At 51.3% G+C, this 71,439-nt stretch overlaps 3 pseudogenes; all 3 read left to right on the forward strand.

Moving 5' to 3' along the window:
- Positions 1–2,352: 2,352 nt before the first annotated feature.
- LOC136116155 (olfactory receptor 14A16-like) lies at positions 2,353–24,880 on the forward strand (annotated as a pseudogene).
- Positions 24,881–40,100: 15,220 nt separating this feature from the next.
- Positions 40,101–45,763, forward strand: LOC136116154 (olfactory receptor 14J1-like; annotated as a pseudogene).
- A 3,379-nt stretch (positions 45,764–49,142) lies between these two features.
- LOC136116192 (olfactory receptor 14A16-like) lies at positions 49,143–50,079 on the forward strand (annotated as a pseudogene).
- The last annotated feature ends 21,360 nt before the right edge of the window (positions 50,080–71,439 follow it).

Below are 71,439 nucleotides of genomic sequence, written 5' to 3' on the forward strand. Positions count from 1 at the left end.
GGGAAAACCAGCTCGGCCTCACCAAGAGAATACCAGCGCCCTGAGGACCCTCACTCTGAACCAGACCTCGGAGAACGCTACGCTCCTGACCCCAGCATCCTCGCCGTGGAACACCGAGGCCATACATCATCGTACAAGTCCTGTCATCCACACTGCGGGGCCGTAAGAGACTGGATCCTTCACTCTTTTCTTTCTTCCTTTCTCTCTGCTCTTTCCTTCTTTCCTTTTTTCTATACCCCCATTTCTTTGTCTCTCCTTCCATATATATTACTCTCTTTCTCTCTTCCTTATACCTTAGTTTCCCTTTCCTCTCTACCACTCTCTTTCTCTCTTTCCCTTTTGAACATATAAGGATAACACCATCTTTAAGCTCTGCTGTTGGATTCTGGTTAAATTTCATATTATAGCTACTGATGACTGCCAATATATTGCTCGTAGTAGGACTTCCACTTTTAATGTGTTGATAAGTTCTGTTATACTTTAGCCAAGTCACCATTTGCAGTGACCAATATTCCAACAAGTACTTTTAGTAAAACTCACAACTGAATTGGACCCCAGAGGTGATTGTCTGTCATTCACTTCACATAACCGCGCAGAGTTATCCCACAGTTAACTCACACCTGGTCTTATCTGTTGAGTCAGGGGGCGTGTCATGTCTAGAGTTAACTCATCCCTCATCCTGTCTTTTGGGACAGGACAACGGCCCCAACTGACTTGTTGCAGCACAGCCCCACAGCACCAGAACATGTCGCCGGTCGCCTCTCGCCTGAAGAGCACAGGTTGGACAGCTGTGGCAAGTTACTTGCTTTGTTCCGTGTCAGTTTTATTTTGCTTTTCAGGAAGTGAGGCTGTTTCACGACCATTTTGTCATGAAGTTCGACTTTCCCTGAAAGTGCTGGCGTCACCTTATCCCAGAGAAGGACCGCGCTGTAAGCAGGAGGAATACACCAGTCCAAGCCAGGAAAAGAAGGGCTCTGCTCCGGGGACGTGGCGGTGCTCTGCTCCGTCCTGAGCCCCCGGCTGATGGCAATTAAACTCTACCCTTCCCCAGCTGAAATTCCCTGCAGAGCAACTGGAAGAGTCAGTCTGAAGAACAGTATTTGCCTGACCATGGCCATCAGGGAACAGATGCCATGATAGAATGAATTGGACAATGGCTTGGAGAGAGGTCTGAGGAAGAATTGTCTTGCACAGGTCTCTCCAACCCGGGGGCTACTGTTAACAACAGCTGCTGTGTGGAGTTCACCTGCTGCCTCAGCCAAACTTGCCCCCACCTCCTCAAAGGAATTGTTTTCTACGGGTCTCTCCCACCTGGGAACAATCTCTGCTGTCCTGAAGATGGATTTTCACCTGCTGCTTCAGCCAAACTCTCCCTCCATCTGCTCCCTGTTACTAAAGCCAATGAAGAAGAGCATGCACAGAGGCTTGCCAAGGGTTTTGGGGTCACCCAATGGACCATAAAGAGACCTCTGAACAGGAGGCCATGCAGGCGCAGACGGGGTCTGGCAAGCAAAGCAAGGACTGTTCGAGCCTGCGCAGTTAAGCCTGGGTTGCGAAACAAAGGCAGAGATTGGCCTCAACTCGTGGGAGTGAGGGGGATGAAGACGTGTCAAAGATGGTTCCTGACTGGACATCGTCGAGATCTCCCCACCAAAGGATCCTAAATCACAACAGAGGACCGGCGGGAGTCTTCGGGACTGGAGACCAGAGGGATGCCTTTGGGACTTGTTTGGTGGTAACCAAATCCTTTTCCCCCCTTTTCATTGTTCTTTCCCTTTTTCCTCTACATTCTCTTTCACATGCCGCTTTATGGGCAAAATAATAAAGTAACACTGTGTGATAGAATTATAACCCCTTGGCATTTTGGTTGCCTTAATTTTGTGCTTCAGGATCAAGGTAAACAAACCGTAACGAGTCCATCACCGAATGGACCATGACAGCAACTAAGCAGCTGTAGGCTGGGGAGAGAGATGCTGCTGCTGCGCGGTGCTGCCCCAGCCATTGCAATCAGCTCTGGTTCTGTGCAGTGTGCACAGGTGCTGGGGAAGAGGAGGATGTTGCGAAGGGTGCAGCCCAGGGCATGCAGTAGCCACAGTCGTGGCTGGTTTGCAACGGGCCACTCAGGGATCAGCAGCTGCTGCGGCTCTTGTCTAACCGGGTTTATACCTGAGCCTCCCTCCATTTTTAGACCTCAGAAACCCAGGGCAGAGGAACTCGCATCTCAAACAAAGCTCTGACCGGGTGGATTTCTTCTCAAGACCAGCACTGTTTGCGGCGCTTCTCCCCGGTGTCTCAGGCTTGAACGTGCTCTTGTGATGCTGGAATCCTTGTACATCAGAGCCTTGTGCGGAAATGGATCATGGCTCAGATTTCCAGCAAGTGAGTGAGCAGCTGGCTCTTTCTGACTTGGAAGACCCTCAGGGGAGGCGAGGGACCACGTGTGGGTTTGGAGGGTCTTGCCTGTATCAGCTCATGTAGGTGCTCCAAAACACCCCCGCAATGGGGGGATTCCTTGTGAGACAAAGGGGATGCCGTACGCTGCAGGGATTAGGTCAACCAGGCCAAGTCGGCAATAGATCTCAAATGTTCTGAGTCCTTGACTCGAATTGGAGACAGGCGGGTGGGAAGGGAGCTTGAGGGGGATCCGACCAGACTGCCAGCTTGCGGCAGCACCAGCCCAGGGCTTCCCACAACCAATGCCAGGACACCCCGAGGACAGAGATTTCTTGCATCCTTCTTTGTCCCGAGATGGAGCGGGAACAGATGAGCATGGAGGGAAAGCTGTAATTTTTTATTGGCTTTATTGCTTAGATATAAAGTACCCAAGGCCAAGCAGAGGCTGGCAACACCATGTCCTCAGGGCAGGTGAATGCCGCGGTCGCCGTCCATGCACCCATCCCTGGCGTGCCACCCTCAGCCGCTCCCTCTGGATGCTGTGCAGGCTCAGGACCAGCCGCCATGTCCAGGGACCTGCGTGGCGCTGGCAGCCGGGCTCTACTCCTCTTGCTGTCCCGCAGTGCAGCTGCAGCGGAAAGCCCTGCGCAGAGCCCAAAGCACCCTCCTGAACCGGGAAGGCCGTCGCCGTGGAGCTGGGGCGAGCGGGAGCTTGGTGATGCCTGGGGGAAGGTGGAGTGTGCCAGCGTCTGCCGGAGGCTGCTGAGGCAACAAAGAAGCATCTTCCTCCTCGTGTGCTGCTGGGCAGGCGATGGTTGTGCTGGTCTCTCCTCCATGCTCCCCAGACATTGGAGAAACCATGTTTTCTCCTTCCTTGATTGCAGCTGGGACGAGAGGGGCTGTGCTGACCTGTCCCTCAGGTTTTCCTGCCAAAGGAGACTCAGTGACTTCAAGTCACTTTGGAAGATTCCAAGTGTTGGGACAGGTCCTGCTGTTCCATTGATTGCTGGCCAGGTCCCTGGATCTCAGTCTCAGCCCTGCGCACAGCCTCACTGACGATGTACTCCACGATGTCCGACAGAGCCACATCGTCCTCCGTGGGGTTGTGCTGGGCAGGTGCTGGGCTCTCTGCCCATGCTGTCACCTCTGTGTCTGTGCAGCTGGGCAAGCCAGACCCCTCCTGGGGACCTGCAGGGGCGTCCTGGAGGTGCTCCTGGACTGAAGGGTTGATCCAGATGCTGTGGATGGTGTTGTCTCTGCCTTGGCACCCCTCTTTGCTGTTCTCATCCTCCACATCCAAGCACTGGGCCAGGTCCTGCTGTTCCTCCGGTTCCTGGCCAGTTCCCAGGATCTCAGGCACTGCCCTGCGCACGGCCTCACTGACGATGCGCTGGGCTGTGTTCCACAGAGTCACATCGTCAGCTGTGGGGCCCTGTGGGGCAGGTGCCAGGCACTGTGCCTCTGCTGCTGCCTCAGTGTTGGTGCTGCGGGGCCAGCCAGACCCCTCCTGGGGACCTTCATGGTGATCCTGGAAGCACTCCTGGACCGAGGGGGTGACCCAGGTGCTGTGGATGGTGTGCTGGCCCAGGCTGTGGCTGACCTGCGGGCAGGAGGAGGAGCAGGACACATAGGATGGAGCCGGCAGCCACAGCACCGCAGCAGCTGCGTGCGGCCCTGTCCAACCTCCGACCTCTCCCTCCTGCCCTGTCCCGCCCCTCCCCTGTGGCCTATGGAGCAAGGGCGGCAGCCTGAAGGGCTGGGAGTGGGTCTTCGCCTCCTTGTCCGTGGGCATCTTGGGCCTCGTCTACTGCAGAGCTGCTGCGAGCACCCAGGGGAAATGCTGCCTTGTGGAAGCTGCTGCTTCCTGAGAAGCTGCTGCCTCCTGAGAAGCTGCTGCCTCCTTAGAAGCTGCTCTCCGGGGAGTGAGCACCCCAGGACTCTCACTCCTTAAATACCCTTACGGTCAGGGTGGGGACCCCCGTGTCACAATGGTCTCTGGCTATGACATGTTGCCCACATCACAGAGTCCAGGTGGCCTCCCCGGAGACACCCATCTCCCGCTGGGACTGGCTGTGCGTGGCCTAGGGCAGCCCCTGCTTGAAGGAGAAGGGAGCAGAGAATGGTGAGGGAAGCTGTCCCCAGCACATGGGACCCCGTCCCCCAGAGCTTTGCTCAGAGATGCTGCTGCCTGCTCCGCTACCCCTGCAAGAATCCGCATTCAGAGCTTGTTTGCAGGACAGACCAAGGGCCACTCTAGAGCCTCACCACACTGATTCTTTGTTTTCAACATGATCGTCATTAGCTTTCTTAAGCATGTATGAGCCTACTTTTAAGAAAAAGGGCTGAAGCCACATTCACAAAACAACACAGTCCGTTTTCAGCAACAGAATCTACCGTTTCCCCCTTTTGCGACAACCAGGGTTCTCTCCAGGTGAGTTTTTACAGTACTTCTGAGCTGTTCAATGACTCACTTGCTAAAGGAGGTGGCCTCATCCAACTCCCAGTTTTAGCATGCCAGCTCTCCAATGCATTGCCTCTGCCACCTTCCTTCTACTGGGCCCAAAGTGCATTCTGCTGCCTGGTTAGGGAGATGCACGTGCCCACGCTCCCAAAGCATTGCTGTGGGGACCCATCCTAGCTGGCCGTTACCTCTCAACGGCTGCACAAGCCAAATCTTTCTAGGATGGCAGCAGGCTCTCAGAATCTGCTACAGGTCCTTGCAAGCTCTCCATCTCCTTTTTCTCCCCTAGCACACTTACTCCCCCCTCCATGCAGTTTGTTTTCAGCCTACGGAGCAGACAAATCCTTGGAAAATTATGCAGTTCCCTGTCCTGGAACTGAGGGACCACAACTGGACACAATATTCCAGGTATGGTCTCACCAGGGAAGAAAGGAGAACAAGGGTTTGACCCCCAAGCTGCCTCAAAATCGTGGTGCTAGAATCACCTCAGGGCTCAAAATGGCACCAGAATCACCTCCTCACATGGGACATGCTCCACTCCATCATCTTCATGACATGCAGCTCTCCCTGGCTTTCTGAGGGGGCATCCGCTTCACAACATCCCCATCCTGGGGCCCTGGGCAGCATCCTCTGGGCACTGTGGGGCAGGGGCAGGGTCGGTTGTACAGAAGTGGTTCAGCTCTCCACTCAGGTGGGGAGACCTGCTGGGTGAAGCTGCCAACTTGGCTCACACAAGCCAGACAAGACCTTTTCCGGCAATCAAGCATTGATACATCCAGTCTTTCCTGTCACTGAATCCTAGAATCACAAAACAGTTGGAGTTGAAAGTGACATTCACAACCCATCTGGTCCAACTCCCTTCAGTGATCAGGGACATCTTCACCAGCTCAGGTTGCTCAGAGCCCCGTCCAGCCTGGCCTGGGATGTCTCCAGGATGGTTCATCCACCATCTCTCTGGGAAACCTGTCCCAGTGTTTTACCACCCTCACTGCAAAAAATCTCTTCCTCATTTCATTCCTTGACTCTCCCCTCTTCTGGTTTAAACCATCACCCCTTGTCCTGTCACAACAAGCCCTGCTCAAAAGTCTGTCCCCATTGTTCTTATTGGCCCCTTTTCAGTTCAGAAAGGCTGCAATAAGGTCTCCCAGGAGCCTCTCTTCTCCAACCAAACACCCCAACTCTTAAACCAGCAAACTCGTTATGTTTTCATTTTTCAATACACTACTGTCACAAAAACATGAGCACATCTTTTTATACAGCATTTTATATAGCATCTGTAGTCCCCCGTAGAGTCCAAATGTCAGCAGTGGTACAAAGTCCCCCATAGAGCCAGTTACCAGTGGAATCCCTCTGGGACAAGCACTTGGGCCAACACTGTTGAACATCTTTATTCCCCCCCTGTATAATGTGATGGAGCGAACCTCCAGCTCCTTTGTGGATGGTGCAAAGCTGGGCAGAGGCCTTGGACAACCTCACCTGGTTTACCCTGCCCTGAGCAGGACAGTGATACAAGATGATGTTCAACCTGAGTTGCTCTGTGATTCAAGGAATCTTTCCCTTGGAAAGGTTTTGGAAGAAGGAATAGGTGGAGGAACAAGAAAATAAAAAAATACAGGCAGAGGAGGAGACCTGAAAGGTGTCAAATAAACAGAGCAGGTCCTGAGAAGAATGTTTCTGTACTCAAACTGTTAGCAGAAAATCTATAATCAGCTCCCCAAACTCCCTGTTCTGCTCATTGGCCCCTGGGATTTACAGCACATTTCTTTACATCGGATTCTGCACTGAAGTTTGCACTGATTGTTACAGCTTCTTTGCAGGAATCACTTCATGTTTCCTTAGAGAACTGGATGTAAACAGGCACCAGGTAATTTTTAATTAGAGGAAACAAAAAAAGCAGAGAAAAAACCAAAAAAACTTCCAGAATTGAACTGAATGATGTTTCTCAGTTCTATGGTTAAATTAAGCAGTTTCCAGCGAGGTCCATTGCCATAATTGAAGAGTTGCCTGTAGGGAGTACAAGAGCAACTGCTGAAAGACTTTACCTGCCTGAAGCTCAAAGCAGAGTGAGAGCTGAGAGGCTCTGAATGAGCAAAGAGTGAGAGGGGAAGAACCTCTGGGGAGCGATGGAAAGTGCAAATGTCCAGACCGGCTTCTGAAGAGATGAGTTCAGACATGGTGAGCTGGATAAGGACAGGCAGAAACTCCTGGATGTTCAGGGGATTAAATACACATTGTGATGGACAGAATTCTGGCAATGCAAGCACAGGGAAAGGTCAATGTTTCATCTCCCACAGTTCATACACATACTGAAAATTCATAGTTTGACAGAACAGAACTTCCATGGATATTTTAATGGAAATATTGAATTATTTAATCTGATGAAAAAAAGAGTGTGGGGCTTTTTGTTCTTTTTGTTGTTGTTGGTTTTGTTTTTCAGTTTTGAGGGGAGTTCTCAGGTTTTCGGGCTGAGCAAAATGGTCTCACTATAAGCACCCCGTGCAAACCTTGAGAGGCCCCTGTGTACCTGAGGTGTTTGCCTGGGACTGGTAGGGATCAGACCAGACTGATAGAGCCGTGGTGCTTTCATCATTTACATCTGCTATTCAAGATTGTGTGCTTAATTAGAGAAGTTTCAGGACTGTAGGTAAAGAGGCAGGTGTGTGAAGAGCACTTTGAAGAAGAGATAGAAGAATTTTCCAGTTGGTAACAGAGAATCATAGCACTATTTCAGTTCAAAGAGACTCTCAGTATAATTGAGTCCAACCATAAAATAAATCTAGCACTAAACCATGTCCCTAAGAACCTCATCTAAACACCTTTTAAACCCTTCCAGGTATGGCAACTCCACCACTGCCCTGGGCAGACTGTTCCAATGCCTGACAACCCTTTCCAGGAAGAATTTTTTCCTAATATCCAATCTAAACCTCCCCTGGCACAATTTGAGGCCATTTCCTCTTGTCCAGTCACTTGCTACTTCATAGAAGAGACCAACACCCTCCGTATTCCAACCTCCCTTCAGGCAGTTGTGGACAGCGGGGTCTCCCCTTAGTGATACAAGGCAGGATGCTGGTGGCCTTTTTGGCCACCTGGGCACATGCAGGTTCATGTTCAGCCACTGTCGATCAACACCCCCAGATCCCTTTCCATCAGGCAGTTTACCAGCCTCTCTTCCCCAAGCCTGTAGCGCTGCCTGGGGTTGTTGTGACCCTATCTAGGACCCAGTGCCCTCAGGCAATTGGCCTCAGCACAACAATCCAGCTGGTCCAGATCTCTCTGTGTGGCCTTCCCACCCACCAGCAGATCAACACTCCCACCCAACCTGGTGTCATTTGCAAACTTACTGAGGCTGCACTCCATCCCCTCATCAAGATTATTGATAAAGGTTAAATAGAACTGAGCCAAATACTGAAGCCCTGGGGACACCACTTGGGACCGGAGGCCAAGTGGATTTGGCTCCGTTCACCACAACTCTTTGGGCCCGGCCCTCCAACCAGTTCTTTACCAATCACAGATACACCATCCAGGCCATGAGCTGCAGCTTCTCCAGGACATGCTGTGGGATACGGTGTCAAAGGCTTTACTGCAGTCTAAGGACACAACACCCACAGCCTCTGTGGCGGATTCACTCCCCATGACAGACTTTCCCTCATCTGCTCAGCCGGTCACCTTGTCATAGAAGGAGATCAGGCTGGTCAAGCAGGACCTGCCTTTCACAAAGCCATGCTGACTGGGCCCGATTGCTCGTCTCGTATGTGTGACCTCACAGTCCTTTCCCAGCCATGTTCCTGCTGTTGGCCTATCCCCTGCAGAGGCAGAAGTGACCTCACAGTGCCCTCCACAGCCATTGGCTTCCTACTGGACTATGAGTTCCTGAGACACAAGTGACCACATGGCATCGTACCCAGCCATCACCCTCCTTGTGGTCCAGTGTGTGAGCAGATCAAACTCAGCTGCTTTCATCAAATGTATCCAATAGATTTCCTATCAATGTTTTGAGTGGAGAAACGTTCTTCAGAGGAGCTGCTATATTTACTCTGGGGCATTTTATATCTCTCCTTCTGCCTCATTTTTTTCTCCTTCCTCTCTCTATTCTGATGTGAAAGAGCTCTCCAAGGAAAAGATTTGTGGAATCCTACAATACCACAGTTTGGAAGAGACCCCTGAACGCCATCTCTGTCCCTCTGACCTTTATGGCACCCCAGGGAATATCTGATGGCATTTGTGCTCCCTTGGGTTCATCTCACCACATGCACACAGTGGACATGCACATGATGTGTATGGTTACATCTCAACTGTACAATGATAACATGGACTTGTGACCTAGTATTTCATAGACTGTCCTCAGTTGGAAGGGACCCATGAGGATAATCGAGTCCAACTCCTGTCCTTGCGCAGGACATCCCACGGGTCACATCGTGTGTCTGAAGACATTGTCCAGTCTCTTCTTGAACACTGTCAGGCTGGGGACGTGACACCTCCTTGGGAGCCTGTTCAGTGTCCAGCACCTCTGGGTGAAGAACCTTTTCCTCATGTCCAACCTGAACCTCCCATGGCACATCTTCTGCCATTCACTCGGGTTCTGTCACTTACCACCAGAGTACCTACCCTTCCTTCTCCCCTTGTGAGGAAGCTGTAACCACCACGAGGTCTCGTTTTAGTCTTCTCTTCAGCTCTGATGCTCAAAAACCCCTTGGTTTGATTTCTGAAGCAGAAAGGAGAAGCCATGACCTGCAGGCAATGGGAAGGGGGATCCTGTCCCTCACACACGGCTCAGGGCTCTTCCTGGACTGTGGGATGTGGGTGTGCGAGGCCCAGGGGAGGACAACACTGGAACAACAACTTCCAGCTTCCGCATGGGGCTGCAAGGAGGCAACGAGGCCCCAGTGCCATGAGGACAACATGGCTTCTCCTGGACCTCAGTGGCAGAGACAACTGGCATGGCCAAGGGGACAGAGACCTGGGTTCTGTGGGTCCCTTCCAGCCTTGCCAGCGCCCTTTGCCATCTCCACCACAGGCTGTTCTACACGGTCCTACCCCTGCCCCTCTTTCCCTGCAGGCTGCAGACACCCATCTCGCTTCCCCACCTGCTCTCACCCCAGCATTTCTGCACCTTCACTGCTGTGTCTGCACCCTCACTGGCTGCTCTTGGAACACAAACCATGGGCTGATCCAGCTCCCTCTGGGTGACCTCTTGCACCACAGCACTGCCCTTCCAGTCACATTTCTTACTCCTGGTATCCAGTCCTCACCTTCCAAATTCCCCTTTGTGACATTTTTTTTCTCTTTCCTGCTTATTTCTACTACTAAGGAAAACTCGAACCTCTCAGAAACTGCCCTTCATGCAGGGAACCCAACCCATTAGACTTCTTGTGGTCTTGCACTTGACCAGAGAGAAGTAACTACTCCATGATCTCCTCAATCCCATGAGTGCTGCTGGCCTTTCAGCTTCTCTGACAGACACGACCATATCCCTGCTGCTGTCCCGTCATGTTCTCAGCTGGGATGGACATGACAACCCGTCTCCAAGGTCTCTTCCTGGGTAGGGCAAGTGGGTACTTAGGCAGAGGTTCTTTCCCAACCATGTCCCTGCTGCTGAGCTGTCACCTCCAGAGACAAAACTGACCTCACTGTCCCTTCACAGCCACACGATTGTGACTGGATTATGAGTGTCTGAGACCTCATAATACCACACCCATCCATCCCCTCCTGAGGACCCAGGACCTGACCAAGATTGAGTCGTGCTCTACATCATCCTACACCTGCTTCTCTTTCCCTGCAGGCTGCAGACACCCATCTCACTCCCTCACCTTTGTCAAATTTGTCAAATATTTTTCCTACGAGCAAGGTGAATGAAAAGCCTCCGTCATCCTCAAAGGCACTGAAAATGCACAGTGTTACATCCTGGAAGGGGAGAATAAAGATGTTCAACAGTGTTACCCAAGTGCTGGTCACTGAGAGATGACACCAGTAACTGGCTGCACGGAGGACTTTGTACCACTGATGATATTTGGGCTTGACGGTTCAGCCAGCATCCCACCCAGCATCCACTTCTTGAGCCCCATCAGCACCACTCTGGCCAGAAGGGGACCATGGCTGAGGCCTTGCAAATGCCCTGTACACAACATACCTTTCTTTCCCCTGTCCATTTGGGTTCAGCAGTCCCTTCCTTGTCCTTCACATTCCTGGAAGCGGCTGCAGGAGGACGCGTCCCATCCCCTTCCCAGGGAGGGAGGTAGGGTGGCCAGCCTGTTATTCTCCCCGTTCCTATTCCTGCTCCTCTTGAAGATGGTTTGAGATCTGCATTTCCTTAGGACCCCAGAACCATTCTGGTTTCTATGGCACTTATGAAAGCACAATGTGGAATCACAGGCAAGGGTGATGTAGCAGATTGGAGAACGATCCTGCAATGATCCTGTCCAGTGCAGCTGAGATGAATCTCACTGATCCAGTGGGATCTGTTCCTGGAGTCACACAGAGAAATATCAGGGTTCTGTCTGGCATCCATATCTGAGTTGATCTCAGGACTCCTTATGCACCCAGGGATGCTCACAGACAGAGTCTGTCCCTTTTACACACAGAGGCAGGAGTCACAGTGTCCTTCTGGCTTCCTGTTTCCACTCCCAAAGGATGAGAGGCACCTCACCCCTGTGCTGTGTCACCTGCTCTGGACTCATCTGAGATGTCCCACATCATGGGGAATGGACACGGGGACCTCAGTCAAAGGAAGCACAACCCAGTGCTGCATTCAGGTGATTTCCCATAGGTTGTTCCTCCCAATATGAAGTGAGCTCAAGACCTCATGTGTTCCACAGACCTTCACAGAATGGAAAGGAGTAGTTGATGGTGTTTGTGCTCACTCGGGTTCATGTCACCTCGCGTACATGATGTTCATACTCACATGTCATCTGTCCAAAGCAAACATGGACTGCTGAAACACTCATTGAGTGTCCATCCATGGAGGGAAGAACAGCCTCTTTCGGTGAGAGTGCAGGGCTGGAAATGGTGGTTGTGAGGGCCCAGTCCATGATGATGCCCTGTGGCTCCTTCTGAGGGGTGTCCAGTGCACAGGGGCACAGCCCAGCCCCTGCTCTGCTGGTCCTGCAGGTCTCTGGCAGGAGGCCTGGCTGTGAGAGGACACTGCTGTGTACCAGCCCTGCACGCACACACTGTTCAGCTGTACACTGGGGTTTGCATCCATGGCCACTTTCATATGCATATTCTTTAGAGAATCTTTGGAAGAAGACCTAAACCATCATGCTGTACCCATAGGAGATCACCTTTCTATCTGGAAAGGCTGTTGTGAGGCCAGCTCTGTCACAGCAGTGCCCATTGCCTGTCCCTGCCTGCGCTCACAGCACTGACACACAGCAGGATGGGGACCAAGCTGCCAGAGCACTCAGGCCTTGCACCAACACAAGGGATGAGAAGGAGAGTGTGAGAGTGGAACCAGAACAGCTCTGTAAGAACAAGCGCTGGTGCTCCCTGGCTCTGCTGCCAGGCTGGACTCATTTCCCCTCCTCCCATGCACAGGAACTGTCCCTGCGGCTCCAAACAGGTCTTGGAGAAAGGATCCCATGAAAAAGAGTCACTACAGGGCTCTTTAATTTGTTTAAATACACAAAGGGAACAGTCAGTGGTTATAAAAGAACAGCAGACAGAGAATTTGAAAGGGGATGACATTATCACAATAGAAACACCACCAACAACAACAAATAGAGATGATAGGCCAGGCCTGAAATTAGTTACATTAAAACTGCTATGCAGAAGGAGATGGGCAGTTTGGTGCTTCAGGAATTAATCCAGTCATCAGTTTCCACAGGGCATCCTTGAGCTCCTGGTTCCTCATGCTGTAGATGAGGGGGTTCACTGCTGGAGGCACCACCGAGTACAGAACAGACACCACCAGATCCAGGGATGGGGAGGAGAATGAGGGGGCTTCAGGTAGGCAAACATGGCACTGCTGACAAACAGGGAGACCACGGCCAGGTGAGGGAGGCAGGTGGAAAAGGCTTTGTGCCGTCCCTGCTCAGAGGGGATCCTCAGCACGGCCCTGAAGATCTGCACATAGGACACCACAATGAACACAAAACACCCAAATGCTACTAAAAGACTAACCACAAGAAGCCCAAGTTCCCTGACGTAGGAGTGTGAGCAGGAGAGCTTGAGGATCTGGGGGATTTCATAGACGAACTGGCCCAGGGCATTGCCCTTGCACAGTGGCAGTGAAAATGTATTGGCTGTGTGCAGCAGAGCATTGAGAAACCCAGTGGCCCAGGCAGCTGCTGCCATGTGGACACAAGCTCTGCTGCCCAGGAGGGTCCCGTAGTGCAGGGGTTTGCAGATGGCAACGTAGCGGTCGTAGGACATGATGGTGAGCATGGAATACTCTGCTGTGATCAAGATGGCAAATGAAAAGAGCTGTGCAGCACATCCTGAGTATGAGATGGCCCTGGTGTCCCAGAGGGAGTTTGCCATGGACTTGGGGACAATGGTAGAGATGGATCCCATGTCGAGGAGGGCGAGGTTGAGGAGGAAGAAGTACATGGGGCTGTGGAGGTGCTGGTCCCAGGCTATGGTGGTGATGATGAGGCCGTTGCCCAGGAGGGCAGCCAGGTAGATGCCCAGGAAGAGCCAGAAGTGCAAGAGCTGCAGCTCCCGTGTGTCTGTGAACACCAGGAGGAGGAACTGGGTGATGGAGCTGCTGTTGGACATCTGCTGCCTGTGGGTATGAGGACCTGTGCAAGGAGGAAAAGACAGTGACAAGTTAGGGGAGACTTCTCTGAAGAAAATGAACAGGCTGTTTCTCATGGAAAAAACCCTCCCTGATGGAGGGATGTTTCTGCTCATTCTCTCTTTTTACCAAGTGAGAAAAACAGTTCATCACAGTTTAAAATGCAGCTTGGACATCTCGTTTCCATGGACACACCTGTGAGGCAAAACCGCCTGAGTTGGTGTCAGAACAAAAACTCCCACCCCAACTCCAGAGAGCAAGAGCTCCAGGGACAGGTGTAGAAACAGGGAAGAACACTGTAGTGCTACCAGAAAATAAAGCAAGGACAGAAAGGCAGACGGGCATGCTGTGGAACCTTCTCCTTACCCGGCTGTGCTGCTGCCACTCACTTAATGACACTGTAGAGCAAGTACTTTTAGCACCTTTTTTGTGTGCCACGTTCCAGGAACCCTTCACCTGGAGGTGCAGCTGCTGAGGTGGAGACTCATGACCTGGACCCCATGGCTTTGGGGCAGAGGCTCTGCTGGGGAGAAGACAAGGGGGTTGCACTGGGAAATGTGTCTGCAGTCGAGAGGATGTGAATGAGGTTCCTAAATGCCATCTCCAGCATTTCCGGTAGCAGTTAACTCTTCCTGCCCATACCTGTGCTGCCTGCAGCTGTGTCTATGTCCCTGGGTCTGCTCCCTGTCAGTGTCACAGACCCCGTCCCACCCGCTGTGTGCTCAACTCTGTCCTGCTCACACCTCCTGGCACTGCCCAGGGGCAGCTCTGTGTGTGCAGGGGCTCAGGAGCAGCTCAGACAACTCCTAATGAGAACTGGGGTCTCAGTGTCTTCTCCAAAGAGAGAAATAAATCCCCATCTCCCACTGCACACCCAGACAACCAAGAGTGGAAAACTGAAAGCACAGACTCCTTCCCTTGCAGCTTTTGCTGTCTTGATGTTGTGGTTCAGAAGGACTCTCTGTAGTGTCTGTGGGGTGATCTGGAGCTCTGAGCAGCCCTGACCCACACAGCACCCTCTCCACAGCAGAAGCACCTTTACTGCCCTTATGGGCGAACGCTCATTTCCCCAGCAGCTTCTGCCATGGGATCTCCCCGGGCAGGCTGAGCGCTGACCCTGGCAGGCGGCAGAGTCCCTGTCCCAGCACAGCCCTGGGGTGCAGGGACCCTGCTCTGCAGGACAGCCCTGGGCACCCCTGGGTGCTCACCCAGCTTCACAGCTGTTCAACATTGCCTGACAAGAGCCCCCTCCTTACAGATCTCACCAGCTGTGCCTGTGCCAGTTTGAGGAGATGCCTCCAGGAGCTACAGTTGCATTGCCCTGCACCCAGACACTTACCATGGCAAGGGCTGCAAAGGTTTCTCCTCCAGTGAGCTCTCAGTCATCCTCCCAGTCCTGACCACCTTTAATCTCTCTCTGCCTTGCTCGTCTCCCTGAGATCCCCAGGCAGAGCCCTCAGCCCTGCTGCGCTGTGCAGAGGAGCTGCTCCTGGGCAGAGCTGTCTCTCTGCAGCGCTGGCGCTTGCCAGGAGCTCCCTCTGTCCCAGGAGCCCAGCCCAGCTCAGCAGCACAGGAGCAGCCCAAGGTGCTTTAATGACCCCTCTGGTGGCTTTGGTGCTGAGTTGATGGACCTCAGACACAAAAAAGAATTTTAAGAAACCTTTCAAGAAGTCAAAGTCTGATGCAAACTCCAAAGTTTCTTGTAACATTAATGAGTCCCACTGAGGGACACAACTGAGAAATCATTCTGAAGGTCAGTTAGAGAAGAAAACTGGAAGCAGTGATGACAGATCAGGAAAAGTAAAGGCATCTCTTGTGCTGAGTAAACCTGGTTGTGTTTCATTAACCGAAGGGCCAAGCCCTAACCTCCGCCCTGGGAAGTCAGATCCTGTCTCTCCCACGTTGCCCAGGGCCCTTCCTGGACAGTGTGATGTGGGGCTGTGCAAGGCCAAGGGCAGGACTATGGTCCCACAGCTCCCAGGTTCCTGGCTGGGGACAAGGAGGCCATGAGGCCCCTGTGCTGGAAGGACAAGGTGTCTCCTCACAGGCCTCAGAGGTGGAGACAACAACCATAGCCAAGGGGAGAAGGAGCTCATGTCTGTTGGGGGCTTTCAGCCTCTTTACATCCCTTGGTCATCTCCACGAAAGCCCGTCCTGTGCTGTGGCATCCCCTGCACCTCTTTCCCTGCAGGCTGCAGACATCCCCCCTGCTGCCCCACCTTGCTCTTGGCTGAGCATCTTCCTTCCTTTGCTGAGATCTCTGCATCCTCCCCAGCTGTCCCTTGGAGCACAAAGCCTCTGCTGACCTGCTCCACCACAGCACTGCCCTTCCAGTCACATTCCTTTCTGCTCATGTCCAGCCTGGACCTCCCCAGCTGCACTTTGGGCCATTATTTCTTTCCCATGCTCTTTCCCACTAGGAAGAAAACCTCCACCACCTCTGAAACCACCCTTCAAGCACTCTCAGGCTACTCCTGCACTGCTGCAGCCTCCCCAGCGCTGCTGGGCCAAAGCAGCCCAGGTCCCTCAGCATCCCACACCATGTGCACAAGGTGCTGAACCTGCCTTGGCAGAGCCCTGCACTCTCCAGTTCCCCCCTGCTTCTCCAAACTGGGAAGCCGCACACTGGCACACCCCCGTGTGTGTGGGGTCACACCAGTGCTGAACCGAATGGGATGAGAACTCCAGGTGTCTGTGTGCCCACGCTCCTCCTCATGCAGCCCCGTGTGCAGCTGCCTTGTTCATGGTGAGCATGCACCACGGGCTGGTGTGGGGACCTTGGAGTGCCCAGGCCCTTCTCCTCAGGGTCACTGCTCAGCGTGTCAGGTCCTGCTCTGTCCTGATGGATGGGGTTATTGTCCCACCCTGATACAGCACTGGTCACTTCATCTTCTCAATATTGAGTTATCTGATGGGTACATACCAGATGCGTGGAGCTCTGCCTGGGGACAGACAATGTCAGCTGAAGGTTGAGGAGTCAGCATGAGAGGGCAGAACAACATGGGCAGTGTTGTGGTGACTGGACATCACCTGGAGGATCTCTGATGAGGAAGAGGAATGAGATGAGGCCTCCTTCAGACAAATGAAAGAAGCCTCATGTTTCCAGGGCCCTGTCCTCATGACAGACCTTAGACATCCCAGTATCTGCAAGGTACCAACCATCCAGGAGGGGTTGGAGCTCATTGACAACATCTTCCTGACACGGGTGACTGAGGAGTCAGTGGGGTGAGGTGCCCTGTGGGACTTCACACTTACAAACCACAAAGAGTTGGTCAGGGATGGAACAGTCAGGGATGGGAAAGTGGAGCTGAGGCTCCTGGGAGATGATCACAAGGCCAAGAGCAGGATTTAGGAGAGCAAGCTTTGGCCTGCTGAGGGACCTGCTTGGGTCCTATGGGATATGACCTTGGTGTCTGCAGTGCTTTTCTCTCACATTTCCTCCCTCCTCTCTCCCACCTGCTGTTGTGCAGCGTTTTTCACCCTTTCTCAAATACAATATCCCAGAGGTGCTGCCAACATCACTGAGTGGCTCAGATTTGGCAAGGAGTGGGTCCATCTTGGAGCAGCTGAAATCGGCTCTGTCTGACGTTGGTCAAACTCCTGTTGTCTTCTCAGAGAGGTGACAACTGTAGCACACCCACACTCACCCCGTTCCAAGACTTTGCCATGTAAACCCAGTACAGGGTGACAGTGTGTTGGGTGTTACAAACTACTTGATCACGGAGAAGCAGTGGAAAAAATCTTCTGTCAGCAACCTGAAGAAGTCTCCAATCAATGAGCAGGTTCCTATGGGGAACTGCAATTGTTCTGACATTCACTGGCCATGCAAAGCTACTGGTGCCAACATTTCAAAGGATCTTGGGCCAACTTCTTACCTTGTCTGCTTGGTGGGCAACAAGGGTGTGCTCACCTGGATCTGGAACTGGGAAACAAGGGAGAGCTGGTGAGGGATGTGAACATCAGTGTTCACCTTGGCTGTTGTGACCAGGACAGAGTGGGGTCCCAGGCACCAGAGGGGAGGGAGGAAGGCCAGCAGCAGAACACAGGCTGGTGGGCTCCAGAGGAGAAGACTTTGACATACTAGGGGGCTGATACAGGTGCTTCCATGGGAAGCATCTCAGAAGAATGAAGGAGCTCAGGAAATCCGACAAGCCTTAGAGAACAGCCTGCTCCAAGGACAAGAACTTTTGATGAAAATTACCAAGAGTAGAAGCATTTATCTCGTGAGGTTGCCTGTCTGAACTGATGGAGCTCCAGGGCACAAAGGCAACACACAGGAGGTGGAAGCAGGGGGAGCTGCAAAGGAAGAATTTAGAAAGCTTGTTCATGGATGTGGGGATGATGCCAAAGCTCCCCATGACTTGATACCTCAGGGGGAGGGTGATGACAGTAAGATGAACTGTCTTGGCTTCATTTACAGTAAAAGAATAGTCAGGGTGAATGTGGGCCTACTGCTGAACTTTGTAAGAGGAGAATCAGACAGAACTGAGGTTCTTCATGGCTTTTTTGCCTCATTCTTCACCAGCAAGGTCTCCTGGAACTTTGTTCCTGAAGGCAGGAGTCTGGAGAACACCCAGCAGTGGATGGGACTTAGGTCAGGGGTGACCTGAGCAAACTCAGACAGCATTACAGAACAGGAGATGGGTCACTTGAACAGCTCCCCGAACACAAGTATCGCTGTGCTGTGGCACCTGAGATTCCCAGGAACACCCACCTCTAGGTCCAGAGTTGTGTGATTCCTCTTGAGGTGTCCTGGCCTGTCTCCTCGCTCAGGTGGTGATTTAGGCACCCACTTCTCTGACATACTCAGTCTTTATCAGGAGATTCTCTAGATCAATATTTATTGGAGACTGTTGATATCAGCTGTTCTGGAAATGAGGTCTTTGGGAGGGGGACGGAAATATAAGATATTTGCATTTATTACTATTTATTATGGAAATGCTCACTGTTTGGCTACAGTTCAGAAATCTCTGAAATCATCCACACCAAATTTTAAGACTTTTGGAGAGTGCTGCACAGAGCCTTGTCTTGTAAGAGCATTTTGGATGTTAATGAGCCCTCTGCTGCCATGATCCTGAACTGCAGCTACTGAAAGAATGAACAAACCTCTAACGAAGTAAAAGAGGGAACCCAACCCCATGTTCTGAGGGTGTTTGGGAGCCCAGGGAGGGCCATCACTGACACAAGCAGTCCCTGTCCCTGGAGGCTGGACAAGGAGAAGCCTGGAGACAATGGTCAGAGGTGGTAAAGGTGATGTGGAGGTGGCTCTGGTGCCATGTCAGCCCTTCATGTTTGTTAATCATCAGAATGGCCAAATCCTCACCCCAGGACCAGACAAAGGAGACCCTTTCACTCTTATGGTTCTCAGGCTCTGCCTGTGGTCACTGGGAGGGTATTTGTGTTTTGGGGGTGGGTTTGGTGCCACGTGCTCTTGCTTTAACCACAAGGCTCTGGTTTTCTGAAGACTTGGCAATGCCTATGACGTCCCCCAAACCCATTCAGCTTCTTTCACAAACCTGGCAATGGTCACCAATCACCTGAGCTGTCCAAGTCCCAAACTTGCTCGAATCCTCAATTTGGATCCATGCCCCAGTACTGAAATGCACAAGTTCCTTCTGCTGCTGCCCTAAAATAAAAAGAAAAATCAGTCTATTCCACATTAGCATGGCCAGCCCATGGTCTTTCGATCTTCTTCTTTAACACACTTACTGCTACACATAGACCACTCTCTTCCTGCACTCCCATGTGTCTCACAAACCTTTCACTCTTGTCCTCCAGTAATGGGCCAACACTCCAAGATGTTGGTGCTTCCTCCAGGCTCATGGATGATTCCTGAGGTCCATCCAAGTGTGGGCAGTATAAGAGAGGAGCAGAGCAGGGTCAGCTCATGGGCCATGACTGAGCACAGCCACGCCAGCAGCAGCCATTCCCCACCTCCCAGGCACAGCCATGCCCACAACATGCAAATGGCACTGTTATATATGACTAGTCCTAGAGAAGCATGCCTTCCTTCCTTATATAACCCCCCCAGAATCTTCCTCCTATTCCACCTCCACTCGCAGACATCAACCACATTCCACTTGTGGCTCAAACATGGTTGTAAGGATTTGCTGAAGTCATCAGCCATCACCCTTTTCTACCCCACATCCCCTGACCCTCTCCCACACCACACACGGCCGGTCACTGCTGCTCAGGGCCTCGTGCTCTACAGAAGAGGCCTTGAGCTTCTTGGCTCTTCTTGGTGCTTGTTATAATCTTCTTCACTCCCTCCAGATCTCACGGTGAGATTTCTTGTTCATGACAGGGCCTTTGTAACCAACTCTTATGAAATGCTTGTCTTCCTGTGATCATCTGTGCAGAAGAAGTGATCACAGAAAAGCACCAAATATGTCAAATCTGATGCCGAGTGAAATGCAATAAAACCTTGTTCAGCCAGCCCCGTAGCTCAGCAAGGAGTTTCTCCTGAGAAAGGGATCCAACCTCTGCCACTCTCTGCAGAGGCACATGAGCAGCGTCCATGCAACTGGGGACACAAAGAGTGACTTTTGCAAGATCACCCTCTATCTGGACCATTTAGATCTGTACCTGTGGATGGGGTATCAAGCCTTATAGTACAACAAAGACTGGAGTTCTGAGCTCCCTTCAACTCCCTGTGTGACAGTCTGTAAAATTGATTAACCCAGTGAAAAAGTTGGTTTTGATTCTCTTCACAGCCAGAAGCACCACATGGCTCAGGAGACAATCCAGGATACCCAACCAGCACTCACATGCTCTGCACTTAAAGTTCAGGTGTTCCCTGGAATCTCAGCAGACACGTTACGCTGATATCTGGGTTCAAGGAGCTGGTCAAGAGCCTCGTCTGCATTTCTGTAACGGTGGCTTTGCTGCCTGGCTGATGTGCAGACTCTGTACATGGATGCTGACACCTCTTGAACAACCTGCTCTGAAAGGATGAACAAGGTGGTGTTTTCTTTCTGGAAGGGTATTAGGACAGCAAACAAGAGGAAGCTGGATTGGAGGAAATGAAAAAGGATACAAACGTTGTGATCAGGGTTGTTTATGGTTACTTGTAAAGTAGCCTTGCGCCTCAAGCGAATTATTTCTGTGATCAGAGGGAACCTGAGAGCTTTCTCCAAATCAGAAACATGAAGGGGAAGGAAGGAAGGAAGGACAGTGTCATTCAGTCTCTAAGGCACCTCAAGAGGTGTCTTGACCAACCTCCTCCTAAAAGCAGGGTCAGACCAGATTAGTGAGGGGTCTATACAAACACATTGTGGTAACTTTCTGATGTAGAGTGGATGGACACTGCTGGGAAACAGCTTCCAGTGCTCGACTGTCCTCAGGAATGGAAATTTTTCCCTTTATCTACTGTCCTTCTAAGCCACCATCCAGATTGCCTTTTACCCATCTACTTGCACACTGACACAGACCATAATATCCTAACTTGGGCACAAGCACATTGTGGGGGATGACGCTGAATGCCTTGCTGACTTCCAGGTAACAGACCATCAATGTTCTCCCCACATCCACAACCCTGTCCTTTCCTCACAGAAAGCAAAGAGGATGGACAGACACAACCTGCCCTGGGTAAACCCCGTCACCTTCTCTTCCAGACACCCAGAAATGGGGTCCCAGTGGACATGCTCTGGGGCACAGTCCTTAGTTCCCCTGCTCACCCATTGGCCATTTTGAAAAGTGCATACACTGTGTGAGAGCTGCCAGTGGTCAGGGAGTCCCCCCAGTCTCCATGAGCTTTCCAAGATGGTGGAGAGTGGCCTCCCTGTGACATCGTCCTGCTGTCTCAGCTCCTGCGATGCTGCCCCTGCTGTCCCATAGACTGGAAAGGATTGTGTTAGTTCCAGTGACCCCTGACTTGATCCGCATCCACTGCTGGTTGTTCTGTCTCCAGTCACAGAGACCTGGGACACATTGCTGGTGAAAATGGAGGACAAGAGGACACAGGGATTCTCACCTCTTTCCCTTATTAAATTCATCAGTAGCCACACAGTGTCCCTGTTTCTTGTTATTTGTTCCTGCAGTAGTAACAGTTCATTATGGGGCCCTTGATTGCCTTAGAGGTCTGGACTGAGTTCTGGTCTGGACTGTTGCTGTGCTTGGAGGCTGCTGTCCTCGCAGACCAGATGAACTCACTTCTGCCACCCTGCCTGGCAGTTCATTCCATCCATGTCACAGCTCTGTCTGTAGCACTGACAGCTCCAGCTCCCCAGTCAGGTCCCTGGCTGAGGCCATTGCCTCACATCTGGGCTGAACCACCCCAGCTGTGGCACCAGCCCAGCTCTGACCTGCCACAAGAAACCTGGTACCAAGTGTCCAAGAGCCCATGTGTGCAAAGGCTTTGCTTCAGAGCACAGACATGAGATGGCCAAAGATTGATGAATGTCTCTCTAGACCTGGGAGTATAAAACCAGAACAAAATGCGTACATTCCTTCAACTGAAGATATTCCTCCCTCAGCTAGGAGAAATCAAATCATTTGCTGTAACATTCCTGGTGTCCTGTCTAATGATGGGAAAATAAAAGATGATTCTCATACCAATTTATTGTTTAATACAAAGAACACAATGCTGGAAAGAAGTGTTGCTGCAGAGGACAGAGAATCAACATCACTGATTACTTGAGGTTGTTTCAAAGGATGTGTCCCTGGAGACCCAGGGACACCTGGAGGGAGCCCAGAGGGGACAGAGGAAGGGACATCATGGGCTGCTCCTGTGCTGCTGAGCTGGGCTGGGCTCCTGGGACAGAGGGAGCTCCTGGCAAGCGGCAACGCTGCAGAGAGACAGCTCTGCCCAGGAGCAGCTCCTCTGCACACGCAGCAGGGCTGAGGGCTCTGCCTGCAGCACCGAGGGCACAGGAGCCAGGCAGAGAGAGGGAAACGCAGTCTGGGGTGGGAGGATGCTGAGAGATCACTGGAAATGAAATCTACTCAGACATGAAGCCTGTGGCTGCAGGGCATTGTATCTGCAAATCTTGGTAGGATCTCAGAAAGCTGTCACATTGCAGACCCTGCAAGACACGTAAGTACAACTTTCAGAGATTCTCTGACGCAGAGGAGAGGATGTGTTGCAAAGCAGGGATTGCCTTCTGCACTGTAAGAGTGACAAGATGTGAATGCTGTGTTATCCCAAGGGTGGCTGTGGGGTGTAAATGTAAATGTGCAGGCAGGGGTGCCCAGGGCTGTCCTGCAGAGCAGGGTCCCTGCACCCCAGGGCTGTGCCAGGGCAGGGAATCTGCCACCTGCCAGGGTCAGCGCTCAGCCTGCCCGGGGAGATCCCAAAAACACCAAGGAAAGAAGATCTGGTGGAAAGAGCAAGATCTGGCATGGCAGGGTCCTTCTGCCATTGAGAGGTAACTGCATGGATCAGGGACACTGAGGAAGTGTTTATCTCATAGGGATGATTTTGAGTTCTTTCCACTGTTGGTTGGCTGGGTGGGCAGTGTGAGATGGGAATTTATTTCTCTGCCCCAAAGAAGGTGCTAAGACCCCACTTCTCGTTAGGACTTGTCTGAGCTGCTCCTGAGCCCCTGCACACACAGAGCTGCCCCTGGGCAGTGCCAGGAGGTGTGAGCAGAACAGAGCTGAGCACACAGCGGGTGGGACAGGGTCTGTGACACTGACAGGGAGCAGACCCAGGGACAGAGACACAGCTGCAGGCAGCACAGACATGGGCAGGGAGAGTTAACTGCTACCAGAAATGCTGGAGATGGGATTTAGGAACCTCTCTCACATCCTCTCGATTGCAGACACATTTCCCAGTGCAATCCCCTTGTCTGCTCTCTTCCCCAGAAGAGCCTCTACCCCAAAGCAATGGGGCCCAGGTCACAAGTCTCCACCTCAGCACCTGGACCTCCAGGTGAAGGGTTCCTGGAATGAGGTACACAAAAAAAAAAGATGCTAAAAGCACTTGCCCTGCAGTGACATCATGTGAGCGGCAGTGAGCACAGCTGCGCAGAGAGAAGGTTTCCCAGCATCCCTGTCTACCTTTCTGTCCTTCCTTTAATTTCGGGAGTACTGCAGTGTTCTTCCCTGTTTCTCCACCTGTCCTTGGTTCTCTTACTGTCTAGTATTGGGATGGGGAGGGGAAGTGGGCCACTTTTTGTTCGAACACCAACACTGGGAGTCCTGTCCCAGAAGTATTCTCAGGGAAACCAGATGCCAAAGCTACGCTTTAAACTGTGATGAACGATACCATTCAGACGGTAGTCATGGAGAATGAGAGGTATCATTGCTCATTCAGAGACGGGATGTTCAAGGAGAAATGACATGTTGTTTTTCCTCAGAGAAGTCTCACCTAAACTGTCACTGTCTTTTCCTCTTTGGACAGGTCCTCAGGAGAGGCAGAAAATGTCCAACAGCAGCTCCATCACCCAGTTCCTCCTCCTGGCATTCACAGACACACAGGAGCTGCAGCTCTTGCACTTCTGGCTCTTCCTGGGCATCTACCTGGCTGCCCTCCTGGGCAACGGCCTCATCATCACCACCATGGCCTGGGACCAGCACCTCCACACCCCCATGTACTTCTTCCTGCTCAACCTCTCCCTCCTCGACCTGGGCTCCATCTCCACCATTGTTCCCAAATCCATGGCCAATTCCCTCTGGAACACCAGGAACATCTCCTATGCAGGGTGTGCTGCCCAGCTTTTTTTTTCTTTTTCTGTGCTACAGCAGAATATTTCCTTCTCACCGTCATGTCCTACGACCGCTACGTTGCCATCTGCAAACCCCTGCACTACGGGACCCTCCTGGGCAGCAGAGCTTGTGTCCACATGGCAGCAGCTGCCTGGGCCACTGGGTTTCTCAGTGGTCTGCTGCACACGGCCAATACATTTTCACTGCCCCTGTGCAAGGGCAATGCCCTGGGCCAGTTCTTCTGTGAAATCCCCCAGATCCTCAAGCACTCCTGCTCACACTCCTACCTCAGAGAAGTCTGGCTTATTGTGGTCAGCTCTTGTTTAGCATTTGTTTGTTTTATTTTCATTCTTTTCTCCTATGTTCAGATCTTCAGGGCTGTGCTGAGGATCCCTTCTGAGCAGGGACGGCACAAAGCCTTTTCCACCTGCCTCCCTCACCTGGTCATGGTCTCCCTGTTCCTCAGCACTGGTGCATTTTCATACCTGAAGCCCACCTCCATCTCCTCTCCTTCCGGGGACCTGCTGGTGGCAATTTTGTACTCGATGGTGCCTCCAGTTATTAATCCCCTCATCTACAGCATGAAGAACCAGGAGCTCAAGGATGCCCTGTGGAAACAGATATCTGGGTGTTTACCAAACCAATAAACTTATTCTGTATAGCAGTTTTAATGTAACTAATTACAGGCCCAGCCTGTAATTTGTATTTTCTGTTGTTACCGATGTTTTTTTCTATTGTGAAAACATTGTCATCCCCTTTCTAATTCACTCTGTTCTTTTATAATCACTGGCTGGGCAAATGAGGAACCATGATCTCTGTGTATTTAAACAAAATGAAGGGTTCTGTAGTGACTCTTCTTTCACTGTATCTTTCCTGCAAGGCCTGTTTGGAGCTGCAGGGACAGTTCCTGTAAATGGGTGGAGGGACAAGAGTCCAGCCTGGCAGCCCTGCCAGGCAGCACAAGCGCTTGGTCTTCCAGAGCTGTTCTGGTTCCACTCCCACACTCTCCTTCCCATCCCTTGTGTTGGTGCAAGACCTGAGTGCTCTGGCAGCTTGGTCCCCATCCTGCTGTGTGTCAGTGCTGTGAGCGCAGGCAGGGACAGGCAATGCGCACTTGTGTCACAGACCTGGGCTCAAAACAGCCTTTCCAGATAGAAAGGTGATCTCCTAAGGGCAGTGACTAAAGGATTAGGTCTTCTTCCAAACCTTCTCTTAAGAACATGCCCACAAAAGTGGCCACAGATGAAACACGAGTGTACATCTGAACAGTGTGTGTGTGCAGGGCTGGCACACACCAGTGTCCTCTCACAGCCAGGCCTCCTGCCAGAGACCTGCAGGACCAGCAGAGCAGGGGCTACGCTGTGCCCCTGTGCACTGGCAATTGTCATGGGCTGGCCCCTCCCAACCACCATTTCCAGCACTGGCCTTTCACCCCTGGTCAGAGCTCTTTGCTCTTCCATGGAATTACACTGAATGAGTATTTCAGATGTCCATGTTTGCATTGAACAGATGAGACTGAGCATGCACATCATGTACATGAGGTGATATGAATCTGAGTCAGTACAAACACCGTTCCTTGTGGTTCCATGAAGACCTGTGAGACAGACAGTTCATTGAGGTCATATCATGTTGGGACTAATATCCCATAGGAAACCACCGGAATGCAGCACTTGGATGTGCTTCCTTGAGCCAATCTCCTTTCCTAATGGTGTGGGACATCAAAACAAATGTAGAACATGGTGAAACAACATAGGACTGAGGTGCCTCCCATTCTTTGGGAACAGGAACAGAAGGACAGAGGGATACTGTGACTCCTGCCTCTGTGTGTAAAAGGGAAAGTGTCTGTCCCTCAATATCTCTATGTGCACACCTGACAGAACCCCAACATCTGCGTGTGTGACTTCAGGGACAAACCCCAGTGGTGCAGTGAGTTTCATCTCAGCTGCCTTGGACAGGCTTATCGCAAGTGTCCCTGTTTGCTATATCACCTTTGCCATCTCCACCACATGTTGTTCTACACAGTCCTGCATCTGCCCCTCTTGCCCTGTGGGAAATTCTGGATTGTGGTCTCAGAAGTGCCAGAGTAATCAGAGAGGATCAGAGGTCCCTCAGAAGGGCAGACGTCAAACCCATCTTCAAGAATGACAGGAAGGAGAACTGGGAGAATGACAGGCTGGCCAGCCTACGTCTGTCCCTGGGAGGGTGACGAGTCACATTCTCCTGCAGCCATCTCCAGGCAGTTATAGGACAAGGAAGGGATTGCTGAACCCCAATGGGCAGGGGAAAGAAAGGCATGTTGTGTGCATGGAGTTTTACAAGGCCCCAGACATGGTCTCCTGTGGTGGCCTTAGAGCAGCTTGGGAAGATCTGGGATAAAGATGTGGATATTGTGATGGGTGGGAAGTTGTCTGGATGACCAAGCCCAAATATCAGCAGTGGTACAAAGTCCTGTGTTTAGTCAGTTTCCAGCGGCATCCCTCAGTGATGAGTACTGGGGCCAACACTGTCGAATGTCTTTATTCTGCCCCTTCATCGTGTCATGGAGCACATTTTCAGCTCCTTGTGGATGATGCAAAGCTGGGCAGAGGTCTAGAACAACCTCACCTGGTGGACCCTGCCTTGAGCAGGAGAGTGAGACAAGATGATGTTCAGGGCTCTCTTCAAACCTGAGTTATTCTAGGATTCAATGGATCTTTACCTTGGAGAGGTGTTTGAAGACAGAAGATGTAGTCCTTACCAGTTAAAAGAATGAATCCTGCCTGCAATTGCTAACGTAAAATATGTAATACTAAAATACACATCCCCAGGATGGGAGACTGGGGTCAGCCCGGAACCCTTTCTCAACAAGCATGTGTAGTGATAAAATGATTATGTAACCCATATGTCAATGTGTAAACACTTGGCTCTTTAGGGCTGCCCTTACAGAACGCTTCTCCGCTCAGGCTTTTAGTAGGAAACAAATTTGATCAATTTGATAAAACAAGCATAGTTTTATCTAGTCAGGTCCTGGCCCATAAGGAGGGTGACAGATGGGTATGAGGTTATGAGGTCACTTTTGGCTCAGAAACTCATAATGAGATGGAAGACTATGGCTGTGAAGGGGACTGTGACATGAGTTCTGTCTCTGGAGGTGACAGCCCAGCAGCAGGAATAGAGCTGGGAAGGTATCTCTGCCTAAGCACCCACAGGCCCTACCTAGGAAGAGGCCTTGGAGATGGGTTGTCACGTCCTTTCCACTTGAGAACACGAAGGGACAGCAGCAGGGACATGATTGTGTCTGTCAGAGAAGTTGAAACACCAACAGCAGCCATGGCGTTCAGAAGATCATGATGAGGTTCCATCTCACCTGTTACGTAAAAGATAACAAGAAATGCTGGGCTGAGAGCAGGTGGGGAAGCGAGATGGGTGTCTGCAGCCTGCAGGGAAAGAGGGGCAGGGGTAGGACCGTGTAGAACAGCCTGTGGTGGAGATGGCAAAGGGCGCTGGCAAGGCTGGAAGGGACCCACAGAACCCAGGTCCTTGTCCCCTTGGCCTTGGCAGTTGTCTCTGTCACTGAGGCCTTTGAGAAAACGTTGTCCTCATGGCACTGGGGCCTCGTTGCCTCCTTGCAGCCCCATGGGGAAGCTGGAAGTTGTTGTACCAGTGTTGTCCTTCCCTCGGCCTTGCACATCCACATCCCATGGTCCCAGGAAGAGCCCTGAGCCGTGTATGAGGGACAGGATCCCCCTTTCCCATTGCCTGGAGGTCATGACGACTTCTTCTTTCTGCTTCAGAAAGCAAACCAAGGGGTTTCTCAGCATCAGAGGTGAAGAAAAGACTCAAAGGAGACCTCATGGTGGCTACAGCTTCCTCACAAGGGGAGAAGGAAAGGGAAGGTACTGATCTCTACTCTGGGGTGACCAATGGCAGAACCCAAAGGAAAGGAAGAAAGATGTGTCAGATGAGGTTTAGGTTGGACATGAGGAAAAGGTTCTTCACACAGAGGTGCTGGACACTGAACAGGCTCCCAGGGAGGTGTCACGGCCCCAACCTGACAGTGTTCAAGAAGAGACTGGACAACGTCCTCAGACACACGGGGTGACCTGTGGGGTGTCCTGTGCAGGGACAGGAGTTGGATTCGATGATCCTTGTGGGTCCTTCCAACTCAGGACATCCTATGATTCTATGAAGTACTAGGTCAAAAGTCCATGTGTTCATTGTACAGATGAGATGTAAACACAAACATCATGTGCATGTCCACTGTGTGCATGTGGTGAGATGAACCCAAGGGAGCACAAATGCTATCTGCTATTCCTTGGGGTGCCATAAAGGTCAGTGGGACAGAGATGGTGTTCAGGGGTCTCTTCCAACCTGTGTTATTGTAGGATTCCATGGATCTTTTCCTTGGAGAGCTCTTTCACGTCAGAATAGACAGAGGAAGAAGAGAAAAATAATAAGAGTCAGAAGCAGAGATATAAAATGCCCCAGTGTAAATACAGCAGCTCCTCTGAAGAATGTTTCTCCACTCAAACCCTTGATAGGAAATCTATTGGATAAATTTGATGAAAGCAGCTAAAGTCTATCTGTTCGCACACTGGATCACAAGGAGGGTGATGGCTGGGTATGATGCCATGTGGTCACTTGTGTCTCAGGAGCTCATAGTCCAGTAGGAAGCCAATGGCTGTGGAGGGGACTGTGAGGTCACTTCTGCCTCTGCAGGGGATAGGCCAACAGCAGGAACATGGCTGGGAAAGGACTGTGAGGTCACACATACCAGACGAGCAATCGGGCCCAATTAGCATGGCTTTGTGAAAGGCAGGTCCTGCTTGACCAGCCTGATCTCCTTCTATGACAAGGTGACCGGCTGAGCAGATGAGGGAAAGTCTGTGGTGGGGAGTGAATCCGCCACACAGGCTGTGGGTGTTGTGTCCTTAGACTGCAGTAAAGCCTTTGACACTGTTTCCCACAGCATCTCCTGGAGAAGCTGCAGGTCATGGCCTGGATGGTGTATCTGAGATGGGTATAGAACTGGCTGGGGGGCCGGGCCCAAAGAGTTGTGGTGAATGGAGCCAAATCCAGTTGGTGGCTGGTCATGGGTGGTGTCCCCAGGGCTCAGTATTGGAGTTAATTTTGTTTAATCCCTTTATCAGTGATCTGTATGAGGGGATCGAGTGCAACCTCAGTAAGTTCGCAGATGACACCAAGTTGGGTGGGAGTGTTGATGTGCTGGAGTGTGGGAAGGCTCTACAGAGTGATCTGGAGCTGCTGGTTCATTAGGCTGAGGCCATTTGTCTGAGGTTTAACACAGCCATGTGCCAGTTCCTGTACTGGGGTCATAACAACTCCCTGCAACACTACAGGCTAGGGGAACAGTGGCTCGAAAGCTGCCTAGCAGAAAAAGACATGGGGGTGTTGATCGAAAATGACTGAACATGAGCCAGCATGTGCCCAGGTGGTCAAAAAGGCCAATGGCCTCCTGGTGTGCATCAAGAATAGTGTAGTAAGCAGAACCACAGCAGCGATCATCCCCCTGTACTCGATGATGGTGCAGCCACAACTCAAATCCTTGGTTCAGCTTTGGCCCGTCACTATAGGAAAGACCTTGAGGTGCTGGAGTGAGTGCAGGGGAGAGGGACAAGGCTGTTGAGGGTCTGGAGCACAAGTCTGCTGAGGAGCAGCTTAGGTACCCGGGGTTGTTATAGCCTGGAGAAAAGGAGACTGAGGGGAGGCATTTCTGATCTCTACAACTATCTGAAAAGAGGTTGTAGCACGGAGGGTGTTGTTTTTCTCCTGTGTAGCAAGCGACAGGATGAGAGGAAACGGCCTCAGCTTCTGCCAGAGAAGGTTCAGAATTGATATTAGGAAACATTTCTTCATGGAAAGGGTTGTGAATCAGTGGAACAGGCTGCCCAGGGATGTGGTTGAGTCACCATTCTTTGTTCCTTAGCACAGCTTCTAGGGGGATCTGTGCCATGATCTTCCCAGGCACAGGTAAGAGGCTGACAGGTCAGTAGTTTTCAGGGTCCTCCTTTCTACAGCAGAGAAGCACTGCCACATGGAGCAGCTTGGAACGTGGAGACTGGACACGAGGAGGAAGAAATGTCACCCAAAGGGCAGTGCTGTGGTAAGAGAAATCATCCAGAAGGAGCATGAGATCAGTCCATCGCCTTGTGTTTCAAGGAACAGAGCATGAGAGTGGAGACACATCAGTCAACGTATGGAAATACCAGGGTGAGAGCAAGGGGAGGAAGCGAGATGGGTGTCTACAACCTGCAGGGAAACAGAAGCAGCTGTGGGACAGTGTAGGACAACCTGTGGTGGAGATGGCAAAGGACACTGGCAAGGTTGGATGTCACCAAGAGAACCCAAGTCTTTGTCCCCTTGGCTATGGCCATCGCCTCTGCCACCAAGGCCTGTGAGGAGACATGTTGTCCTCAGGCACTGGGGCACCTCATGGCCTCCTTGCACACCCCCAGGAAGGCTGGGAACTGTCACACCATTGTCCTTCACTCAGCACCACACAGCCCACATCCCTCTGGCCCAGGAAGAGCCCTGAGCAATGTGTGAGGGACAGGATCTGCCTTCCGAGGGGCTGGGGGTCAGGCCTTGGCCTCTCTGCTTCACCCAACAAAACCAGGGTTTTCTCAGCACCTCAGCTGCCTGCACATTTCCCTTTGTTTTTCTGCCACCATGGCCTCCAATCCTCTACTCTAACGAGTCCCTGGGGAGGTTCTGCTGGTACTTGCCCTCAGTGGAACTCATTAATACTTCAAGGTACTTAGTACTTTTTATTCTGGCTTTGACTTCTGGAAAGGTTTGTGCAATGTCCTCTCAGCACCTGAGTAACGTTACAGGACTCAGCACCAAATGCACCATGGGGCTCATTACACTGAAGAAAGCTCGAAGAAACCATGTCTCTCCTTGTAATTGTCCTCTACTCTTGTAGAGTGAATTAAAGAGTTTTCCTGTTGTAATTATGGAGAAAGATTTCAAAAAGGTTCTGATAAAAATGTCTTTCTATTATAAAGGGTGTATTTTATTACTTTTCAGTGTGGAGAAGAGCTGATTGCAGCATTATCTGATGTTGGTCCAGGGTCTCTCCTAAGGAGGTCTGGACTGGCTGGAGAAGCTGTCCCTTGAGGTGTCACACCGTGTGCACAACCTTGCTCCTCACCTCCCCAACCCCATCATTTCTCTCATGGCCTCCTGGGCCTTGCATCCCTTTTCCTTACACCAGACTTCTCCACTGCAGTCTGCAGCTGGATGTGCCAGCTCCTTTGCACCAGCTCCCACCTGCTCTCCTTGGAGACCTGGCTGCACACAGCAAAGAGGGACTTTGCTTTACCTTTGAACAAACAAAATACAACTGATGAGGGTCATGATTAAAAGAAAACACACTCCTCAACTGTACACCAATGATAAACTGCCACCACTGAGGTTCACCTTCTCCAAGGCAGAACCACGCAAGCAATGTTGTAGAGAGAAAGGAAACTCTAAAATAAACACAATAAAAGAGTTGTGTAAAGACAGAATTAGACAGACTACTGAAAGACAAGGAAGTTTTTAACTCCTTGAAGCTGAAAGCAGCAACTGGGTTGTTGACAGGTGCCTGAGTGATCAAACAGTAAGAGGAAGGAAAACCCAGAGAGCAATCGCAAGTGCTTGTGTGCAGATAACAGAGAGAGTGCAGAGAAGGGAAATGTTGTCGAAGATCAGAAGTTCTCCTCTTGTTCTTAATGCACATCCTGAAAAGTCTCTGTTTTCTCTCTTTTGAAAACACTGGTATTTAAAGTATTCAAAACAAAGAAAGGAGAATTAAAACACCAACAACGTTTCATACCTCATGTTGCAAGAATACATTCCCTTTACTCTACATCTTCCATTTGGTTTCTCTCTCATTTTTTTTTTAATGTTCTCTAGATTTCTCTCCTACCAAAGCCTCCAGCATTAAGAAAGACAATCCTTGTGTCTTGTACAGAGTTGAATGCACCAAACAATCCACTGCCATGGACTGTCAGTTCCACTTTTTACCCTTGGCACACAGTGAGTCATGCTGGAAGCTGTTGGCCACTCTGGCCTGATGGAGGAAAGAAGGAGAAAAAGGTTAATTGGAGTGTTCTCTTTTTAGATAGCCATATTGACAGTGATCTCAACAGATCTCTGTAATCTGTCTTTCTATGTGATCATAAGGAAAAATAAATATATATATGTGTTGGTAAATATATAGGAAAATACATAATTGTGTCCATTTACTCAGCAAAATACATTTCCTACCAGCACTCTCAAAGGAAGAATCTCTCTTCCGAGAAACTGCTGCCTCCCAAGCCTCTGTGACTGGAGACAGGAATCTGGAGAACAACCAGCAGTGGATGGGGATCAAGTCAGGGTAACTGGAACTAACACAACCCTCTCCAGTCTATGGGACAGCAGGGGCAGCATCCCAGGAGCTGAGACAGCAGGACGATGTCACAGGGAGGCCACTCTCCACCATTTTGGAAAGCTCATGGAGACTGGGGGGACTCCCTGACCACTGGCAGCTCTCACACAGTGTGTGCACTTTTCAGAATGGCCAATGGGTGAGCAGGGGAACTAAGGGCTGTGCCCCAGAACATCTCCACTGGGACCCCATTTCTGGGTGTCTGGAAGAGAAGGTGACGGGGTTTACCCAGGGCAGGTTGTGCCTGTCCATCCTCTTTGTTTTCTGTGAGGAAAGGACAGGGTTGTGGACGTGGGGAGAACACTGGTGATCTGTTACCTGGAAGTCAGCAAGGCATTCAGCATCATCCCGCACAATATTCTTGTGCCCAAGGCAGTATATTGTGGTCTGTGTCAGTGTGTAAGTAGATGAGTAAAAAGCCACCTAGATGTTTGGGCTTGGAAAGGTGCTGTAGAAAGGGAGAAACTTTCCAGTCCTGAGGACAGTCAAGCACTGGAAGCTGTGTCTCAGGAGTGTGCACTCACTCTGTCCCAGAAAGTGACCAAGATGTGTTTGGATAAAGCCCAGAGTAATCTGGTCTGACCCTGATTTGAGCAGGAGGTTGGTCAAGACACCTGCTGAGGTCCCATCCAGCCTGAATGACGCTGTCCTTTCATCGCCTTCATGTTTTCCATTTAGGGACAGCTCTCAGGTTCTCTCTGACCACAGGAATAACTCACATCACATGCAGAGCTGCTTTTCAAGTAACAGTAAACAGGCCTGACGACAACTTTTTCGTCCCTTTTCATTTGCTTCAATCCAGGGTCTTTTTTACTGTCCTAATACTCTTCCTAAAAGAACTGCCCATGTTGTTAAGCGTCTCAGAGCAGGTTGCTCAGGAGGTGTCAGCATCCATGTACAGAGTCTGCACATCAGCCAGGCAGCAAAGCCACCAGTAAAGAAATGGCGACGAGGCTCCTGACCAGCTCCTTAAACCCAGATATCAGTGTGAGAGGTCTGCTGAGATTACAGGGAAGCCCTGAAGTTTAGGACCGGAGAATTTTTAGTCCTATCTGAGCATCCTGGTTCATCTCCTGTCTGGCGGCCGGAAGATCTTGCACTGTACGGAAAGATAGTAGCCCCTGCCTTGATAGGTGTAGTGTGTAGTGTGTGATCTAAGCAGATGGATGTGACGTTGTAAAACTCAAGGTATATATATTGCTGTGTTACCTATCAATAAACGCCATTTGCCATCCACCACATTGGTGTCTGCGAGCTGATCGATCGAGTGGCCAGAGGGTGGTCGCCGTGCTGTTACTGAACCAGGTCGCTAGTGCCACCTTGTGGCTGCAACAATCTCCTGACCCATGTGGTGCTTCAGGTTGTGAAGAGAATCAAAACCAACTCCTTGACTGCAGTAGGAACTTAGGAATTTTACAGGTGTCACAGAGGGCAGATGAAGGGAGCTCAGAACTCCAATCTCTGCTGTACGACTGGGACTTCAGAGATTGGAAATGTAGGATAAAATGTTCTGTCAGTGCACACTGCATAAAGTTTGTGGCTTCCTTTGTGCCTTTTCACTACCCCGCGATCTGTTTGGCTTTCTACGGCTAAAAAGGAAACAACCCCCTTATGCCACCTGCCCCTCACACCAGAAAAACAAAGGAGAAAATGTATGGAATAGGGATGATATGGGAGCAATTTTGTTCAAGAGTTGTATTCTTTCAATGATAAAAAAGGTAGAAGTGAAAGGAAGCACTGTTCTAAGAACTTCATACAAGAGGCTAACTACTGAAATGTAGTATCTGTTCTGAGAATTGAGAATGACTGTTGGGAAGGACATTAAAGAGCTTTAGATCATTAGCATAACCAAGAATAAGGAGTTTTCTGTTACTGTTACTAGTGACAGTACCACTGTTCAAAAACATCCTTCAGAGCATCTCCATTCATCCTGGGCTCCAAAGCTCAGCCTTCTCAGATTTTGAAAGGATTGCTTCAAACCCCTGTGACCCAAATCTCTACAACTGTCTCTCCTCAACAGCCTTTTACCCCAGGAAGGGGAAAACTCCCAGTGCAGGCACCAAACCAGTGCCCAACCTGCCTGGAGAGCCAGGACAGTTGTGCCACACAACAGCAGCCGCTGAGGGAAGCTGGAGGTGATGGAATTGAAATGGTTCCAACCCAAATCATAGAATTATAGTATCATGGAATCATTTATTTTGAAAAAGACCCTTTACAACATAGAATACAAATATGAATCAAATCCTTAATCGCCACATCTCCACATCTTCTAAATAACTCCAGCAATGGAAGCTCCAGTCCTGAGCTGGCTGGACACCATTGGCTGCAGTTGGACATAAGATACTGGTCATGACTGTGAGTTCAGCCCTCAGTGGCAGAATGTCTCGCACATCACTGAGGAGGGCAGGGGGTTGGGAGATGGGAGCACGTTTCAGTTTCCAGATCCCAGCACAGAGCCCAAACGATCCTGCCCTTGAACTCTAGCATCCCAGTTCCTGAGATGCAAAGCTGGTGGCTTTCTGTGGATAATCATGTTAAAAGGCAAGAACTATCCTTCAAGAAGCAATGAGATGGCTGATGGCTTTATTGAACCCTTCCAGCCATGTCTGAACCCAGAAATGGAAAGCAGTTGATGTCTGCAGGTGGAGGAAGAACAGGAGGAAGAATTTCCTGGGAATATGGAAGGAAGAAAGGCCTCTCTTGGGCTACTCATGTATGGCAGTGACATTTCCATCCTGTGGGCATGGCTGTGCCTGGGAGATGGGGAATGGCTGCTGCTGGGGTGTTTGTGCTCAGCCATGGTCCATGAGCTGACCCTGCTCTGCTCCTCTCTTACACTGCCCACACTTGGATGGTCCTCAGAAATCATCTATGAGCCTGGTGGATGCATGAACCTCCTGGAGCTATGGGGTGTGGATCCAAATAGAGGATTCAAGCAAGTGTGGGGCTGGGACATTGAGGTGATTGGTGACCATTGCCAGGTGTATGAAAGAAGCTGGATGAGTTGTGAGGAACTCACAGGCATTTGCAGCTCCACAGAAAACCACAGCCTTGCAGTTAAAGAAACAGCACTTGACATAAAACCCATCCCCAAAGCACAAAACACACTGACCACAGGAAAAGCCTTGAAAAACATTGGACAAAAAATCTACCAGGTCCCAGGGGTCAGGGCTCAGCCATTCTGGTGATGAACAAGCATCAAGGGCTGACATGGCATCAGAGCCACCTCCACATGGCCCTCACCACCTCTAACCAGTGTCTCCAAGTCTTTCCTTCACCAGCCTCCAGGGACAGGGACCTGCACTGGTTGTTTCCTTCAGTGATAGCCCTTCATGGGGTCCCACACCCTCAGAAACCTGGGGTTTGCTTCTGCCTTTCACTTAATGAGAGGTTTGTTCATTGTTTCAGTATCTGCCATTCAGGATCATGGCAGCAGAGGGCTCATTAACATCGAAAATGCTCTTACAAGACAAGGCTCTGTGAGTCTTTTTCCTAAAGGTTTCAAGTCTGGTGTGGATGATTAGGGAGATTTCAGGAATAGTCAAACAGAGAGCATTTCCATAATAAATAGCAATAAAGCCAAATTTCTTCTTTTTCCTTCTCTTCTCAGTTTTCATTTTCTGTAATGGTGTCTGAGTGTCTGAGTTTGCTCAGGTCACACCTGACTTGAGTCCCATCCATTGCTGGGTGTTCTCCAGACTCCTGAGTTTAGGAATGAGCTCCCAGGAGACATTACTGGTGAAGATGGGGGCAAAGAAGCCATGAAGAACCTCAGTCCTGTCTGATTCTACTCTTGCAAAGTTCAGCAGGAGGCCCACATATGCCCGGTTTCTTAATTTAAGGAAACTGTGTAAGCTCATCTTGCTGCCTTCATTCTCCCCTGCAGCTATGAAGTCCAGATCAGCTTTGGCATCATCTTTACATCGATGGACAAGGTTTCTAAATTCCTTCTCTGCAGCTTCCCCTGCTTTCACCTCCTGAGTGATGTCTTTTTGTCCTGGAGATCCATCAGTTCAGATGAGCAGCCTCACAAGATAAATGCTTCTTTTCATGGGTTCTCAGAGGAATCATTCTTGTGCTTGGAGCAGCCTGTCGTGTAAGGCTGCTCAGGTTTCCTGAGCTTCTTCACCTTTCAGGCCTTCTTCCATGTAACCAACTCGTCTGCCATCCTCCAGTATGTCAAAGCCTTCTCTGGAGCCCACCAGCCTGTGCTCTGCTGCTGGCCTTCCTCCCTCCCCTCTGGTGCCTGGGACCCCACTATTTCCTGGTCACAACAACCAAGGTGGACACTGATGTTCACATCCCTCACCAGCTTTTCCTTCTTCATTCAGTACCAGATCCAGTTGAACATCACCCTTTTTGCCCACCAGGAAGGCATGTTAATAAGTTGTCCCAAGATTCTTTGGACTGTTGGCACCTGCAGCTTTGCCTGGTCAGTGAATATCAGGCAATTACAGTTACCCACAGGAACCTGCTCATTGACTGGAGACACCCTAAGGTTGCTGACAGAAGATCTTTTCCATTTCTTCTCCATAATCAAGTAGTTTGTAACATCTAACTGGATTTACATGACAAAATCTTGGAACTGGGGGTGAGTGTGGGTGTGCTACAGTTGTCACCTCTCTGAGAAGACAACAGGAGTTTGACCAAAGTCAGACAGAGAGGATTTCAGCTGCTCCAAGATGGACCCACTCCTGCCAAATCTGAGCCACTCAGTGATGCTGGCAGCACCTCTGGGATATTGTATTTGAGAAAGGGTAAAAAACACTGCACAACAGCAGGTGGGAGAGAGGAGGGAGGAGATGTGAGAGAAAAGCACTGCAGACACCAAGGTCATATCCCATAGGACCCAAGCAGGTCCCTCAGCAGGCCAAAGCTTGCTCTCCTGAAATCCTGCTCTTGGCCTTGTGATCATCTCCCAGGAGCCTCAGCTCCACTTTCCCATCCCTGGCTGTTCCATCCTGACCAACTCTTTGTGGTTTGTAAGTTTGAAGTCCCACAGGGCACCTCACCTCACTGACTCCTCTAGTCACCCGTGTCAGGAAGACGTTGTCAATGAGCTCGAAAACCCTCCTTGTCCCCAGCCAGGAACCTGGGAGGTGTGGGACCATAGTCCTGCCCTTGGCCTTGCACAGCCCCACATCACACTGTCCAGGAAGGGCCCTGGGAAACTTGGGACGGACAGGATCTGCCTTCCCAGGGCTGGGGGTCAGAGCTTGGCCCTTTGGTTAATGAAACACATCCAGGTTTACTCAGCTTCAGAGACACAGTTACTTTGCTTTTCCTGACCTGTCATCATTGCCTCCAGTTTTCTGCTGTAACCAGACCCTGGGGACAGTTGCTCAATCGTGTCCCTCAGTGGGACCCATTAACATTACAAGAAACTTTGGAGTTTGTATCTGACTTTGATTTTTTGAGAAGTTTCTTCTTCGTCCCCTTAGGGCCTGATGTCCATGGACTCAGCACCAAACCCACCAGAGGGGTCATTAAAGCACCTTGGGCTGCTCCTGTGCTGCTGAGCTGGGCTGGGCTCCTGGGACAGAGGGAGCTCCTGGCAAGCGGCAGCGCTGCAGAGACAGCTCTGCCCAGGAGCAGCTCCTCTGCACAGCACAGCAGGGCTGAGAGCTCTGCCTGGGGATCTCAGGGAGACGAGCAAGGCAGAGAGAGATTAAAGGTGGTCAGGGTTGGGAGGATGACTGAGAGCTCACTGGAGGAGAAACCTTTGCAGCCCTTGCCATGGTAAGTCTCTGGGTGCAGGGCAATGCAGCTGTAGCTCCTGGAGCCATCTCCTAAAACTGGCACAGGCACAACTGGTGGGATAAGTAAGGACAGGGATCTTTTTCAGCAGCTTTGAAAATCTGAGAAGCAAGTTGTTCACCCAGGGGTGCCCAGGGCTGTCCTGCAGAGCAGGGTCCCTGCACCCCAGGGCTGTGCCGGGGCAGGGACTCTGCCGCCTGCCAGGGTCAGCGCTCAGCCTGCCCAGGGAGATCCCATGGCAGCAGCTGTGGGGGGAAGGAGCAACCCCCGGCAGGGCAGGCAGGGAGCTTGTGGAGTTGAAGGGTGCTGTGTGGGTCAGGGCTGCTCAGAGCTCCAGATCAACCCCACAGACATGGCAGAGGGTCCTTCTGAACAACAACATCAAGACAGCAACAGCTGCAAGGGAAGGAGTCTGTGCTTTCAGTTTTCCACTCTTGGTTGTCTGGGTGTGCTGTGGGAGATGGGGATTTATTTCTCTCTTTGGAGAAGACACTGAGACCCCAGTACTCGTTAGGACTTGTCTGAGCTGCTCCTGAGCCCCTGCACACACAGAGCTGCCCCTGGGCAGTGCCAGGAGGTGTGAGCAGGACAGAGCTGAGCACACAGCGGGTGGGACGGGGTCTGTGACACTGACAGGGAGCAGACCCAGGGACAGAGACACAGCTGCAAGCAGCACAGCCATGGGCAGGGAGAGGGAGATGGACCAGAAATGCTGGGGAGGGGATTCAGGACCCCCTTGCCATCCCCTGCAGTGCAGACCCATTTCCCGGTGCAACCCCTGGTCTCCTCTCCTCCCCAGCAGAGCCTCTGCCCCAAAGCCATGGGGTCCAGGTCCTGAGTCTCCGCCTCAGCAGCTGGACCTCCAGGTGAAGGATTCCTGGAACGTGGTACACAAAAAAGGTGCTAAAAGTACTTGCTCTACAGTGTCATTAAGTGAGTGGCAGCAGCACAGCTGGTTAAGGAGAAGGTTCCACAGCATGCCCGTCTGCCTTTCCGTCCTTGCTTTATTTTCTGGTAGCACTGCAGTGTTCTTCCCTGTTTCTCCACCTGTCCCTGGAGCTCTTGCTCTCTGGGGTTGGGGTGGGAGTGTGGATCAGTTTTTCTTCTGACGCCAGCTCAGGGGGTCCTGACCCAGAGCTGTGTTCATGGAACCTAGATGTCCAAGCTGCAGTTTAAGCTGTGATGAACTGTTTTTTTTCAGATAGTAAAAACAGAATTCGCTGAAACATCCCTCCATCAGGGAGGGGTTTTCCATGAGAAACAGCACGTTTATTTTCCTCATAGAAGTCTCCCCTAAATTGTCACTGTCTTTTCCTCCTTGCACAGGTCCTCATGCTCACAGGCAGCAAATGTCCAACCGCAGCTCCATCACCCAGTTCCTCCTTCTGGCGTTCACAGACACACGGGAGCTGCAGCTCTTGCACTTCTGGCTCTTCCTGGGCATCTACCTGGCTGCCCTCCTGGGCAACGGCCTCATCATCACCACCATAGCCTGGGACCAGCACCTCCACACCCCCATGTACTTCTTCCTCCTCAACCTTTCCCTTCTCGACCTAGGCACCATCTCCATCATTGTCCCAAAGTCCATGGCCAGTTCCACCTGGGACACCAGGGCCATCTCCTACACAGGATGTGCTACCCAACTCTGTCTGTTTTTGTTTTTCATTTCAGCAGAATTTTATCTTCTCACAGTGATGTCCTACGACCGCTATGTTGCCATCTGCAAACCCCTGCACTACGGGACCCTCCTGGGCAGCAGAGCTTGTGTCCACATGGCAGCAGCTGCCTGGGCCACTGGGTTTCTCAATGCTCTGCTGCACACGGCCAATACATTTTCACTGCCACTGTGCAAGGGCAATGCCCTGGACCAGTTCTTCTGTGAAATCCCCCAGATCCTCAAGCTCTCCTGCTCACACTCCTACCTCAGGGAACTGGGGCTTATTGTGGTTAGTGTATTAGTAGCATTTGGATATTTTGTGTTCATTGTGCTGTCCTATGTGCAGATCTTCAGGGCCGTGCTGAGGATCCCCTCTGAGCAGGGACGGCACAAAGCCTTTTCCACCTGCCTCCCTCACCTGGCCGTGGTCTCCTTGTTCCTCAGCACTGTCATGTTTGCCTACCTGAAACCCTCCCTCCATCTCTTCCCCTTCACTGGATCTGGTGGTGTCTGTTCTGTACTCCGTGGTGCCTCCAGCCGTGAACCCCCTCATCTATAGCATGAGGAACCAGGAGCTCAAGGATGCCCTGAGGAAACTGATGGCTGGATGCTTTTCAAAGGCGTTAAACTTTCCATGTTCTGCATATCACTCATGACACGACTCATGACAGGTCTAACCTGTCTTTTTTATATTTTGTAGTTGTAGATAATTTTTTGGAGTTGGGGAAAGACTTGTTTGGGTTTGCTTTTTTAACTCTGATAATATTGCTAACAAAGAAATGTTATTATTCATCCCACATATCTGTCCACCTTTATAGATCAAGTCAAAGACCTTGCAAATGAGAAGTCGTGCTCTCTGTGTATTTAAAGAAAATAAATGACCCTTCCATGAATTGTTTGTCTGAGATCCTTCCTCTGAGACCTTTGTGAAGCTCAATACAAGATGTCTGTGTGAGAAGATGGAGAAAACAGTCCCAGCAGAGCAGCTCTGCCAGGCAGCACCAGCCTTCTTCTTTCTAGAGTCGTTCTCTTTGCACTTCCCCGCTCTCCTTCTCAGCCCTTGTGCTGGTGTAAGGCCTGAGCGCTCCCCAGGCTTTGTCACAGTCGTACTGTGTGTCAGTCCTGTGACCATGGCAGGCAGTGGGCACCTGTGTGACAGAGCCGGCCTCAGAACAGCAACTCCATCAGCAAGGGTATCTCCTTAGCACAGTGCCTGAAGGGTTAGGTCTTCCTCCCAAGTTCCTTGAAGAACATTCTTTAGTAACAGATGCTGAAGAGGCTCTTTGTTTGGTTTGTTTCTCTGTAGGCTCAGTGCGAGGAGATCAGGGTCCCAGTGTGGCTTAGAAGAGACTTCGAGCTGGTTGTTCAGGTGTTGCTTGTTGGTGGCCAGCACCCACGCACATGGTGAATAAGGCAGGGTCCCTCTGAGCACCCTCCATGACCTCCCAAGAGCTTGTGTGGGAGGTGGTCAGTGGCAGTGATCACCATCAGCTGGGGCTGCCTCCCAGCCTGACCAGTATGGCCTCGCAGAGTCACCACAGCCTGGGCACCACAGCCCACTTGATCTACAGAGCAAAACCCCCAGTTCAGGGCTGTGGGGAGCGTGGGGACAGGGTGCAGGAATGGCAGCCAGGCCAGTGCGGATATGCTCTCCTTGGGCAAAGGCTCTGTGGGGAGATGGGACCTCCCAGGAGAAGAGCAGGGCAGTGTTTGTGTGCAGACATGGAAAGAGAAACCCTTTGCCTGTGGGTGACAACTTGGGTCAGGCTGCCCTGTCCCTGGGGCAGAAGGAGCTGCCTGAAGAGACCCAGGGTCAGGACTTGGTGCTGTCCTGGGGAGCGGGGCTGGCACAGGGAGCTGAAGGCTTCCTGTCATCGGGATAGCCTGAGCGTGGCAGCCAGAGAGACACTGTCACTGACCTCTGTTTCCTCCATTTCATTCTACAGGTCCTGTCCAGATGGAGCTTCTCTGCTCGGCTGGGCTGGAGTGAGACCGGGGAGGTGGGGAGAGCTGGGGAGAAGCTGGGCTGGGCTGGAAAGTGCCCCAGAGAGGGAAACACCAGTGAAAAGCTGAAGTGTGTGAGTGTGCAGGGTGGGAGCACCAAACTGGGAGGAAGGGCTGACACACCAGCTGTGCTGGCATCCAGCGAGACCTGGACAGGTTGGAGGACTGGACAGGGGAGAACCCAAGGAAGTTCTGCAAAGGCAAGTGTAGGGTCCTTCACCTCAGGAGGAATAACCGCAGGCACCACTACAGGTTAGGGGCAGACCTGGAAGGTAGCTCTGTGGAGAAGGACTTGGGAGTTCTGGTTGATAACAGGTTGACCATGAGTCAACAACGTGCTCTTGTGGCCAAGAAGGCCAATGGTACCTGGGGTGCATTGCCAAGAATGTGACCAGCAGGTCAAGGGAGGTGAATCCTCCCCCTCTGTTCTGCCCTGCCGAGGCCGCATCTGGAGGTACTAGGTCCAGTTCTGGGCTCCCCAGTTGAAGAAAGACAAGGAATTACTGGAAAAAGTGCAGTGGTGGATTGCAAAGATGACAACGGGTCTGGAGCATCTTTCTAATGAGGAGAGCCTGAGAGAGGGGGTTTGTTCAGCTGGAGAAGTTGAGAGGGGATCTTGTCGATGTTTATAAATATCTCAAGGGTGGGTGTCAAAAGGTTGGACCAGACTCCTTTCAGTGGCGCCCAATGATAGGATGAGGGGCAACAGGCACAAGCTGAAGGTTCCATCTGTATATGAGGATAAACTTCTTTACTTGGAGGGTGACAGAACCCTGAAACAGGGTGCCCGGAGCAGATGTGGAGTCTCCTTCTCTGGAGACATTCAAACCCACCTGGACATGGTCCTGTGTGATCTACTCTGGGCGAACCTGCTTTGGCAGGTGAGTTGGACCGGATGATCTCCAGAGGTGCAGGGAACGTGGCTCACAATCAAACCCCTTTGCTATTTTAGACTTGTAAAACATGCATGGATCTTTGTGCTACTTGTACTCAGGTACAATTAAAGGCATCATGTAGGCCATGGGAAAAGATAAAATGGGGTCAGTGGGCCTTGCATACCTGTCAGGTTGATTTTTATCACACCTCTAACGCATCTAAGGGGTGGCAATATGTACACACTGCTGTGGATACAGTGTCAGGACTAATTACATGGGAGGGCGACAGTCACGGACTCCACACAATCCAATGTGAATTCAAGCAAAGCCGTTTATTGTTACATTTCTCCTTAAGTATCTTTTTGACCTGTCCATGTGCCACCCACACATCTAAAGGCTGCTTGCAATTGGTCAATAGCTACTGTTCACGCGCCGAAAACTAACAAATAATTGGATTTTACAAATCTGCACGAGCTCTAGTGCTAAGCAAAAAGTATCTACTAAATTGCTGACTTGCTGACTCTTCTTCACTTGCTCAAGGCTCGACTCTTGCTCTCTTGCTGGATACAAAGGCCTCAGATGCCTATTCACTTCAGTTCCATACAATGTCCATTAACTTCAAGGAAATCCCTCAAATCTCCCACAATTTCTATCAATATATCAGCAACAAGAGGAGGGCCAAGGAGAATCTCCATCCCATGGTGAATACAGAAGGAAACATAGTGAGAGAAGATGAGGGAAAGGCTGAGGTACTAAAAGCCTTCTTTGTCTTTGTTTTGTCTTTAACAGTCAGAACAGTTGTGCTCCAGGTCCCCATCCCCCTGAGCCAGAAGACAGGGATGGGGAGCAGAATGAAACCCCAATCATCCAAAGAGAAATGGTTGGTGACCTGCTGCACCACTTGGACACCCATGACTCTATGGGGCCAGACGGGATACACCCAAGGGTGCTGAGGGAGCTGGCACAGGTAATCACTGAGCCACTTTCCATTATCTACCAGCAATCCTGGCTAACTGGGGAGGTCCCGGTTGACTGGATGTTGGCCATGATAACACCCATCTACAGGAAGAGTTGGAAGGGCGACCTGGTGAACTACAGACCCGTCAGTCTGCCCTTGGTGCTGGGCAAGGTTGTGGAGTAGATGATCTCAAGTGATATCACAGGATTCATATAAGAGAACCATATGATCAGGCCCAGTCAACACGGGTTTATGAAAGGCAGGTCCTGTTTGACCAACCTGATCCCCTTCTATGACAAGGTGATCAAGTAGACAAGGGAAAGGCTGTGGATGCTGTGTCCTTAGACTTCAGCAAGGCCTTTGACACCCTATCCCACAGCATCTCCTGGAGAAGCTGCAGCTCATTGCCTGGATGGGTGTATCTACGATGGGTAAAGAACTGGCTGGAGCTGTGGTGAACAGAGCCAAATCCATTTAGGGACCGGTCATGAGTGACGTCCCCAGGGCTCAGTATTGAGGCCAGTTCTATTCAATCTCTTTATTCACGATCTGGATGAGGAGATCAAGTGCACCCTCAATAAGTTTGCAGATGACACCAAACTGGGTGGGAGTGTTGATTTGCTGGCAGGTAGGAAGGCTCTACAAAGGGATCTGGACTGGCTGGATCAATGGGCTGAGGCCAATTTCATGAGATTCAACAAGAACAAGTGCTGGGTTCTGCACTTGCGTCATAACAACCCCATAAACGCTACAGGATCATGGAAGAGTGGATGGAAAGCTGCTTGGTGGAAAAGATCTGGGGCTGTTGATGGGCAGTGGCTGAACATGAGACAGTGTGTGCCCAGGTGGCCAAAAAAGCCACCAGCGTCCTGGCTTGTATCAGGAATAGTGTGACCAGCGGGACCAAGGAAGTGATCACCCCCTGTACTGGGCACTGGTGAGCCCGAACCTTGAATCCTGGGTTCAGTTTTGGGCCCTTCACTATGAGAAAGACCATGAGGTGCTGGAGTGAGTTCAGAGAAGGGATCAGAGCTGGTGAAGGGTCTGGGGTGCAAGTCTGATGAGGAGCAGTGGAGGGAGCTGAAGCAGTTTAGTTGGACAAAAGAAGGCTGAGGGGAGACCTTCTCACTCTGCACAGCTCTCTGAAAGCAAATTGTAGCATAGAGGCTCTTGGTTTCTTCTCCCATATATCAAGTGATATGATGAGATAAAATGGCCTTAAGTTGTGCCGGGGAAGGTTCAGGTCAGACATTAGGAAACATTTCTTCATGGGAAGGGTTGTGAGGCAGTGGAACAGGCTGCCCAGGGCAGTGGTGGAGTCACCACCCCTGGAGGGGTTTAAAAGACTTTTAGATGAGGTTCTCAGGGACATGGTTTAATGCTACAGTTGGGTTATGGTTGGATTCAAAGATCTTGATTGTCTCTTCCAACCAAAATAATTCTATGATTTGGTGTTTCTAATCCAAGTCCCCATGTGTGCAAAAGTTTCCTTCATAGAAGAGACAGAGTGACTGGTAGAGAAAAACATAAAGCTGAAACTGAATGTCAAGAGAGTGAGCAAACCCTGCTGTCCCCAAGGTCAGAGGGAAACAGGGCTGGGAAGTGCAGACCTGGCAGTGGTGTCTCTGCTGCCCTGGAGGGCCTTGATGGACATGAAGGTGATCTCCATGACTGACAAGGTGCTGCTGACAGACCCACTATGAAAAGTGTTGGTCCGTTCCTCAGCTGTATCGTCAAGGGGGTGAGTGAAGGGTGGTGGAGAGAAAAAACAGAAGTTTTACAGCGTAGACGCATACGTGGAGACTCCAGTGTAGTTTGCTTCCTATTCATGGACCGCCTTACATGTACTAGATAGAGAAATGACGGACATGCCACACTCCCGTGGTGGCAACCAGTTTGTTTCACAAAGACACCGAGTCTGTCTGCAGTGCTGTCCGGGGTGTCGGTCACACATCAGTGTGAACGGGGATGGCTGTCCCGTACAGAACCATCGCTGTCCCTGCCCAATGCAGGAGGGGTGTGCGAGAGCCTTGGCACCTCACGTAACACTGCAGGTCTGTAATTGGCAATAGAAGGAACAACTTCCCTGAGTATGATCAGACAATGTGGGGATGTTCATGACACTTCTGCCATTACAGTCAAAGGAGCTGGAGTCAACCCAGCTGATGGAAAAGACGGAGAGAAACTTAGCTCTGTCCGTGGTTCCAGACTCCACTCATCAAATAAATGCCGGCATAGGCTGCCCCAAACATAAGAAATAAAGATTCTTTCATCCTAAAAGTGGCTATCTGATGTCAGTTCTATTGGCCAAAGGGATTCCCCACCGGCCTACAAGAAGTTGCCCCCAGATGCTGCCTCTCCTCTCCGCATTGCTCCACTCAGCTTGCAGCCAGCTCCAGGTATTGTGCATCACCTCTGGCACTTCACAAGTCACCTCGTCTTTGCATCTCAGCACATCAGTCTTGACCTCTGCCTCCATTCATTAGCACGGGAGCTGAAACAAGGAGCTCACATGTCAGTGTCTATTGCGTGTGCACCTGAACTGAGGCCAGAGGAATCCATCTCCTGTGGGTTTGTGTTGTGTGTGGGGGTAGCTGAGGACTGCAGACATGGAATGGGGGTAGAATCCCCTCCCTCAGAAAAGGCAAATTAGATCATTTTGTGCCCCTGTCTGGTCGTCATGTCCAAAGACGGGACAGTGAAAAGCTGATTCCTGGACCGTAAAATTTTTCGAATGAGAGAAATGATTCTGCGGGAAAAAAAGTGTCTCTCCTTAGCTGAGACAAGGAAATCAGTGCTGACTTGAGCCTGTTTCACAGCAGGTTCCCCCAGAGCTCCAGGGGCACCGGGAGGGAGCCCAGAGAGGACAGAGAAAGGGACATCATGGGATGCTCCTCTGTTGCTAAGCTGGGACCAAGGGAGCTCCTGGCAAGCGGCAGCACTGCAGAGAGACAGGTCTGCCCAGGAGCAGCTCCTCTGCACAGCGCAGCAGGGCTGAGGGCTCTGCCTGCAGCACCGAGGGCACAGGAGCCAGGCAGAGAGAGGGAAAACGCAATGTAGGGTTGTAGGTTGCTGAGGGCTCATTGAGAGACAAATCTTCACAGTCTTAACACGGTAAGTCTTTGGCTGTAGGACAATGCAGCTGCATTTCCTGGTGGTATCTCCTAAAGGTGGCACATCCTGTATTACCGGATCTGTCAGGTCTCTTACACAGTATTTCTCACGTAGAGGAGAAGAAAATTGTCCAGAGCAGGGCTTCCCTGCTGCACCATCAATGGGAAAGGGCATGACTGCAGCTTCTCCAGAGGGTGACTGCAGGGGGAGCTCCCAGGGGGGCCCAGGGCTGTCCTGCAGAGCAGGGTCCCTGCCCCTAGGGCTGTGCCGGGGCAGGGACTCTGCCGTGTGCCAGGGTCAGCGCTCAGCCTGCCCGGGGAGATAACAACAACAAGGATGGGAGAAGATGTGAGTGGAAGGATAAAACCCTATTAGGGCAGAAAAGATGCTTCTGCTGTGGAGAGGGTGCTGTGTGGGTCAGGGCTGCTCACAGCTCCAGATAACCCCCAGGATTTTTCCAGGGGGATGCCTCAAGGAGAAGATCAATGCAAGGATTACCAGACAGATAAGGAGCTTTCCTGAGCCTGTCTTTTCAGTTTCCTCTCCCAAGGGGTGCAGGAAAGGATAAAATGAAAATGAGCTCTCATGCTTAAACAAGTCACTGAGACTCCTGAACTGCAACTCTGAGTGATCAGTACATCTGCCAGAAGGCTCGTAACATCCCTTCACCACCCCTCTGCCTGTGCACAGCACCTGCATCACCTGGCTGGACCCCTCAGCCTCAATCTGACCTGTCCTGTTTTCCAATCTGCAAACAGGAAGATGCCCCCAGGCAGTGCCCTGTGAACAGGCAGGATCTGTAGGGCCAGGGGGAGGGCACAGAGGGTGGGATGGGGTCTGTGAGCACTGACAGGGAAGAGACATGGACAGGGAAACACCTCCCAGGGGGAGAATCTCCAGGCAGCAGGGAAATGATCAGAAATGAGAGGAAACTGAACCTCGAATTGTTATGGGAGGGAGAACACAGAAAAGTCCCCGTGATCCCCTGCAGTGCAGATCCCTCCTGTGAGCAGCCCCCTGGCCTCCTGTCCCACCCAGCAAAGCCTCTGCCCTCAGGACCGGGGACTCCAAGGCATGAAGCAGCTCCTGTGCAGCCAGAGCTCCAGTTCCTCTGCAGAGCACGGGGGCTGAGAGCAGCTGCCCGGCAATGTTGGTGTCTGGGAGGTGGCTGCACAGCTGGGGAAGGGTGACGCTGTCTGAGTGCCCGGCTGCCTCTGCCCTGGCCTCTCTCACACCCACCCTCACCGCATTGTCCTTCTTGCTCCCCTGCTCTGGGTCACTGCTGTTGGGATCTTGTTCTTGCTGTCAGGCTCTCTGGGGATGGGAGTTTCAGCTGCAGAGTCACATGCCAACCTGTCCTACAGAATTTGTGTGTTATCTGAATCCCCATGTAGAAGCACAGAAATGAAGCAACAGAGAAAATGCTGTTTGCTTTGTGAAAAGAAGTCGTGCGTGTCCTGGACTAAATGTGGGGTGCTGAGACCTTAGGAAACGGTGAGACATGTCATGGTGTGAGATGGATCCCTCTGTTCTCAGCAGTGCCTGGTGGCTTTTCAGGGTAACATGGGAGTGTGATCCGGCTCCATCTCAGAAAGGTGCCAGCCCAGGGCAGCTGGAGCAGGACAGAGGGACAGAGCAGCTGCCCTCACTCTGCACTGACCCACAGGCATCCTCTGGTCTCGCAGGACTCGCTCTGTTCTCCCTGAGTACACCAGAAATGCTGAGGCTTTATGACACCCAAGAACGCTCCCCAGGGTTGGAGGGCAGAAGGAGAAACACCAAAGCTCTCAAACTCAGTTTCTCAGACCTGGAGGTACAGATGCTGACAGTCCCTTCTGCACCAGGAGCGGTTCCATCTGACACAGCTGAACCCCAGGACTGGTCCCTGCCTACCCAATCACACAGGGTCAGTCTGACTCCTCAAGAGCCCCTGGTCAGAGACCCTGCTCTTCATTGCACACTCATCAAGCACCGACGAGGGCTCCAGCCAGGACGTTCTCCTGAAAAATAGAAGTGTCTCTTTCTGGGAGGGTGTTTGGAAATGGCTTTGTTTTTTCCCAGAAAAGTCTCATCTAAACCATCACTGTCTTTTGCTCCTTGCACAGGTCCTCATGCTCACGGGCAGCAAATGTCCAACAGCAGCTCCATCACCCAGTTCCTCCTCCTGGCGTTCACAGACACACGGGAGCTGCAGCTCTTACACTTCTGGCTCTTCCTGGGCATCTACCTGGCTGCCCTCCTGGGCAACGGCCTCATCATCACCACCATAGCCTGGGACCAGCACCTCCACACCCCTATGTACTTCTTCCTGCTCAACCTCTCCCTCCTCGAACTGGGCTCCATCTCCATCACTGTCCCCAGATCCATGGCCAGTTCCCTCTGGGACACCAGGAACATCTCATACTTGGGATGTGTTACCCAAGTCTTTCTGTTTGTCTTTTTTGTTTCAGGAGAGTATTGTCTTCTCACTGTCATGTCCTATGACCGCTACGTTGCCATCTGCAAACCCCTGCACTACGGGACCCTCCTGGGCAGCAGAGCTTGTGTCCACATGGCAGCAGCTGCCTGGGCCACTGGGTTTCTCAATGCTCTGCTGCACACGGCCAATACATTTTCACTGCCACTGTGCAAGGGCAATGCCCTGGACCAGTTCTTCTGTGAAGTTCCCCAGATCCTCAAGCTCTCCTGCTCACACTCCTACCTCAGGGAAGTTGGGCTTATTGTGGTTAGTGTCTGTTTAATATTTGGGTGTTTTGTTTTCATTGTGGTGTCCTATGTGCAGATCTTCAGGGCCGTGCTGAGGATCCCCTCTGAGCAGGGACGGCACAAAGCCTTTTCCACCTGCCTCCCTCACCTGGCCGTGATCTCCCTGTTTGTTCAGCACTGGCGTGTTTGCCAACCTGAAGCCCCCCTCCATCTCTTCCTCATCCCTGGATCTGGTGGTGTCTGTTCTGTACTCGGTGGTGCCTCCAGCAGTGAACCCCCTCATCTACAGCATGAGGAATCAGGAGCTGAAAGTAGCACTGAAGAAGCCGATTCATTCTTTTTTCTGTCAGCAACAATAAGTTACCTGTGTCTCTTCAGAACTGATTTCCAGTTCATCTCAGGAACCTTCTGTGCATTGAGCATTTTATCTGTGATAACCATGTTTGTCAAGGAAGTTCTTCGTCCATGAAACTTCTCCGGAGCCACAACTCAGAGGCCTGTCTACCTGTTTCTGGGACCCTGGTACAGCTGGTGTCCTATGTCACATGTCTTTTATACAGGGTGTTTCAACAGGACAGACCCATTTTGAAATCACTCTGTCTCTGAAATTTGGACCAGATTTTTGAAACACTCCTTAGAAGGGGATTTCCTCAGTTTCAGTATTTGGAGCTTGGGCTCCTCTTCTGAAGCTCTGGTCATCCTGAATAAATTTCCCCCACAAGGCCATGCTGCTGTACTTGTGTTTTTCATGGGCTCAGGGGAGGACATGGGGCAACATGCGATGTCACGGTTCTGGTTTGATTGTCCATCTGTGGGTGCCCAGTGTTCCTGGAGATGGTGAAGGACCTTCAGTGATCTGCCTTGGACTGTCTCACTGTGGTTTTCAGGCACCACAGCCTGATCCCCGTGCTCTGTGCTTCAACAGGGGAATAAATGACCCACAGAAACCTATTTCTGCATTCCCAGCTCAGGGCAGGCTGCTCTGTCACTGCAGTAGCAGGAGCAGCATGAAGAGTTCCTGGCCAGGAGTCTTGTGCTGGTGAGAGGGGCTGGCACAGGAGGGCTGCCAGCAATGGGGGTAAAGGATCTCTTGAAAACAAGAGCAGGGGACAAAGGGGAACTGGCCTTGCTTCCATCATGCCATGGCTGGCCCCGGCCCTTGGGTTGATAGGGAGGATGATCCTCTTCTCTGTCCCAGTCCATCCATCCATCCATCCATCCATCCATCCATCCATCCATATCAGCACTCCATCTGGGTGAGCTGCCTCACCATGTTTCTCATCCCAATGAGATCATAGAATCATTTAGGTTGAAGGAGACCCTCAAGATCACTGTGTAAAACCATTAACCCAACTCTGGCACTAAACCATATTCCTAAGAACCTCATCTACATGTATTTTAAAGAACTCCAGGGATGGTGACTCAACCACTACTTGGGCAACCTGTTCCAGTGCCTCACAAACTCTTCCAAGAAGAAATTTTTCCTAATATCCAAACTGAACCTTCCCAGGTGCCACTTCAGGCTGTTTCCTCTCCTTCTCCCACTTGCCACATGGGAGAACAGACCAACACTTCCATGTTGCAGCCTCCTTTCAGGGAGTTGTAGATAGCAATAAGGTCTCCCCTCAGCCTTCTTTTCTCCAGGCTAAACAGCCCTAGTTCCCTCAATTGCTCCGCATCTGACTTGTTCTCCAGACCCCTCACCAGCTTTGTTGCCCTTCTCTGAACTTACTCCAGCACCTCAAGGTCTTTCTTGTAGTGAGGGGCTCAAAACCGAACACAGGATTTGAGGTGCATCCTCACCAGTGCCAGGAACAGAGGGATGATCACTTGCCTGGTCCTGCTGGCCACACTATTCTTGATGCATGCAGAGATGCTGGTGGCCTTCTAGGCTACCTGGGCACATGCTGGCTCATGTTCAGTCACTGTCCATCAACACCCCCAGGGCCTTTTCCATTTGGCAGATTTCCAGCCGCTCTTCCCGAGCCTGTAGTGTTGCATGGGGTTGTTGTGACCTAAGTACAGGACCCAGCACTTGGCATGAAATTGAACAAGTCCAAGTGTTGGATTGTTCACCTGGGATAGAGTAACACTGAGCGCAAGTGCAGATTGGGAGAGAGCGGCTGGAGAGCAGCCCTGCAGAAAGGGATCTGGCATGATGGTTGGCCACAGGATCAATAGGAGGCAACACTGTCCCCCAGCAGCCAAGACAGTAAAACACATCCTGGGGTGCATGAAGCACAGCATGGCCATGCGGACAAAAGAGGTGACTATGCTGCTGTATTCAGCATTGGTGCAGCCTCACCTTGAGTGCTGTGTGCAGTTCTGGGCCCCACATATTATTACAACAAGGACGTAAAGGTCTTTGATTGCTTCTAGACCATCCCCATACCCATTGGAGGCCGTTAGGAAGAGTTCCTGTCTCCAAATATCCAGCCCAGCTTCTTGCTGCATGAACAACCAGGAGAAACTGCCCCGGGACCCTCATTTCAGACCCCATCTCCTCCACCCCCTACAGGCAGTGCTCTCCCCCTTGTCACTGAGGTGTTTCCAGGGACCCAAGAGACACCTGTGGGGAGGAGATGTTGGGTAGGGATATGGTGTCCTTCAGTGCTCCTCATTGTACCTCCTGCTGGGCTTTGTGCCACTGCTCACAACCCTCTGAACCTGGATGTTCAGCCAGTTCTCAGTGGTGCTAAACAGGAATATGCCCATGAGCACTTTGGGCTGCACTGGGAGGGTCGTGGCCACCCAGAAAAGGGCAGTTATTGTCCATCGTGACTCAGCACTGGTGTGGTCACATCTGGAGCGGTGTGTCCCAGTGTGAGGTTCCCCATTTTGGAGGAACAGGGAGGAGCTGTCGTGTGGTCAGAGAAAGTCTGGGTCGTGTGTGGAGATGCTGAGAGACCCAAACTTCTTTAGCCTGGTGAAGGGGAGGCTGAGAAAACGTGCTGGTTTTACTGAAATTGAGTTAATTTCCTTCATGCATTTTGAACCTCTGTCCTTCACAGCCAGTACAGTCTTTTGTTTAGATTTACTATGACAATAGTGAGATAATGACGTTTCTTCCCTGGGATAGAGTTAATTCTGTCTTTCAGCAGCTTTACAGTGTTTGCCATTTGCTATGAAAGGAATGTCAGAACTCACTGAGATCTCGGCTGTTGTCAGGGAAACCAAGGACTTCTTTGGCCATCCAGCTGCAGATGCAAACTGGCAAGAGGGGTCACAGACAGGACAGCACCTTGATTGACATCCGGGTCAATCAACGAGCTGTTCTCTACCATTAGTGTCATGCTCGGTATAAAGCTGGAGATGCCCTTTCCAGCCAGTTAGTTTTGGTTTGCCGGCTACTTTGGTTGACTCTGTTTGGAGGTTCCATTCTATTGGGAGTTCAGTGTTAGTTCAGTTTTATGGTGTTTTCCTGATTTTCATTTGGCCCTTGGGCCTCTCTGCCTTTTGCACTTTTACTTTCTCTTGCTGGGATCAGCTGTTCAGGACCAGGGTTCTCTCTTATTTGGGGCTGCCTGTTCAGCACAGCTGGAGTTATGTGGGGGATTGCACAGAGTATCATATATTTTACTTTATATGTATTTTAGTATAAGCATATTAGAAGTAGCAGTGTATTATTTTCATTGTCTTATTATATTTTTTTTATAAACTCACAGGTTTCTCTCTTCCCTTTCATTTCACTCTCTTATCCCACTAGAGGACTGGGAGCAGGATGTGAGCAGCTCTCATGGTCTTACTTGGTGGCTGTGGTAAAATCATGACAAGAAAAGGTAGTAGTAGCTTCAGAAATGTTGAAAATCACTTTCCAAGATTATGGCACTTTTTCTTTTTAGTAGATGAAGACTGCATGAGAAAGGAAAACCATCAGAAACTGCAGCTCTGGAGGTGCAGACTGGAGCTCAGGATAAAGAAATGTCATTCTGAGCACAGTGCTGTGGTCATTCAGAAGGACCCCGGATCAGCCATGACGTTGTGTTTCCAGGAACAGCTGGTGAGGATGGAGAGACAGCAGCACAGGTGGGGACACACTGGGGTGAGAACAAGGTGGGGAAGTGCATGGGGTGTCTGCAGCCTGTGGGGAAACAGCCACAGGCCTGGGGCAGTGTAGGAAGTACCATGGTGGACATGGCCAAGGGCACTGGCAAGGTTGGATGTCCCTGCAAGAGCCAAGGTCTTCATCCTCTTGGCTTTGGCTTGTGTCCCAAGGCCTAAGAGGAGACACATGGTTGTCATGGCCATGGCACCCCATTGCCTCCTTGCACCCCCAGGGAGTGTCACACCATTGTCCTGCACTGGGCATCGCACTCCCCACATCCCCACCAAGAGCCCTGAGCCACACGTAAGGAACAGGATCTCCCTTCCTAGGGACATGGGGTCAAGGCTTGGCCATTGTCCTTCATCAAACAAACCAAGGGTTTTCTCAGCATCAGAGCTGCTGCACTGTGCTTGGTATCTGAGGTTCATGGACTCAGCACCAAATACGCCATGGGGCTCATTAAAACACAGAAAGCCCTAACGAGCAATGTTTCTTTCCCTAATTTTCTTCAAATGTTCCAGACTTGTAGAACTAACTGGAGAGGTTTCAATGGGACACTTAGTGATGAAGATTTCAAAGAAGATTTAATGAAGGAGGTTTTTTCATTCAAGGGTATTTTCTATCATTTTTCAGTGTATAGAAGAAGTGACAGCAGCATTCTACACTGGACATTGATCCCAAGGGTCTCCTGAAGACATCTGGACAGGCAGAACAGTCCCTTGGGGCTGGACACTGTATGGACAACCTCGCTCCTCACCCCCACCCCCAGTCTGCCGGTTCCCTCATCGGCCACCAGAGACTTTCATCACTTTTCCTCACATCAGACTTCTCCACTGAGCTCTGCAGGAGATGCTGCAGCTCCTGTGCACCAGCTCCACCTGCTCTCCTGTGCAAACACTGCACAGTTTAATAAACAGTAAAACACTTTCCTCAGCTGTGTGTGTAAGCTGGATCTGGTGAGGTCCACCATCCACAAGGGACATCCACAGAAGAACTGGTTTAGACAGAGAGACAGGAAAGGATAGAAATAAACACAATGAACGTGTTGCCCACCATGTTAATTAGAGCTCTGAAGAATGGGTCAAGTTCGTAACTCCCTGAAGCTCAAAGCAGAAACCAGACAGTTGAGAGGAACTGAATGACCAAAGAGCAAGTGGAGGAGAAACCTGAGAGCACAGGGAAGGGAAATGTCCAGACAGTCTGCTGGAAAGTTGTCCTTTGACAGGGACATTTAATCAGGAGAGGTGGAAACTCCTAAAAGATGAGGGAGATGAAATAATAGAGTGTTGGTAATAGAAGTACAGGGGAAGACCCGTGTATCTTCTCCTATCCTTAGTACACTTACCGGTAATTCACTTTTGTGGCTTTTCTTTTTTCCTTTGTTTTAATAAGTAAAAAAAAAAAAAAAAGAACAAAACAAGACCAGAAATCACACCAAAAAAACACACACCAAAAAAACCAAAAAAACACAGCAAACACAAAAAACACACACAGGAAAACAAACAAAGAAAGACCCACAAAAAACGCACAAATCCAAAAAACAACAACAAAGAAGTGCACCTTTCCAGGCAGACATCAGTCATCAGTTTTGTCACCATGAACAGCCAGTGCCATTTTAGGGCCCCACTGTACCTGAGGTGCTGACCTGGGACTGGCATCTATCACACAGGACCTGGGGAGACCAGAGCACCTTGCAATGCAGGTGGAGCCTGGGCAGGGGTTCCCAGGGCATCCACACTGGCACAAGGTGTTGGTGTCCCTGGAGCTGAAGACATTTGCATCCTAAATCCATGCCCAGTTCTGGAAAACTCTTTCCTACTCAAAGAAAAGGAACCCCCCAAAAGAAAACAGAAAAAGGAAAGAAATGTATGTCGTCACCTTCCTCTGCTTTGGATCTTTGTCTTCAGTTCTTCTTTTTTCATTTTCATTGACATTAACTGACATCTGATGGCCCTACAAGCATTAAGCCAAGATCATTTTGTGTCCTGCATAGCGCCCCATGGCCTCTGAACCCTCCCTGCCCAGGACTCCTCACACTTTGCCCAGAGCGAGTCACACTGAGGTGGTGGCTGGTTCCCTGGCTGAGATGTTGGTTTAGGTGGTCACCTACAGCACAGGTGGATCCTGCCCCATCATCGTCTGCTCTGCTCCAGTTAGAAACAGAGCCCAACATCACAATGGAATCATAGGAGAACTGAGGTTGAAGGGACCTCAGGAGTCTGCAGTACAACCTGTCACCAACTGGGTCACACCAAGGTGTTCAAGCCTTGATCCAATCCGAGTTTCAGCAGGACTAGAGAAGTGATGATCCATTTATACTCGGCACTGGTGAGGCCGCACCCCGAATCCTGGGGTCAATTTTAGGCCCCTCATGGCAAGGAAGACATTGAGTTGCTGGAGAGAGTTCAGGGAAGGGTGACAAGGCTGGTGAAGGGTCTGGAGCACCAGTCTTATGAGGAGCGGTTGAGGGAGCTGGGGCTGTTCAACCTTGAGAAAAGGAGGCTGAGGGGAGACCTTGTCACTGTCTACAACTGCCTGAAAGGAGGTTTTATCATGGTGGGTGTTGGTCTCTTCTCCTAAGTAGCAAGTGATAAGGCAAGAGGAAATGGCCTCAAGTTGCACATGGAGAGGTTTAGATTGGATATTAGGAATAAATTATTCAGGGAAAGGGTTTTGTAGCAACGGAACAGACTGCCCAGTGAGATTGTGGAGTCACCATCCCTGAAGGTGTTTAAAAGACAGATAGATGAGGCTCTTAGGGACGTGGTTTAGTGCCAGATTTAGGCTATGGATGGACTCAATGATCTTGAGTGTCTCTTCCAACCATAATTATTCTATGATTCTATGATAAGTCATTTTTGATATTTTCCGTCTCAGAGGAAGCACATCCCAGTGCGGCATTTAGATGGTTTCTTGGGGAAGTTACTCTCAACACCACCCCACAGGCCTCCATGTCCTCCACAGTGATAGCTGAGGCATTTGTGCTCATTTGGGCTCATTTGTCCCCACAAACACTGTGTGCATGCTCCCATCTGCCCGCTGTGCACACTCAGACTTCTGACCTAGTCATTCAGAGTCCTTCCACGGAGGGACAAACAACCTCTCTCAGATATGGTGAGAGGACAATAATCAAAATGGTGGTTGCAATGGGCTGATCTGTGACGAATGCCTTGGGACAGCAGCCACAGCGCGTCCAGGAACATGGGCAAAGACCAGACCCTGCTCTCCTGGTCTTTCATGTCGCTCCCAGCAGGCCTGGCCATGCAAAATCACTGCTCTGTGCCCCACAGAATCACAGCCTTGTTTGGGTTGAAGAGACCTCTGGAGATCATCCAGTCCAACTCACCTGCTAAAGCAGGTTCACCCAGAAAAGATCGCACAGGACCATGTCCAGGTGGGTTTGAATGTCTCCAGAGAAGGAGACTCCACACCTGCTCCGGGCACCCTGTTTCAGGGCTCTGTCACCCTCCAAGTAAAGAAGTTTATCCTCATACACAGATGGAACCTTCAGCTTGTGCCTGTTGCACCTCATCCTATCATTGGGCGCCACTGAAAGGAGTCTGGTCCAACCTTTTGACACCCACCCTTGAGATATTTATAAACATCGACAAGATCCCCTCTCAACTTCTCCAGCTGAACAAACCCCCTCTCTCAGGCTCTCCTCATTAGAAAGATGCTCCAGACCCGTTGTCATCTTTGCAATCCACCACTGCACTTTTTCCAGTAATTCCTTGTCTTTCTTCAACTGGGGAGCCCAGAACTGGACCTAGTACCTCCAGATGCGGCCTCGGCAGGGCAGAACAGAGGGGGAGGATTCACCTCCCTTGACCTGCTGGTCACATTCTTGGCAATGCACCCCAGGTACCATTGGCCTTCTTGGCCACAAGAGCACGTTGTTGACTCATGGTCAACCTGTTATCAACCAGAACTCCCAAGTCCTTCTCCACAGAGCTACCTTCCAGGTCTGCCCCTAACCTGTAGTGGTGCCTGCGGTTATTCCTCCTGAGGTGAAGGACCCTACACTTGCCTTTGCAGAACTTCCTTGGGTTCTCCCCTGTCCAGTCCTCCAACCTGTCCAGGTCTCGCTGGATGCCAGCACAGCTGGTGTGTCAGCCCTTCCTCCCAGTTTGGTGCTCCCACCCTGCACACTCACACACTTCAGCTTTTCACTGGTGTTTCCCTCTCTGGGGCACTTTCCAGCCCAGCCCAGCTTCTCCCCAGCTCTCCCCACCTCCCCGGTCTCACTCCAGCCCAGCCGAGCAGAGAAGCTCCATCTGGACAGGACCTGTAGAATGAAATGGAGGAAACAGAGGTCAGTGACAGTGTCTCTCTGGCTGCCACGCTCAGGCTATCCCGATGACAGGAAGCCTTCAGCTCCCTGTGCCAGCCCCGCTCCCCAGGACAGCACCAAGTCCTGACCCTGGGTCTCTTCAGGCAGCTCCTTCTGCCCCAGGGACAGGGCAGCCTGACCCAAGTTGTCACCCACAGGCAAAGGGTTTCTCTTTCCATGTCTGCACACAAACACTGCTCTGCTCTTCTCCTGGGAGGTCCCATCTCCCCACAGAGCCTTTGCCCAAGGAGAGCACATCCGCTCTGGCCTGGCTGCCATTCCTGCACCCTCTCCCCATGCTCCCCACAGCCCTGAACTGGGGGTTTTGCTCTGTAGATCAAGTGCGCTGTGGTGCCCGGGCTGTGGTGACTCTGCGAGGCCATACTGGTCAGGCTGGGAGGCAGCCCCAGCTGATGGTGGTCACTGCCACTGACCACCTCCCACACAAGCTCTTGGGAGGTCATGGAGGGTGCTCAGAGGGACCCTGCCTTATCCACCATGTGTGTGGTTGCTGGCCACCAACAAGCAACACCTGAACAACCAGCTCGAAGTCTCTTTTAAGCCGCACTGGGACCCTGATCTCCTCACACTGAGCCTACAGAGAAACAAACCAAACAGAGAGCCTCTTCAGCATCTGTTACTAGGGAATGTTCTTCAAGGAACTTGGGAAGAAGACCTAACCCTTCAAGCACTGTGCTAAGGAGATGCCCTTGCTGATGGAGTTGCTGTTCTGAGGCCGGCTCTGTCACACAAGCGCCCACTGACTGTCCTGGTCACAGGACTGACACACAGTACGACTGTGACAAAGCCTGGGGAGCGCTCAGGCCTTACACCAGCACAAGGGCTGAGAATGAGAGTGGGGAAGTGCAAAGACAACGACTCTGGAAAGAACAAGGCTGGTGCTGCCTGGCAGAGCTGCTCTGCTGGGACTGTTTCCTCCATCTTCACACACAGACACTTCGTATTGAGCTTCACAAAGGTCTCAGAGGAAGGATCTCAGACAAACAATTCATGGGAGGGTCATTTATTTTCTTTAAATACACAGAGAGCACGACTTCTCATTTGCAAGGTCTTTGACTCGATCTATAATGGTGGACAGAGATGTGGGATGAATAATAACTTTTCTTTGTTAGCAATATTATCAGAGTTAAAAAAGCAAACCCAAACAAGTCTTTCCCCAACTCCAAAAAATCATCTACAACTACAAAATATCAAAAAGACAGGTTGGACCTGTCATGAGTCATGTCATGAGTGATATGCAGAACATGAAATGTTTAACGCCTTTGAAAAGCATCCAGCCATCAGTTTCCTCAGGGCATCCTTGAGCTCCTGGTTCCTCATGCTATAGATGAGGGGGTTCACTGCTGGAGGCACCACCGAGTACAGAACAGACACCACCAGATCCAGGGATGGGGAAGAGATGGAGGGTGGTTTCATGTAGGCAAACATGACAGTGCTGACCAACAGGGAGACCACGGCCAGGTGAGGGAGGCAGGTGGAAAAGGCTTTGTGCCGTCCCTGTTCAGAGGGGATCCTCAGCACGGCCCTCAAGATCTGCATATAGGAGAGTAGGATGAAAACAAAACATCCAAATATTACCAATACACTAACCACAATAAGACCCAGTTCCCTGAGGTAGGAGTGTGAGCAGGAGAGCTTGAGGATCTGGGGGATTTCACAGAAGAACTGGTCCAGGGCATTGCCCTTGCACAGTGGCAGTGAAAATGTATTGGCCGTGTGCAGCAGAGCGTGGAGAAACCCAGTGGCCCAGGCAGCTGCTGCCATGTGGACACAAGCTCTGCTGCCCAGGAGGGTCCCGTAGTGCAGGGGTTTGCAGATGGCAACGTAGCGGTCGTAGGACATGATGGTGAGAAGATAAAATTCTGCTGAAATGAAAAACAAAAACAGACAGAGTTGGGCAGCACATCCTGTGTAAGAGATGGCCCTGGTGTCCCAGAGTGAATTAGCCATGGACTTGGGGACAATGCTGGAGATGGTGCCTAGGTCAAGGAGGGCGAGGTTGAGGAGGAAGAAGTACATGGGGGTGTGGAGGTGCTGGTCCCAGGCTATGGTGGTGATGATGAGGCCGTTGCCCAGGAGGGCAGCCAGGTAGATGCCCAGGAAGAGCCAGAAGTGCAAGAGCTGCAGCTCCCGTGTGTCTGTGAACGGCAGGAGGAGGAACTGGGTGATGGAGCTGCTGTTGGACATTTGCTGTCTATGGGCATGAGGACCTGTGCAAGGAGCAAAAGACAGTGACGAGTTAGAGGAGACCTCTCTCTGGAAATTAAATGTGCTGTTTCTCATGGAAAACCCCCTCCCTGATGAAGAGATGTTTCCCCTCATTCTCTCTTTCTACCAACTTTGAAAAAGAGTTCACCACACTTTAAAATGCAGCTTGGACATCTAGTTTCCATGGACACACCTGTGAGGCAAGATCCACTGAACTGGTGTCAAAACAAAAACTGACCCACACTCCCACCCCAACCCCAGAGAGCAAGAGCTCCAGGGACAGGTGGAGAAACAGGGAAGAAAACTGCAGTGCTACCAGAAAATAAAGCAAGGACAGAAAGGCAGACGGGCATGCTGTGGAACCTTCTCCTTACCCGGCTGTGCTGCTGCCACTCACATAATGACACTGTAGAGCAAGTACTTTTAGCACCTCTTTTGTGTACCACGTTCCAGGAACCCTTCCCCTGGAGGTGCAGCTGCTGAGGTGGAGACTGGTGACCTGGACCCCATGGCTTTGGGGCAGAGGCTCTGCTGGGGAGGAGAGAAGACCAGGGGTTGCACTGGGGAATGTGTCTGCACTGCAGGGGATAGCAGGGGGGGTTCTGAATCCCTACCCAGCATTTCTGGTCACAGCTCCTTCTTCCTGCCCATGTCTATGCAGCCTGCAGCTGTGTCTCTGTCCCTGGGTCTGCTCCCTGTTCGTGTCACAGACCCCGTCCCACCCGCTGTGTGCTCAGCTCTGCCCTGCTCACACCTCCTGGCACTGCCCAGGGGCAGCTCTGTGTGTGCAGGGGCTCAGGAGCAGCTTAGTCCCAACGAAAACTGGGGTCTCAGTGTCTTCTTCAAAGCAGAGAAATAAATCCCCATCTCCCACTGCACACCCAGACAACCAAGAGTGGAAAACTGAAAGCACAGACTCCTTCCCTTGCAGCTGTTGCTGTCTTGATGTCGTTGTTCAGAAGGACCCTCTGCCATGTCTGTGGGGGTGATCTGGAGCTCTGAGCAGCCCTGACCCACACAGCACCCTTCAACCCCACAAGCTCCCTGCCTGCCCTGCCGGGGGTCGCTCCTTCCACCCACAGCTTCTGCCATGGTGTATGGGGATATAGCGGAAGATTTGGCGAGGAGGTTAGGTAAATGTAAATACGCTCAAGTGACTTGCACCTGTCTGTAGAAAAAGCACACACATCACAGTAATTGTCTTACTGACCTTGTGTGCTTGATGAGTAGAAGCTCTGTGTTAGATAACACAGGCCTGGGAGAAACTCTGGGCACCTTATCACTGTGTCTGAGATTCCTGCTTTGTTGTGAGAAAGAGCAGGAGGCTGCGCCTGCCTGAAGCCGTGAAACACAGGCGAGCTCAGCAGGCCCAGCGACCTTCCAGCAGGGCTGGACTGACCAGCGCCTGCATCCCCGGTGCTGTCACCTCTGGCTGGGAGCTCACGTGTGGATTTGGAGATCCTCCAGTAGAGAGGTAACTAAAATAAAACTTGCTCTTTCAAATGCATCCGTGGCCTCTGGCTCTTCTTGCGATGTGCCTGCGTATGTGCACACACATGGGATCTCCCCGGGCAGGCTGAGCGCTGACCCTGGCAGGCGGCAGAGTCCCTGCCCTTGCACAGCCCTTGGGTGCAGGGACCCTGCTCTGCAGGACAGCCCTGGGCACCCCTGGGTGCTCACCCGGCTTCACAGCTGTTCAACACTGCCTGACAGAGCCCCCTCCTCACAGATCCCACCAGCTATGCCTGTGCCAGGTTTAGGAGATGCCTCCAGGAGCTACAGCTGCATTGCCCTGCACCCAGAGACTTACCATGGCAAGGGCTGCAAAGGTTTCTCCTCCAGTGAGCTCGCAGTCATCCTCCCAGTCCTGACCACCTTTAATCTCTCTCTGCCTTGCTCGTCTCCCTGAGATACCCAGGCAGAGCCCTCAGCCCTGCTGCGCTGTGCACAGGAGCTGCTCCTGGGCAGAGCTGTCTCTCTGTAGCGCTGCCGCTTGCCAGGAGCTCCCTCTGTCCCAGGAGCCCAGCCCAGCTCAGCAGCACAGGAGCAGCCCAAGGGACTTTAATGACCCCTCTGGTGGGTTTGGTGCTGAGTCCATGGACCTCAGACCCTGAGGGGAAGGTGAAGAAACTTCTCAAGAAGTCAAAATCAGATTCAAACTCCAAAGTTTTTTGTACTGTTAATGGGTCCCACTGAGGGAACCTATTGAGAAACAATACCAGGTTTGGTTACAGAAGAAAACTGGAGGTCAGGAAAAGCAAAGTAAAGATGGCTCTGATGATCAGTAAACATGGATGTGTTTCATTAACCAAAAGGCCAAACCCTGACCCCCAGCCCTGGGAATCAGATCCTGTCCCTCCCACGTCGCCCAGGGCCCTTCCGGGACAGTGTGATGTGGGGCTGTGCAAGGCCAAGGGCAGGACTATGGTCCCACACCTCCCAAGTTCCTGACTGGGGAAAGGAGGCCATGAGGCCCCTGTGGTGGAAGGACAAGGTGTCTCCTCACAGGCATCAGAGGTGCAGACAACAGCCATAGCCAAGGGGAGAAGGAGCTCATGTCTGGTGAGGCTTTCAGCCTCTTTACATCCCTTGATCATCTCCACCACAGCCTGTCCTGTGCTGTGGCATCCCCTGCACCTCTTCCCCTGCAGGCTGGAGACATCCCCCCTGCTGCCCCACCTTGCTCTTGTCTGAGCATCTTCCTTCCTTTGCTGAGATCTCTGTATCCTCCCCAGCTGTTCCTTGAAGCACAAAGCCTTGGGCTGATGCAGACTCTCTCTGCTGACCTGCTCCACCACAGCACTGCCCTTCCAGTCACATTCCTTGCTGCTCATGTCCAGCCTGGACCTCCCCAGCTGCACTTTGGGCCATTATTTCTTTCTCATGCTCTTTCCCACTAGGCAGAAAACCTCCACCACCTCTGAAACCACCCTTCAAGCACTCTCAGGCTTCTCCTGCACTGCTGCAGCCTCCCCAGCGCTGCTGGGCCAAAGCAGCCCAGGTCCCTCAGCATCCCACCGCATGTGCACAAGGTGCTGAACCTGCCTTGGCAGAGCCCTGCACTCTCCAGTTCCTCCCTGCTTCTCCAAACTGGGAAGCCGCACACTGGCACACCCCCGTGTGTGTGGAGTCACACCAGTGCTGAACCGAATGGGATGAGAACTCCAGGTGTCTGGGTCCCCACGCTCCTCCTCATGCAGCCCCATGTGCAGCTGCCTTGTTCATGGTGAGCGTGCACCACGGGCTGGTGTGGGGACCTTGGAGTGCCCAGGCCCTTCTCCTCAGGGGCACTGCTCAGCGTGTCAGGTCTTGTTCTGTCCTGATGCAGGACGTTGTTTTCCTGCCCTGATAAAAAAACGGACACTTCATCTTGTGAAACTTCAGATCTTTCTGATGATTGAACCTCAAATTTTCTCAAGGTCTGGGCTCTCCCTTGTGTGCTCGAGCCACAGCCCCTCCACTTGTTACCAGGGTAGAGAGCGCTCACCTTGGGAGTCCCTCATGCCACAAAATATAAGCGACCCCAACCTCCAGGTCTCTCAGAGCTTTCTGAGGGGTGACCCCAAAAGCTTTGCCAGTCTGGACTCTCCCTTGACTGAAGCTCCATTTGATCAGCTGTTAATGTTTGCACGTATCTGGCTTATCCTGATGACGACGTACCTCCGAAGATAACAGAATGAGGTGTTAGGGGACAGTATAAACATCATCTCCTGGAGAAACTGTGGGGTCTCGGAGCTCTGGTACTCATAATGCCAGCGGTCTGGAGTTTCTCAAGTTTCCCTTTGTGGGGGAGAGCAGTAGGATTGCATGGAGCTCTGCCTGGGGACAGACAATATCAGCTTAAGTTTGAGGAGTCAGCATGAGAGGGCAGAACAACATGGGCAATTTTGTGACTGGACACCACTGGCTCACTGATGAGGAAGAGGAATTAGATGAGGCCTCCTTCAGACAAATGAAAGAAGTGTAATGTTTGCATGCCATACCATTCAGGCAGACGTTAGGTATCCCAATATTTGCACGATACCATCCATCCAGGAGGGGTTGGAGCTCATTGACAACATCTTCCTGACACGGGTGACTGAGGAGCCAGTGAGGTGAGGTGCCCTGCGGGACTTCACACTTACAAACCAGGAAGAGTTGGTCAGAATGGAACAGTCAGGGATGGGAAAGTGGAGTTGAGGCTCCTGGGAGATGATCACAAGGCAAAGAGTAGGATTTCAGGAGAGCAAGCTTTGGCCTGCTGAGGAACCTGCTTGGGTCCTATGGGATATGACCTTGGTGTCTGCAGTGCTTTTCTCTCACATTTCCTCCCTCCTCTCTCCCACCTGCTGTTGTGCAGCATTTTTTACCCTTTCTCAAATACAATATCCCAGAGGTGCTGCCAGCATCACTGAGTGGCTCAGATTTGGCAAGGCGTGGGTCCATCTTGGAGCAGCTGAAATCGGCTCTGTCTGACGTTGGTCAAACTCCTGTTGTCTTCTCAGAGAGGTGACAACATTAGCACAGCCACACTCACCCCACACTCTCCAGCCTGTCCAGGTCCCGCTGGATGGCAGCACAGCCTTCTGGCGTGTCAGCCACTCCTCCCAGCTTAGTGTCATCAGCAAACTTGCTGATGGTACACTCAATTCCCTCGTCTAAATCGTTAATGAATATATTGAATAATATTGGCCCCAGTACTGACCCCTGAGGCACTCCACTAGATGCTGGCCTCCAACTGGACTCCGCACCATTGACCACCACTCTCTGGCTTCTCTCTTTAAGCCAGTTTGCAACCCACCTCACTACTCTATTGTCTAGACCACACCTCCTCAATTTAGCTGTGAGGATGCTGTGAGGGACTGTGGATGGGGTATCAAGCCTTATAGTAGAGCAGAGACTGGAGTTTTGAGCTCCCTTCAACTCCCTGTGTGACAGTCTGTAAATTAATTAACCCAGTGAAAAAGTTGGTTTTGATTCTCTTCACAGCCTGTAGCACCACATGGCTCAGGAGACAATCCAGGATACCCAACCAGCATTCACATGTTCAGGTGTTCCCGGGAATCTCAGCAGACACGTCACGCTGAGATCTGGATTCAAGGAGCTGGTCAAGAGCCTCGTCTGCATTTCTGTAACGGTGGCTTTGCTGCCTGGCTGATGTGCAGACTCTGTACATGGATGCTGACACCTCTTGAACAACCTGCTCTGAAAGGATGAACAAGGTGGTGTTTTCTTTCTGGAAGGGTATTAGGACAGCAAACAAGAGGAAGTTGGGTTGGAGAAAATGAAAAAGGATACAAAGGTTGTGATCAGGGTTGTTTATGATTACTTGTAAGGCAGTCTTGCGCCTCATGTGAATTATTTCTGTGATCAGAGGGAACCTGAGAGCTTTCTCCAAATCAGAAACATGAAGGGGAAGGAAGGAAGGAAGGAAGGAAGGAAGGAAGGAAGGAAGGAAGGAAGGAAGGAAGGAAGGAAGGAAGGAAGGAAGGAAGGAAGGAAGGAAGGAAGGAAGGAAGGAAGGAAGGAAGGAAGGAAGGAAGGAAGGAAGGACAGTGTCATTCAGTCTCTAAGGCACCTCAAGAGGTGTCTTGACCAGCCTTCTCCTAAAAGCAGGGTCAGACCAGATTAGTGAGGGGTCTATACAAACACATTGTGGTAACATTCTGATGTAGAGTGGATGGACACTGCTGGGAAACAGCTTCCAGTGCTTGACTGTCCTCAGGAATGGAAAGTTCCTCCCTTTATCTACTGTCCTTCTAAGCCAAACCATCCAGATTGCCTTTTACCCATCTACTTGCACACTGACACAGACCATAATATCCTACCTTGGACACAAGCACATTGTGGGGGATGATGCTGAATGCCTTGCTGACTTCCAGGCAATAGACCACCCCTGCTCTGCCCACATGCAAACTCTGTCCTCTCCTCACAGAAAGCAAAGAGGATGGACAGGCAGAACCTGCCCTGGGTAAACCCCATCACCTTCTCTTCCAGACATCCAGAAATGGGGTCCCAGTGGACATGTTCTGGGGCACAGCCCTTAGTTCCCCTGCTCACCCATTGGCCATTCTGAAAAGTGCACACACTGTGTGAGAGCTGCCAGTGGTCAGGGAGTCCCCCCAGTCTCCATGAGCTTTCCAAGATGGTGGAGAGTGGCCTCCCTGTGACATCGTCCTGCTGTCTCAGCTCCTGGGATGCTGCCCCTGCTGTCCCATAGACTGGAAAGGGTTGTGTTAGTTCCAGTGATCCCTGACTTGATCCCCATCCTCAGCTGATTGTTCTCCAGATTCCTGTCTCCAGTCACACAGTCCTGGGACACATGCGGGTGAAGATGGAGGACAAGAGGACACAGGGATTCTCACCTCTTTCCCTTATTAAATTCATCAATGGCCACACAGTGTCTTTGTTTCTCCTTTAACTGTTCCTGCAGTAGTAACAGCTCATTATGGGCCCTTGAATTGCCTTAGAGGTCCAGACTGAGTTCTGATCTGGGCTGTTCTGTGCTTGGAGGCTGCTGTCCTTGCAGACCAGAAGAACTCACTTCTGCCACCCTGCCTGGCAGTTCATTCCACCCGTGTCACAGTTCTGTGTGCAGCACTGACAGCTCCAGCTCCCCAGTCAGGTCCCTGGCTGAGGACATTGCCTCACATCTGGGCTGAACCACCCCAGCTGTGGCACCAGCCCAGCTCTGACCTGCCACACGAAACCTGGTACCAAGTGTCCAAGAGCCCATGTGTGCAAAGGCTTTGCCTCAGAGCACGGACATGACATGGGCAAATATTGCTGAATGCCTCTCTAGACCTAGGATATAAAACCAGAATAAAATGTCTTAACTCATTCAACTGAAGATATTCCTCCTCTAGCTTTGAGGAATTAGATACTTTGCTGTGAGATTCCTGGTGTCTTGTATAATGATGAAACAAGAAAATATGATTCTCATAGTGATTTTTTTTTTTTAAAAACTGAATATACAGTGCTAGAAATAAGTGTCTCTGAAGAGGAGAGAGAATCAACATCACTGATTACTTCAACTTTGAAGTTGTGCCCCTGGAGCCCCAGGGACATGTGGAGGGAGCCCAGAGGGGACAGAGAAAGGGACATGAGGGGCTGCTCCTGTGCTGCTGAGCTGGGCTGGGCTCCTGGGACAGAGGGAGCTCCTGGCAAGCGGCAGCGCTGCAGAGAGACAGTTCTGCCCAGGAGCAGCTCCTCTGCACAGCGCAGCAGGGCTGAGGGCTCTGCCTGGAGATGCTGACGGGAGAGCAACCAGGCAGAGAGAGATTAAAGCAATGTGGGGTGGTAGGTTGCTGAGGATTCAATGAGACAAATCTTCACAGTTCTAACATGGTAAGTCTCTGGCTGTAGGACAATGCAGCTCCATTTCCTGGAGGGAGACCCTAACCTGGTACATCCCACAATTTACAGAATCTGTCAGGTGTCTCTCACAGTATCCCTGTTGTAGAGGAGAAGAACACACTCCAGAGCAGGGCTTCCCTGCTGCACTGTCAGAGAGAAAGGGAATGACGACAACTTCTTCTGAGAGTGAGTGCAGGGGGAGCACCCAGGGGTGCCCAGGGCTGTCCTGCAGAGCAGGGTCCCGGCAGCCCAGGGCTGTGCCGGGGCAGGGACTCTGCCGCCTGCCAGGGTCAGCGCTCAGCCTGCCTGCGGAGATCCCCATGGTGCTCTGAGTAGAAGTAAGAGTGGAAGGAGTGACCCCCAAAATGCCAGGGTCCTTCTGCTGTGGAGAGGGTGCTGTGTGGGTCAGGGCTGCTCACAGCTCCTGATCACTCCCAGAATATTTACAACAAGAGGTTTCAAGATGAAAATCAAGACAAGGAACTTTCCTGAGTCTTTGTTTTCAGTCTCTCGCTCTTGGGGAATGGGTGGGAATAGATGTAAAACGAGTTCTACATTTTAAAAAAGTATTTGCATACTACAACTGTGTGATCAGTAGGTCTTCAAGAGAATCCCGATACACCTTCAGCCACACCTCTGCCTATGCAGCAACAGCATCACTTTTGCTGGACACATTACACTTAATCTAACCCGTTGTGTTTTCCAACCTGCGTACAGGAAGATGCCCCCAGGCAGTGCCCTGTGAACAGGCAGGATCTGTAGGGCCAGGGGGAGGGCACAGAGGGTGGGATGGGGTCTGTGAGCACTGACAGGGAAGAGACATGGACAGGAAAACACCTCCCAGGGGGAGAATCTCCAGGCAGCAGGGAAATGATCAGAAATGGGAGGAAACTAAAGCCGGAATTGTTATGGGAGGGAGAACAGAGAAAAGTCCCTGTGATCCCCTGCAGTGCAGATCCCTCCTGTGAGCAGCCCCCTGGCCTCCTGTCCCACCCAGCAAAGCCTCTGCCCTCAGGACCGGGGACTCCAAGGCATGAAGCAGCTCCTGTGCAGCCAGAGCTCCAGTTCCTCTGCAGAGCACAGGGGCTGAGAGCAGCTGCCCGGCAATGTTGGTGTCTGGGAGGTGGCTGCACAGCTGGGGAAGGGTGACGCTGTCTGAGTGCCCGGCTGCCTCTGCCCTGGCCTCTCTCACACCCACCCTCACCGCATCGTCCTTCTTGCTCCCCTGCTCTGGGTCACTGCTGTTGGGATCTTGTTCTTGCTGTCAGGCTCTCTGGGGATGGGAGTTTCAGCTGCAGAGTCACAGCCTGATCTTGTGGGTCCTTTCCTGCAGGTGTGTCCATGGGAAAACGTGTCCCAGCTTTGCTCTGACCTGTGGGGTATGGGCAATGCAGTCTGTGGGGCTGGGGAATGAGGTGAGTCTCCCTGAATCAAATGCCATCCTTAGAATTCTGGACTGTCTCGTTGAGATTTCCTTCCTAGCTGTGAGGTTTCCTCCTAGAATGCAAACCTGTCCTACAGCATCCTTGTGTTATCTGAAAGCCCCATCGGAAATGCACAGAGATGCTACAACAGCAAAAATGTTGTTGAGTTTGTGAAATGAGCCGTGTGTCCAGGGCTAAATGTGGAGTGCCGAGACGTTGGGAAAGGGTGAGCCATGTCATGGTCTGAGTTGGCTCCCTCTGCTCTCAGCAGTGCCTGGTGGCTTTTCAGGGTAACATGGGAGTGTGATCAGGCTCCATCTCAGAAAGGTGCCAGCCCAGGGCAGCTGGAGCAAGACAGAGGGACAGACCAGCTGCCCTCACTCTGCACTGACCCACAGGCATCCTCTGGTCTCACAGGACTCGCTCTGTTCTCCCTGAGTGCAGCAGAAATGCTGAGGGTTTCTGACACCCAACAACACTCCCCAGGGTGGGAGGGGAGAAGGAGCTGTAGAAACACCAAACCTCTCCAACTCAGTTTCTCCGGCCTGGGGGTACAGATGCTGACAGTCCCTTCTGCACCAGGAGCGGTTCCAGCTGACAAAGCTGAACCCCAGGACTGGCCCCTGCCCCACTCAATCACACAGGGTCTGGCTGACTCCTCAAGAGCCCCTGGGCAGAGACCCTGCTCTCCATTGCACACTCATCAAGCACCGACGAGGGCTCCAGTCAGGACGTTCTCCTGGAAAAGAAAAGTGTCTCTGTATGTGATGGGGTAGGGGGGTCTATAGGAAATGGCTTTGGTTTTTCTCAGAGAAGTCTCCTCTAACTTGTCACAATCTTTTCCTCCTTGCACAGGTCCTCATGCCCACAGGCAGCAAATGTCCAACAGCAGCTCCATCACCCAGTTCCTCCTCCTGGCGTTCACAGACACACGGGAGCTGCAGCTCTTGCATTTCTGGCTCTTCCTGGGCATCTACCTGGCTGCCCTCCTGGGCAACGGCCTCATCATCACCACCATAGCCTGGGACCAGCACCTCCACACCCCCATGTACTTCTTCCTGCTCAACCTCTCCCTCCTCGACCTGGGCTCCATCTCCACCATTGTCCCTAAATCCATGGCAAATTCCCTTTGGGACACCAGGGTTATTTCCTACAGAGGATGTGCTGCCCAACTCTTTTTGTTTTTCTTTTTCATTTCAGCAGAATTTTTTCTTCTCACCATCATGTCCTATGACCGCTACGTTGCCATCTGCAAACCCCTGCACTACGGGACCCTCCTGGGCAGCAGAGCTTGTGTCCACATGGCAGCAGCAGCCTGGGCCACTGGGTTTCTCAACGCTCTGCTGCACACGGCCAATACATTTTCACTGCCCCTGTGCAAGGGCAATGCCCTGGGCCAGTTCTTCTGTGAAATCCCCCACATCCTCAAGCTCTCCTGCTCACACTCCTACCTCAGAGAACTTGGGCTTCTTGTGGTCAGTGCCTGTTTAGCATTTTCATGTTTTGTTTTCATTCTTTTCTCCAGGTGCAGATCTTCATGGCCGTGCTGAGGATCCCCTCTGAGCAGGGACGGCACAAAGCCTTTTCCACCTGCCTCCCTCACCTGGCCGTGGTCTCCCTGTTGGTCAGCACTGTCATGTTTGCCTACCTGAAACCCCCCTCCATCTCTTCCTCATCCCTGGATCTGGTGGTGTCTGTTCTGTACTCGGTGGTGCCTCCAGCAGTGAACCCCCTCATCTACAGCATGAGGAACCAGGAGATCAAGGATGCCCTGTGCAAACTGATGACTGATATTTTCCTGAAGCAAGTCTTCTCGTCAGCTTCTGCATAGCAGTTATAGAACAATTCATTGTATTACATCTTCTCTTTTTGTGTGGTTTGTTTGTTTGTTTGTTTGTGGTTTGTTTTTCTTCTTTAATTTTGCCTTTTTTTTTTTTTTTTGTGATGGTGGTTTATTTTTAGTCACTAGAATATTGTCATCCCCTTTGTAATTCACTCTCTTATGTGCCTTTCTGTCTGAGTGGATTTTTAAATAAAGTGTTGTTTTTATGTGTTTAACCATAACAAAGGCCACCACAAATATTTGGGAATATTTCCTGAAATCCTTACTCCAAGGTATTTTTGGAGCTGCAGGGACAATTTGTGTGTTTGTATGGAAGGAAATAAAGTGCAGGTACGGCAGTGTCACTGGGGAGCACCATCTCTGGATCTTCGGGGGGCTGGTTTTTTTCCACTTCCACAGTTTCCTTCCCACCCCTTGTGTTGGGTCAAGGCTTGAGTGCTCTGGCAGCTTGGTCACCATCCTGCTGTGTATGAGACCTGTAACCGCAGGGAAGGACAGGCGATGGGCACTGCT

Source organism: Patagioenas fasciata, chromosome 7 (genome assembly GCF_037038585.1).
Source record: "Patagioenas fasciata isolate bPatFas1 chromosome 7, bPatFas1.hap1, whole genome shotgun sequence".
Lineage (NCBI taxonomy): Eukaryota > Metazoa > Chordata > Aves > Columbiformes > Columbidae > Patagioenas > Patagioenas fasciata.